This window comes from Nicotiana tomentosiformis, chromosome 10, assembly GCF_000390325.3.
Source record: "Nicotiana tomentosiformis chromosome 10, ASM39032v3, whole genome shotgun sequence".
Lineage (NCBI taxonomy): Eukaryota > Viridiplantae > Streptophyta > Magnoliopsida > Solanales > Solanaceae > Nicotiana > Nicotiana tomentosiformis.
Genome location: NC_090821.1, coordinates 20,067,565 through 20,139,653, shown reverse-complemented (window position 1 = coordinate 20,139,653; position 72,089 = coordinate 20,067,565). Strand labels below are relative to the sequence as shown.

Genomic DNA, 72,089 nt, shown 5'->3' with positions numbered 1-72,089 from the left:
ACCTAGTGCTGCTAGGGTCAAGGTTATACTTGATCTTCTTAACAAACATCCTAAAAAGGTTAGGCTACATATTGTGGACAAAGTTTCTGGTAAATCTGTCGTGCATTACCAAGAGGTGGTGCACGACAATCTTCCAAAGTATTTCACTTATCGCAAACATCAAGGGCATGAAGAAAGAGTTTGTAAAGTGATGAATGGAAAATCTGGAGAGGACATGAAGGCAAAGGGGCAACAAGTGATAGTAATCTGCTTAATATTGATGTGAGTAATATTGTGCAATTAGAAGGGGATGCTAGAGACTTTTTGAATGCTAAAAGAGCTGGCCAAATTGTTGTGGAAATTCTAGAAAAAGATACCAGCAGTGATAAACAACAGGTGGTGCAGATGCAACCTAATGAAGTTCCAAAACAGTCTACTGTGAGTAGCAGAGGTGTGGTCATTATTGAACAAAATCGTGAAGTTCGACTGGAGCAGGGGATGGCTCATAATGCAACAGGTGATCGAGTTGTGCATACAGGGCTCAAGGAAGCTGTTTTTAGTGTTCCTAATGATACTATAGTTCAAATTGAGGCTAGACAACCTGATGGAGGACACAATAATGTTACAGTCATTGAAAAGGATAATGTAGTTGTTTTCGATCAAGTTTCGTATAGTGTACTGCCTGAAGCTATTGATGCTATCAGTCATAACTTTATTGTTGCTTCAGGTCATGTGGCAGATATAGGTGATACTTCAGCTTTTAGGAAGGATCAAACTAAACTTCCAATTGAAAAAAATCCTAGGTTGGAGGACGTCCCAATTGATCGAGCTTTGACTAGGGTCGTGCAAGGATTAAAGGTAAAACAAACTAGCCAAGAAGTTCAAGCTAATGTCCAGGATCACATGTTGAAGTTGCAGGCTGTTGGAGATAAAAGAAAGGCTACTGCTGGGGCTTTGACTGCTACTGCTGGGGCTTTGACTGCTAGTGGTGATGTGAGCTCAGCTGATTTGCATGGGAAACTAGCTGGTGTTGTTCAAAGACAGGAGGATCTGGCTATAGCTGATCGATATGCTGGACAAAATCTCAATGTGGTTGGTGCTGAGAATAGTTTTTTTGTTAGAGGTGTTAGTGATTTGATTCCTGTTGCTGAACAAAATGTTGCAGCTAACATTGACGCAGCTGATTTTTTGAAATCTGCAACTAAAACTAGTTCAAAAAAGAGTGGTTGTTCAGTGGTGAATAAGACACAATCATCACCTAACAAAAAAATGTTCAAATGCGTAAAAATCTGGCTACTGGCACAGAGAAAATTAATGTTGCTAACTCTTTTGGAGTATTGGAAAATGCACTTGTGTTGGTTGATGCTGGAATGGGAGAGTAGCAGTTTGGTCAAGAAGCAACATCAAATACAGGGCAACCAAAGATACCATGCAGTGTAAAAGAACAGCAAAAACACAAGCAAAGGGAACCTAATAGTACATCAAGTTTTGGAGTTGATCGAGCTACTACCCTTCCTACAGTAGCATTTGCAGAGTAGTTTGCACCTGCTGAAAAATCAGATGTCTTTTGTTCGACATTGAATGCTTCTTCTGCATTGAATAATGATCAACATGCCAAGTTGAAGACGGGGCGAGATGTACATATGGAGGGACAAGAACTGGAAGGTGTTAGATTTTTGCAAAATAATAATACTCCATGGGCTAAGGGACTGTTTGAACACACTCAATAACCTCCAAAAAATGTAGTTGCTGCTCAGCAAACTAAAGATCAAGCTGAGCAATATTCTAAGGCAAAAGACTGGGCATTGCAATTTGATCCAGTTGTGGAGGAGCTAACGGGAAATCAAGCACACAACTCCAACACTCCAACATTGCATTTCTCAAGTCCTCACATGGAACAAATTATCAAGCATGCCCAGAATGCAATGATATTGAATACTACTATGGTTAAACAACCTTTGGTCACGTTGAACACTTCCATGTTTGAAGTGCCATCACAGTCTTTGGAGTCTTTTAGTGAATATGGAGGTGAGACAGTGCAGTTGATGATGTCCACTGGAAACAATAACGAAATAATACAAGCAAATGTGAGGGAGATGGTTATTAAATCCAAACTTTGGACTGACCAATGTGAGGATGATAATGAAAAGGACTGGGGTGATGATATTGATGGGGTTTCGACTGAGGATGTTGATCAAGATAGTGAAGATGAAGGGATGCTATCAGCTGGCTTCATTGCCAAAAATTGGCAGCTCTTCAATTTTAAGCTTAGGCAGCAAGCTTAACAAGAAGGCACCCGTTTTTTTGTCCCTAAAACTAGGCAGCAACATATTGGAACGAGTACAACAGGTGCTAGTTCGATGGAAAATGCAGTAGCAAAGACGACTGGGCAACAGCAGATTACTGCAAGCACTCCAGCTGCTATTTGTGTGGATGATCAATATACAGCAACAACATCAAGTCTTGAACAGCAGCAGCAAATTGCAAGCACTCCAGATGCAGTAATGTCAGCTCCAAATGCTGGACAACAGCAGCAGAATTTAAAGGTACCAGTTATTAGTTTGGAGGACAGAAAACTATTGGACGCGAAGGTAAGTTCCAAACCTGTAAATTCATTAAATCCTACTGGTTTTAGCACTGGACGTGTGAGTAAGAGCAGGAACAAGATGCAAGGCATACAACAACAATAAAACAAGGCAATTTTGGCAAACACACACGATAAAAATGCCTTGATGACACAAGATTTTGTTCAAGACATTCCAAATCCAGTGAATGTGGGCAGAGATATATATGAAGAGGAAGAGAAAGATGAAATGTTGCAACGATGCCGGATAGAGGCAGCAAAAAGAGGTGATTCATCACCTATGCATAGTGGTAAAGGTAAGAAATCACATACAAGGAAGAAGAGTTGGGACGGCAAGGTAAATGAGGAAGTAAACATTAGGCGACCCCCAAGGAGTGGACAGCAGCAACTAAGCCATAGTGCAGAAGATCGAATCATCAATAATGTTCAATTCCAGGTGATCTCAAAGATGGCTGAAAATGGGCCAAACAAATCGGGAAAGAACAAAAATGCTCAATTGAAAGATTGCATAATAAAAACTAATGCCATGGTTATGAAGAGGCATGAACCATTAGATATGGTTGCACAAAAATGTGTTATTCAACAACTAGAGAACAACTTACGTGTTGAAAGCTGGGAAGAAGGCAAGGAAGAAGATTTGAATGAAGGAGTAACACTTAGGATATTCCCAATGAGAGATGCAAAGAGAAAAGGGGCAGCCTCGACCACATCTACAAAGTCCAATCGATCGAAGAAGAAATGAGGAATTTTGAAGATTTATTGAAGATAGCTGAAGAGGATTTTAAGGAGCTTCAATTTGAAGAACTCGCAAGTATCATAAATGAGGGACAATAATTCAATTTCTACCTCGTTTTATTTTATCATTTTTTAAGCATTATCATATGTAATATCATCATAGAATGTGTTATAAACTCTATGATGATCATAGAGTATTTACTACTTTCGAGTTCTTATTTTTTACATGCTTGCTAAAAGATGAGGTTGTTCATGCCTCAATAGGAATTGTAAGGTAAGGTCTAGCTCAGTATGTGTTTGCTATTAGAGGCAAGACTATTGTAGCTTTTGTCCCCCTTACTTGTACTCTTCCTTTGTGATTTTTCTTTTACTATTAATAAATTAGCTACTGGGCAAACCGCCTAGTAGTATAATTTGCTTTAAAAAAACATGTATACATAAAATCTCAAGTCATGGGAGATATATCAAGTGTAATAGGACTCCTAGTGACAACATGCACGAGTTATGCCGAGGTCGTACGGCCCGATCTATGGATACATCCCATAATAAATATAAATATTGCTGAGGCATTCGGCACGATCCACATGAATAGGAAAACTCTTCGGATTACAATTTATGTATTTACAACTCTAAGGTAAGCCCATAAAAGACTATAAATTTTCATAAATAATTAAATATTCCGCCAAATCTCTAAGTAATGAAGCTCGATTTAACATAATCATTAACCAAATTTTACTTTTTAATACAAGCAATTAAATAAGCTAGTGGTTATGTAGTAGTTATGTTTTAGTTTGAGTCATTGTTGAATCTTTAAAATCGCTGTCTTTTAGTCTTTTCAGAGTTTGGTAAGTCATTTTCAATGTAATGTCCTTTATATTATTGTATTATTTCGTTTTGTTAATAAAAAAATTAAAAAAAAAATACTATTATTATTTTCCCCTGAACTACGTAATGGTCTTATTCATGCGGCGTCATGATACGTAGGCAATCCTCATCGGATGCGATCATAACCATAATTAATCTATAAAAAAAAAATTAAAAAAAAAACCGCTAAATTCAAGATGAAAATAAACCAATAAATCAATAAGCCGGGATGAAACATAAAGCCTTCCAAGATCATTTTAGAAATGAAAATGGCATTAGGTGCATAACATATAATGTGTGATTAATATCTGCAAAATGCCTAACTCTAACATGTTTGTTGTTTGTCATTTAAAAGATAAAGTAAAACAGAGGTGGTTGGTTTGTAGTTTAAACTGGCGACTCACCCCTACAACACGAGATCAAAAGGAAAAAGTAGAATGGCAAACAACAGTGAGAATGAGTCAGATAATGATGATGTCCATGGACAATTGGTTGAACAAGGTTCAGGACTGGTTGAAGAAGTAAGAGTGTTGAAGCAACAATTGGCAGAGATGTACCAAGCCTGGGTGAATGGACAAGCACCGCCCTCACTATCCATAGGGCCTTCGGATAATCTCCATAATGTGTCAGTTGCCACTCAAGTGCCTATCTCCATAACAAGTAACCCATTGTACCAACCTGGATTCAGTCAGAGCATTAACCTGCCCACTATCCCCAGTACCTCCATTCCACGTCCTCCAATCGCACCTCTCAGAAATGACCCACCTACTATACCCATTGTCCATACTTTCACTGTCCCTCAACCGGCTCTTGCTCAAAAGTCCAATAATGATCCACAATTGGATGCTCATGATGCCCAACATTACTCTCCAGAACTGACTTTAAAGGTTCCAGATTCATACAAGCACACTTCTCATAACGTGTTCCCAATTGAGATCGAAAAGCCCGAAAAGAATATGGAACAAGAGGAAATGACCAGAAAAATAAAGAGCTTGGAACAAACCATGAGAAACATACAGGGTTTGGGGGGCCACAAGAGTGTTTCGTTTAACGATCTATGCATGTTTCCCCATGTTCATTTGCCACCCGGCTTCAAGACCCCCAAGTTTGACAAGTATGATGGGCATGGTGATCCTGTTGCCCATTTGAAGAGGTATTGTAACCAACTAAGGGGAGCGGGAGGCAAAGAAGAATTGCTCATGGCTTATTTTGGGGAAAGTTTGACAGGAATTGCTTCAGAGTGGTTCATAGATCAAGACATCTCTCACTGGCACGTTTGGAATGACATGGCTCAAGATTTTGTCCAACAGTTTCAGTACAATATTGATATAGTGCCAGACCGCTCCTCTCTCGTCAACATAAAGAAGAAACCAGCAGAAAGCTTCAGAGAATATGCAATCAAGTGGAGAGAGCAGGCTGCTAGGGTCAAACCACCAATGAAAGAGGCAGAAATGATTGACTATTTTCTCCAAGCTCAGGATCCTGATTACCTCCATTACATGTTGGCCGCCATCGGTAAACCTTTTGCTGAGGCGATTAAGATTGGTGAAATAGTTGAGAATGGCATGAAGTCAGGCAAAATTGTGAGTCAGGCAGCCCTTAAGGCAACCACACAAGCAATTCAAAGCGGGTCAGGCAATTTCAGAAATCGGAAAAAGAAGGAGGAAAGATCCATGATGGCATCTGGGTTCGGAGGAGTTCAAAGAGGAATAACTCCTTCTTACATGCAATTCCAACAAGGACTATCCAATTCTCTTCAACATTATTATCCACCTCAAGGTCCCCGATACTCAGTTCTCCTGCAACAATACACAGTGTTTAATGCTCAGGCTTATGCTAGGCCTCCCAATCACCAACAATGGCGGGCACCGATTCCACAAGGCTCCCGTCAACTCCAGCCGAATTTTGAGGCACCATATAATCCTCGTCCCCGACAAGAATATGTGAGAGAACAGGAGCCAAAGAAAGAGTTCACCCCAATTGGAGAATCGTATACAAGTCTATTTCGAAAGTTGATGCAGTTGAAGTTGATTGAACCTATTATGCCGCGCTATGTGAATCCAAATTCAAAAGGTTTTGACTCAAATACAAGATGTAAGTATCACTCTAACACCCAAGTGCATAGTACTGAAAACTGTTGGACATTAAAGAAAGCCATTGAAAATTTGATTGAAGCAAAGGCAATTGTGGTAACAAACAATGAGGATACTCCTAATATCACAAACAATCCGCTCCCAACTCATGATAATACACATTTTATTGGGATGATTTGTGATGATCGGGATTATAAGCAGTCTGGCAAGACAGAGATGGTTGTTAGAACTATAGGGTCAGAACCAAAAGTGATAGTGAGCCCGCCGCAATTGGCACCATTGATGGTGAAAGGTGCGAATTCTAGTTTAAACTTGGCATGTTCTGAAAAAACGATTCTCTATGTTCCTGGAAGCACAAAAAGGTTGAGGTTCAATTGGGTGGGCCAAAACTTTACATCCCCGGGGGCATTCAAAAGATCATTCTGAATAATGGTTTGAGGAATATAATAGAGCCAGTCGTGATCCGACCTGTTGCCCAACTCATAGTGACAAACACAAAAGCTATTCCCTGGAATTATAACAAGACTGTCATGACATACAAAGGAAAAGAGATAGTTGAAGAAACAGGTGAAATAGGGGGCTTGACCCGCTCTGGAAGGTGTTATTCACCAGAGGAATTGAGAAAAGCTAAGCAAGCCAGAGAAGGTCATTTTCTAGTGAAAGAACCCATTACAGAAAAAGAAGCGGAGGAATTCCTTAAGAAGATGAAATTGCAAGACTACTCAATTATTGACCAATTAAGGAAAACTCCTGCTCAGATATCTTTGATATCTCTGCTTTTGCATTTAGAAGAGCATCGTCGTGTGTTGATCAAAACTTTGAACGAGGCATATGTCTCAGAAAAGACAACGGTGAATCAGCTAGAAAAAATGGCTGAAAGATTCTTTGAAGTAAATAGAATTACTTTCAGCGATGATGATTTGCCTGAGGAAGGGGCTGGCCACAATAGAGCTTTGCATCTTATGGTCAAATGTGAAGGGCACTACGTAAAAGGAGTCATGATTGATGGAGGCTCAAGTGTAGATGTATGTCCTCTTTCTACTCTACAACAGCTGAACATCGACACTAACAGAATTCGAACCAGTAATGTCAGCATCAGAGCTTTTGATGGTTCAAAAACAAACACTATTGGGGAAATCGAACTCACCATGACAATCGGCCCAGTTGATTTTAACATTGTCTTTCAAGTGTTAGATATGGAAACTTCCTATAATTTTCTTTTGGGAAGGCCGTGGATCCATATGGCCAGAGCTGTACCATCCACCCTACATCAAATGGTCAAATTTGAGTGTGACGGGCAAGAAATTATTATTTATGGGGAGGACGACTCATCTGTCTATAAAGACCCGTCCATTCCATATATTGACGCCAAGGAAGGATGTGAATCTATCATATATCAAGCATTTGAGGTGATTGAGGTGGACCAAGTGGAAGAAGGAAAACCAATTCTGCATCCCCGTCTTTCAGCCACATCTATGATGGTAGCTTCGCTGATGTTGAGGAACGGCTATGAACCAGGAAAAGGATTGGGATCCTCTCTACAAGGAATTGTGAACCCCATTGCTCCATTTTCGAAGAAAAATACCTTTGTCTTGGGCTTTAAACCAACATCAGCTGACATAGACAGAGCCAAGGCCCACAAAAAGAATGGTTGGAATTTGTCCAAACCAATCCCTCACATTGCCTACTCTTTTGTCAAGCCACAATTTGAAGAAGTCCAAAATCCTTCTACTCAGGATGACATTGACGGAGTTTGCCAGGGTCTCAAGGAGATGTTTTATGAGATCACTATGGTTCAAGTTAGGGAGGGCCCTAGCCGGGCAAGTGTTCAACTGATTGGTCCAGATACTTCGCTCAGCAACTGGGAAGCAATTCCTCTTCCCATCAGGAAGGAGTCTTGGTAGCCTGTTTTGTTGTTTTTTCTGTATTTGGATTATTTTAAGGGTTGTAATCCAGATATTTTAGTTTAATTGCTTTGTTGTGATGTTAACCCTTCTATCCTTTCAAATTCAATGAAATGAAGTTCCATTTTCGTAGTAAAATTCTATCTTTTTATTTTCCTAATTTTTGTTAATTTCTTATCATTTTCAGTTTCGATAGTGCTGGCTTTAAAAACATGACATGCACGCGGAATTCATGCCCAGATCTTAAAAAGCTATCTAATCTCGAAATAATGAATCAAGAAGTTGAGTATGACGAAGATGAGGCTTTTAGAGAAATAAAAAGGGAATTGGATCAATTTGAGAATAAGCCTAAGCCTAACTTAAATGAAACTGAGGCAATTAACCTGGGAAGTCCTAAAGAAATCAGAGAAACAAAAATAAGCATTCATACTGAACAAAAGACGAGAGATGCCATAATTCAAGTTTTGTTTGAGTATAGAGATGTATTTGCTTGGTCGTATGATGACATGCCGGGTTTGAGTGCCGATCTAGTGGTCCATAAGCTTCCCACACATCCTAATTTTCCACCAATCCAACAAAAACAAAGGAAGTTTAAGACAGACATGAGTGATAAGATTAAAGAAGAAATCACGAAGCAACTAAGTGCAAATGTGATCAGGGTCGTCCGATACACTACATGGTTAGCAAATGTTGTGCCAGTGCCAAAGAAGGATGGGAAAATTAGAGTTTGTGTTGACTATAGGGATTTAAACAAAGCAAGTCCAAAGGACAACTTTCCCTTACCCAACATTCATATCCTTATTGACAATTGCGCTAAACATGAGATCCAATCTTTTGTGGATTGTTATGCCGGATATCACCAAATTCTGATAGATGAAGAAGATGCAAAAAAGACTGCCTTCACAACTCCATGGGGAACTTATTGTTATAGGGTTATGCCATTCGGTTTGAAGAATGCAGGGGCAACTTACATGAGAGCCATGACTACCATGTTCCATGACATGATGCACAAAGAGATTGAAGTGTATGTTGATGATGTGATCATTAAGTCGAGAACACAAGCTGACCATGTGCAAGACTTGAAAAAGTTCTTTGAAAGGCTACGAAGGTACAATCTCAAACTCAATCCAGCCAAATGTGCATTTGGAGTTCCTTCTGGGAAGCTTTTGGGTTTTATAGTTAGTCGAAGAGGCATTGAGTTAGATCCCTCCAAGATAAAAACCATTCGAGAGCTGCCTCCCCCGAAGAACAAAACAGAAGTCATGAGTTTACTCGGGAGGTTGAATTACATCAGCAGGTTCATCGCGCAGCTTACAACAACATGTGAGCCTATTTTTAAGTTGTTGAAAAAGAACGCCGCTATCAAGTGGACAGATGAGTGCCAAGAAGCTTTTGATAAGATCAAGGAATATTTGTCAAATCCCCCTGTTTTGGTCCCGCCGGAACCTGGTAGGCCTCTATTTTTATATCTGTCAGTAATGAATAGTTCCTTTGGTTGTGTTCTGGGTCAACATGATGTCACAGGCAAAAGAGAACAAGCAATATATTATTTGAGCAAAAAGTTCACCACTTATGAGGCCAAATACACTCTTTTGGAAAGAACATGTTGCGCTTTAACCTGGGTCGCCCAGAAGCTTAGGCATTATCTTTTGGCCTATACAACTTACCTCATATCCCGAATGGATCCCCTGAAGTACATCTTTCAGAAGCCGATGCCAACTGGCAAATTAGCAAAATGGCAAATCTTGCTCACAGAGTTTGATATTGTTTATGTCACTCGCACTGCCATGAAGGCACAAGCTTTGGCTGATCATCTGGCAGAAAACCCGGTTGATGATGAGTATGAGTCTTTGAACACATATTTCCCAGATGAAGAGGTTAATTTAGTTGAAGAAGTAGTTCAAGATGACAGTCAAATTTGGAAACTATACTTTGATGGAGCTGTCAACATCAAAGGCGTAGGGATTGGGACAATTCTGGTATCACCTACTGGGCAACATTACCCTGCCACGGCGCAACTTCATTTTTTTCTGTACAAACAACACAGCAGAATATGAAGCTTGCATCATGGGTCTGAACATGGCAATAAATCTAAATGTGCATGAATTGTTGGTGATGGGAGATTCAGATTTGCTTATTCGGCAGGCTCAAGGTGATTGGGAGACTCGAGACATCAAGCTCATCCCATATAGACAATGTGTGGAGGATCTTAGCAAAAGGTTCAAGTCCATCGAATTCAGGTACATTCCTAGGTTTCACAATGAATTAGTTGATGCCTTGGCCACCCTGGCCTCAATGCTTCCATATTCGGGTAATACTCACATTGACCCATTAGAAATTCAAATTCGGGATCAACATGGTTATTGCAATACAATTGAAGCAGAACCAGATGGTGAACCATGGTATCGTGATATTAAACAGTTTCTGAAAACAAGAGAATATCCGGAACATGCTAATAGGGATCAAAAGAGAACTGTTAGGCGACTCTCTAATGGTTTCTTTTTGAGTGGGGAAATCCTATACAAAAGAACTCTGGATTTGAATTTGTTGAGATGTGTGGATGCCAAAGAAGCTGAAATGATTATGAATGAGGTGCATTCGGGAGTTTGTGGTCCGCACATGAATGGATATGTTCTAGCAAAGAAAATCCTTCGGGCAGGATATTATTGGCTTACTATGGAACGAGATTGCTTTCGTTTTGTTCGCAAGTGCCACCAGTGTCAGATTCACAGTGATTTGATTCACTCGCCTCCTTCAGAGTTGTATCCTATGTCGGCTCCTTGGCCTTTTGTTGCTTGGGGAATGGACGTCATTGGCCCAATCGAGCCAAAATCTTCAAATGGGCACAGATTCATCTTGGTTGCAATTGATTACTTCACCAAATGGGTGGAAGCTATTACATTGAAAGCAGTAGTAGACTTTGTTCACTCCAACGTTATCTGTCGTTTCGGTATTCCAAAAACCATTATTACAGATAATGCTGCTAATTTGAATAGTCATCTGATGAAGGAGGTATGTGAACAATTTAAAATTGAGCATCGCAATTCTACTCCTTACCGTCCCAAAGCTAATGGAGCTGTTGAAGCTGCAAATAAGAACATCAAGAAGATTCTTAGGAAGATGATCCAAGGGTCTAGACAATGGCACGAGAAACTGCCTTTTGCTCTTTTGGGATACCGGACAACTGTCTGTACATCAGTTGGCGCAACGCCCTACTTATTGGTTTATGGAACTGAAGCGGTCATACCTGCTAAAATTGAGATTCCCTCTCTCCGAATCATTGTTGAAGCAGGGATTGAGGACACTGAATGGGTGAAGTCCCGATTGGAACAGTTGAATTTGATTGATGAAAAGCGTTTGGCGGCAGTTTGTTTTGGTCAGTTATACCAACAAAGAATGGCACGCGCTTACAATAAGAAAGTGCGCCCAAGAAAATTCGAGGTAGGACAACTTGTTTTGAAACGTATCTTTCCGAACCAGGAAGAAGCAAAAGGAAAGTTCGCACCGAATTGGCAAGGTCCTTACCTCGTCAAGAAAGTATTGTCAAAAGGAGCTCTACATTTAGTAGATATAGAAGGAAAGGTGACTGATATATCCGTCAATGCAGATGCGGTCAAGAGATACTATGTATGACATGGCTATGTTGGAGCATTCTTATATTTAGCATTCTCAGGTTGGGATGACGAAAGGCTATCATTCTTGCTACCCAAACACTGGTCAACCCTAGTTATCCCTTTGAAGCCTTGTTTATATTTCTTTGTTTTTCCCTCTTTTGGAACCAATGTACTTAAAAATAAAAAAAAACCATCAAAACAAGTTCATGTTCATTGAACTATGTTCGACCTGATTCCGAAAGGATACGTAGGCAGCCTCACTCTGGGGTTCGGTCACACCAAAACAAAAATCCACATTTTTCCAGTATTCAAAGAAACTGGGGCATGATTTTATTTTATTTTCGATGGTTGTTCCATCAAAATGGTTCCAAAAGTTGTAATTCAGTTGAATAGTTCTTTTTACCTTTCCCTGCTAAGACCTTCTGATCAACTTTCGAGAATGCTAAGTTAGTATACTACGGGTAATGCTTCAGCCATTGAAGAGAGAAAAAATAAATGAGAGAGTCTTATTAGTGAAAACCATCACGGGCACTATAAGGCAATTGTGAGTTGAGAGAAAGGCAAATGAGAGAGGTCAATTGGTGAAAACCCACAAAGGGCATCATTGATCGATTTAAGGCTTCGTACATCCCGACACAAGCATGGTCAAGGCAAAGAACTTAGTTTCAAAGTTAAGTTTACAATAGATTTTGAGAATTAGACGGTTCAAACGGATCAAGCATCCAATCCAAAGTGCATGTCATGTTCATTGAAGTCAGCATATTTCCTCCAGATAAGTCCTTTCTTATTCTTTCCTCTGAAATGGACACTTCTTGATTAAGTTGTAATACCTATTAGTTCACCTTCTTATTTTCTTTCGCATTACTTTTTTGAGTCTCTTTCAGTCTAATTTTGTCAAAGCAAAGCAAAGAAAAGGCCGCAAAACTGGTTACAGTTTTCCCGTTATATAAATCAAAGATTGCTGGGCATAAACCGTATGGGCAAAGGCATAAAGCCATCTGTGATTTTTCCTGACGAACAAAAGGCTTGAAGGACTGAACAATGCTTCAAGGTTCAACAAAAGTTACTCAATTAAAAGTTGTTTTGGGAGCAAGGTTGTTTGCATCATAAACACAAGTGGTGATAGGCGCAAAATAGTCTGGTTTTGATGTTGAGAAAGAAGATCTCCAGAAAGTAAAGACAGAATCTCCCGGCGATTTGTACGACCATCAACAGAGTCAACTTTTCTAACAAGTGTAATGGACTCGAGGTCGTCACCCAAGAAATCAAGGCCACAAACTGACCACTATTTTAAAAGTAACGAATCTTTCTTTGTTTAGAATAGGAACATAACAATTTTAGGAAACAGTTTATGAAAAGACAAACACCACCAAGTAAAGTTCTCAAATACTTGATTTCCTTCCAATATACATGTAATCATGTTATTTTTAGTTTCATTATAGGGAATCAATACCCTATCTTCACCTTAGGGTACTACATCCCCTAGTTGCATTTCTTACTGCTAACATAGGGTACGACATTCCCTAGTAGCATCTCAAAGAGCCACATGCCTCATCATTTTGCCAACATAGGGTACGACATTCCCTAGTAGCATCCCAGAGTGCCACGAGCCTCATTTTTATTGCCAACATAGGGTACGACATTCCCTAGTAGCATCTCAAAATGCCATGAGCCTCATCTTATCACCAACACAGGGTACTACATCCCCTGGCTGCATTACTTTCTGCCAACATAGGGTACAACATTCCCTAGTAGCATCCAGAGTGCCGCGAGCCTCATTTTTACTGCCAACATAGGGTACGACATTCCCTAGTAGCATCTCAGAACGCCATGAGCCTCATCTTATTTCCAACACAGGGTACTACATCCCCTGTCTGCATTACTTTCTGCCAACATAGGGTACGACATTCCCTAGTAGCATCCCAGAGTGCCAAGAGCCTCACCTTATTGTCAAACAGGGTACTACATCCCCTGGCTGCCTTACTTTCTGCCAACATAGGGTACGACATTCCCTAGTAGCATCTCAGAGTGCCATGAGCCTCATCTTATTGTCAACATAGGGTACTACATCCCTTGGTTGCCTTCCTTCTTATTAACATAGGGTACGACATCCCCTATTATTCAAAAAAAAATGTGTCTTTTTTTTCAATTCTTTATTCTGCAATAGCAAATATAGTTTAATGAATTTTTAATAACTCACAAAAATTTCTTAGAGCAAACTGGGGCAGAAATTTTTTGTTTGTTTTGTTTGTTTCTGATGGTTTGCATGTTGTTTTTGCAAAGTACGGATTGGATGTGCAAAAATAAGATTCCATCTCTCGCCAGAGAAAGTGGAATGTTTGATCTCAATACCAGCCAAACCAGCTTTGACATAATAAATGCTGAGACATAGGATTTCAACATCCATCTTTTTATCACCTGATCAAAAAGCAGGCCTGTGAGAATATTTCATAGTCTTTTATATTGAGAGCATCAAGTTTCAGTCTAAAGCCAATGGGGGAAGCGGCTCAAGAATCAAGACAAGATTCCAGATGGCATTTAGATAGAAATTTTGTAACTCCTAGATTTCAAGAGTATGTAATTTTCTTTTCATTTGATGTAATAGTAGGAACCGCGGATCGGAACCTCGACGGAACTTCGCTCGACTCTCCATCTAAGCATAATCTATCAGTTATTTTTCACTTGAACTACACGTGACCTGATTCCCTTATAACCCGGGATATGTAGGCTGTCTATAACCAAGGCTCGGTCGCACTTTTTTCTTTTATCTTCTTTTCCTTTTTAAATAATAGTGAGGTCAAAAATCAGTCACCTTGTTCATTTTCTTTGCTTGAAAACTCTTCATGTTTCCAAGCAAAGAGGGGCATGTTGTGAACACCTAATTTTTGACCGCACCCAAATTCGATACTATTTTAGTGCAAATATTTTTTTTAGGTCTAATGTTAATATTTTAAACTTTTATCTTACTCTTAATAGGTGTTATTTGAAAAACAAAAATATTAAAAACTACAAAAATAGTCACATTCTTAGAGTATAAATTTTATTTCTTTAAAAAAAAATTAGTTAAAAAAATACAAAAATAAAATTATATATATATATATATATATAGATGATTTTTTTTAATTAAAATTTTAATAAGTAAGCTAAAGAATCTTTCTTAGTATCTTTTAAAGTACGTGTAAATATATAGTTTCCTATATTATAAGAAATAGTTGTTAATCTTCAAAATTTAATATATCTTTTTAAAAAAAAAGGGAAGAAAACAAAATGAAGTAACTTAAGTAAAAATGGATAAAGTTTGGCAAAACAAAAAAAAAAGGTCTGTTTCTCATCTTTTCCCCAACTCTTCATATCCCACTCCTCACGTCTTATGCCCCATATCCCCTCAATCACATGATCACACACACTCATCTGCACACATCTATCTATATATAATACCCACAGTTCACAAACAAAAAAAAGAGGAAGGGCAGAAGAAAGAAAAAGAAGGGGAGCAAAGTAAAAAGAGTGCAATCAGACAGCAAAAATAGAACTAAAAAAAGGCATTGTTCTTTTATAAAAAGATTCATTTGGAAAACAGTGTACTTGAAGTTATTTAGTTTGAAGACGGAGTTCGGGATTTCGTTTGCGGTTCCGAGTTCGAGGTTGTTAGAGTTCTGTTCCTTAGCTTCAGTTCCGATTCTCTGTTTTGCATTGGGTTTAATCTCCTCTACTGTACGAGACGATTTATTTGGAATTTTCTTATCTATATATATATATTTGAAAGGTTTCATCGCTTGAGGTCCGTTTCTTTCTCTCTTTCATTACCCTTTTCCATTTCTCTACGATTCGAGTATTTTACTTTTTATGTGTGCCTGTTTTGAGTTTATAATATCATTAATTTGTAGTTGGTTTTATGAGATATTGGAATTATTTCTTTATTAAAGAAAGCATAAGGTTTTGTTGTATATATGTAAAATCTTTGGAGGGAACAGAACTTTGGTGGAGTTATTGAAAAGGCAAGTATATTTGTTTTAAGCTTTCTGCCATTTTTTTGGTATTGAGAAATTCTATCGGAAGTGTTAACTTTATCAAATAGATCACATTAAAGACCCATTTTTGTTTTGACGCATATCTATTTTAAATATTTTGGATATGATGCACGTTAATCTTTTGATCTTTTGAGTTTAATCATGTAGTTACTACAATTATAGAATTGGCATAAATAAGTTTGTCACCTTTATTTGTTAAAAGTTTTTTTTTAAGCAAGAACATGTTTTTATTTTTACCCAAAGGAATAATAGTGCTTCTACTTTGGTAAGTTTCTTCATTAATTTGGTGGTTTAGTTTTATAGAGAAGCTAGTTCGATAAATAATTTAGTCATGAATCTTTCACTGTTCGTTGTTGATCTAAGATAATTTAGAGGAGGAAAAATCCATGTTAAAGTGACTTAAGACACAAATACTTTTGTTCAAAGGAAGATAGGATCATGGAATTTTTCTGATTTTTTAAAATTTGAAAATTCAGGCTTTAGGAGTTCTTTGTCAAGATGCGTTTGTTCTAAATTTTCACATTTCCCTATTCTACTAGTATTTTACTTTACTTTTTATCTTCTTTAAATGGTTTGGGTGTTATGTGCTGGATGCCTTATTCTGTTTTTTTTTTTAAAGAAATGAATATTCATAGAAAATGCTTCAGGCGCGACTTAATCTATTATCGTATTGTGTACACGTTCGCGTGACATAATTACGATTTTCAAAATAAATCAAGGTATGCGTTCGCGCGACTTTGGCCAAGCTTTCTTAAATAATTAAATGTTGTGAATTGTGTACATGTACGCGTGACATGATTCTTGACGTGCCAAACAAAAAGAGTACACGTGCGCGTGACTCGTTTCGAGACAATTTCATAATTACAAATAATCAAGCAATTAAAAGCGGTAAAAAGGTAAATGTACATAGGTTCTAAAAATGAGTAATTAAATAATTTAATTAAGCCAGGTATGATTAAAGCGACCGTGCTAAAACTACGGAATCCGAGAGTGCCTCACACCTTCTCTCGGGTTAACAGAATTCCTTACCCTGTCTTCTGTGTTCGCGGACCGTAATTCGGAGTCAAAACTTCCTCGATTTGGGATTTCAAATAAACCAGTGACTTGGGACACCAGAAATTATCCCAAGTGGTGACTCTGATTAAATAAATAATTCAATTTCGAATAATGTCACTTAAATTGGAAAAACTCCTTTCTTTCCTATTCCCCCGGGAAAAAGGAGGTGTGACAACGGGCATACCGAACGACGGCCAATTCAAGCACGGGAGAGACACCTTTCTCTCTCATGTACGGAGCAGAAGCCCTGATCCCGGTGGAAGTGGAAGAACCTACCATGAGACACTTCTGGGCGGATGAAGAAGCAAACAACGAAGCATTGTTGGTCAGATTAGACCTGCTTGACGAACGCAGAGACTTGGCACATATAAGGATGGTGGCCCAGAAACAAAAAATGGAAAGATACTACAATCGAAGGGTCAATCTCCGTTATTTCAAAGTAGGAGACTTGGTTTTAAGGAAGGTAACTCAAAACACCCGGGAGCTCAACGCAAGAAAGCTGGGTCCAACTTGGGAAGGCCTCTACCGAGTTTCAGTTGTTGCCGGGAAAGGATCATATGAACTAGAAAATCAAAAGGGGGTAAAATTGCCAAGCAACTGGAACGTGGCACACGTCAAAAGGTACTATTGCTTATAGGGATATATGATGCACTTTTTTCCCTTCGTCCAGTTTTTGTCCCAATCAGGTTTTTCTGGCAAGGTTTTTAATGAGGCAGCAATGAAAAGCATACTACGAAGGAAGCATCGTTAGCATAAATAAGACCTTTTTACAAGGCATGGAAATAATGAACCGCTACGGGATGGTTAGATAATCTTTTGCTCGGTAGCAAAGTTTTTACCGGGAAATAAAGCTTGCTATCGGGCCAAAGATTACCTGACCGTTCACGAGTGCAAGCCACTAGGGGGTGGTTAGATAATATTTGGCTCTATAGTAAAGTTCCTAATGGGAAGTGAAGCTTGCTATCGAACCAAAGATTATCCAACCATTCACTAGTGGAGTCATAGAAGGAACTAGACTTCCAGTGTTCAAATTCATATTTCTCATTCGAACACTGGGGGGAATGATACGAGAATACGGCAACATGGCTGTCACATAAACCGGGACTACGAAATTCGGGAACAAAGATGTATCATCGGGACCATGGACTACGCGGCCAGCCCATAGAAATAAGTGGTACAAATTAGCCACAAGTAATGGCAATTTCTTTTCAGCACAACGAATGCGTATGTACTTTTGAAAATGGAAGGAATAATAAAGTCCTTTTATTTTTATCTTGTTTCTTGTCCAAACGATGAATTAATTTTATCATTTGAAAGTTAATCAAGTACTTCAAATGCTAGTTCCAAAATGAATAGGAGACGTCCTCTTCAAGAGCACCGCAAACATAAGAGGGCCCTCTATTATGAAACCCTAACAGCAAAGGGTTGGTTCCGGAAGAACTTATGTCCGGAATCCAAATGCCATCGGGGAAAAATGCACCTGAAGCTCAACGCAAAAAAGTAAAATTTGTGCAATGCTTAAACGAAAAAGCACTTTTATATATAACAAACGTGCCAAGCAGCACAACTACAAAAGTATGAAAAAGAAAGACAAAGGGAAAAGAAAGCAAAAATCTAAACTACTGCGTCCTCAAAACATGGGGGAAGAGAAGCATTTGCGCCCCCAGGAGAAGTAGGCGGATCTGCTACCGGCTCAGGACCTTGGCCTCCATCATCATCCCATTCAATTTCCTCCTCCGTTCCCGAGAATGTGGAACCGGAACCAAAAGAGTCAGTTGCATCAAGCTAAACTGGGAGGGCCCTCTGGGCAGTTGACTCTAGCTTGCTGGCCTTGGCGATCTCGGCATCAAAGTCAATTACGCCCGCTTTGGCCTCTTCCAAGGTTTGTCTCCCCATGCTATACATAGAATATATTTCTACAATAATAAGGGAAGTTGCTCGGCGCTGAAGCTCTTCCTTAAGCTGGTCAACCTCGGTCGAAAGGTTATTCTGCTCAGATCTAGCGGCCTGAAGGCTGACGTCAAGGTCACAGATAGTGGAGTTATAAACTTTATTGTGCTCCATGACCTACTTATACTTATCTTCCATCTGGGCATGCTTCTCCTCAGTAGCATCAGCCTCTTCAACTTTGGAGTTCAAGGCTGCCTACAATAAAGTAGGAAGAACAGCATTCTGGACCTCGGACCACTTTGCCTTGGCCTTTTCAAATTGTACCCTTAATAGCGGCCTCTTGGCTGAGGGTCACCACCTCTTGTTCACTCTGTTTCAACTGAGCCTCTAACTCAACGGCTTTGGCAGCTTGTTGTCACGCCCCAAAAATCGAAGAGCGTGACCGGCGCTCAACCGAGTGAACCCGACCGAGCAAGCCTGTTTGATTTCTTTCAACCCAACTCATCCATGAATGGAGATAATACATATTTTCATTAATTAGACAAAAACGTGATCATGTCTACAATACGAATTCATTACCAAGAGTTTTCATCATTTTTAAAGTCTCAATTCCAAACATTTTTCATAATCTAAAGTAGAAATAGTAACTCAAATACAACATAACGAGTTTGACTTCCCAGCACCAATATACAACCCACACTATGTCTACGGAGCCTCTATAGATAAAGAAGAGTACTATGATAATATCGGAAACAAGGACCCAGCTATACCTCAACCATAATACATAAAGAACAAAAGATACATGACTGCGGGATGAAGTGAGGCTCACCAAGTCAGCTGGGAAGAAGGTGTACTGCCATCACTGATCAATATCTCCTATTGTGGAACCACCTGTATCCATTTAAAGATGCAGTGCCCCCGGCAAAAGGGACGTTAGTACCGTCGAATAGCACTAGTATGTATAACTAAACACCCTCTCAATAGAACAAATAATACAAACAAGAATACCATAATATCAATGAAAGCCTTAATCAACATCAAACCTTAATTTAGGATCAAGACAGTGTTCAAATTAATTTCCATATCTCACGTTTAGAGATTTCTAGTGTCGATATTCAATTATTCACAATACCATTATTCACAATACCAATATTTACAAAACCAGTACCACCGTACTCTCAGCACGGAGTCCGATCACGACCCGATCGGCTAGGCCATCTCATTAGAGACATCAACCATAATTACTCTCAAATCAATACCACCATCTTTAACATGGAGTCCGATCACGACCCGATCGGCTAGGCTATCCATTAGGGACATCGACCACAATTATAATTTTAAGTACAATTTCCAGCACAATCACCACCATGTGTTCGGCATAGTGTCCGATCACGACCCGATCGACTAGGCTGTCTTATTCGAGACATCAACCTTTTTATATCAATCATCGCATTTCATATTACTTTCATATCTTTTCATTTCATTGGCACTAATGGCCATAATTATAAGATCATTCTTGGCACGTTGGCCATATTTAGTACTTTATGCTCACCCCTTTCAATTTCAAATATCATCATCATCAACAACAACAAATACAATTCAAATTAAGGTGTGTGGTACACATGTGAGCAATTTAGAGTCTAAGGCACATAGAGATATTTCACAAAATTTGGCATAATAGCCTTCGTTTGAACTTGATTTGAAGTCAAAACATTATTAATGCACAGCCCATACTTTTAACACATCCTCAATTGATAACATAATATGAATAAAGCATTTGGGGTACTTGTTGAACATATATCTTTCAACCCAATCTTACTCGCAATAGCCAATTTTATAATGAACCACTCGGGACTTACATAATTCACATGAATATCGTGGGATCCAATTCTAAGAGAAGAGTTTAGCCAACATACCTCAATTGAGATTCCTTAAACTCTAAAATATTCCAGAATTCTTAGCAACTTCAATCTATTGTAGAAATATAACAAATTGAATCAAAATTAGGAAGATGATTATGGTTCTAGCTCATTTGAGCATTTTATCAAACACTAGGTGTGCATTAAGGTTTCAAGGTTCTTTTATGGAGGATTACATCATCCCACAACCCAATCTTTACCATTCTTAGCTCAACAATCTTTCTACACCCTTTGATAACACATGCATGTAAAATAAATAACTCTCATGCCCAAAATTTATCTTGTTAATTACCCATTTTCAGAAAATTTTGAAATTAGGGGTTAGGGTGTAGAATCTTACCTCTATGATGAAGACCTAGTGAGTTTCCCTTCTTAATCTTCCAAAACTTGGGCAAGAATTGAAGAACAATTATTGAAGAACACCTTCTCACTCTAGGGCACTCTCTCTCACTCTAAAATATCAAATTATAGCTCAAAAATAGCCCAAAGAGTGTATTTAACGAAATAGGGTCGGGTTTTAAAAACCCAAAAATGAAAACCCGGAACAGGTTTTGCGATCGCATAATCAATATGCGAACCGTATATCGGTCGCATAATTGCAGACCGAACGACCAAAAATCTGCCTATGTCTGCTGTCATTATGCGATCCGCATAACTGTTCTGCGGCCGCATAATACACCGTAGAACAATTATGCGGACGCATAGTCGACCGCATAATTGCTTCCAGACTGACCCTCTCCTGCCTCACTTCTGCGGCCATTATGCGGCCCGCGGAGTGATTCTGCGGTCGTATAATGGACCGTAAAAACGCACTTTTCTGCCAAAAAGTTTCCTTTACTTTTCGGTGCATTGTTCAACCCAAAAGGTCCGAGCCGCGAAGAATTTCTATAATACTCAACACGTAAAGTCAGTTTGGCACCACGAAATATTATTTTCTTTTTTTTTTGCAAACTTTTACTGGCCTTACATTCTCCCCCACTTAGGATCATTCGTCCTCGAATGAGGGTCAAAAATCTATTATTAGCACCTTATGCATCTCAGTTTTCATACCACACGCCGGAAGTCCCAAATTTGACTAACTCCCTAAATTTTTAAAAATTTTGCTAGAGTTTCCCTTGTAACTAGGCCTATCCACCTGTCAGAGAGCCCCAGAATCACATCCTAACAACATATACATAATCCAACGACATAACATAATACAAAACAACACCAACTGTGGCCTCACAAGCAATATATTTCCAGAAAGAAACACCTTTAACGTCAATTGTTCAGATGATACAAAATTCATAGAAAGTAATTCTTATAATTTTCCTAGATCACAATTTTATAAATACATGGTCATTCAAACAAATAAAGATACTTTTTCTTCATTTCTTCCTCGGCCTCCCAAGTAGCCTTTTCAACCTGTTGGTTTCGCCATAACACTTTCACAGATGCAATTTCCTTGTTTCTCAACTTTCGGACTTGCCGATCAATAATAGAAACTGGAATCTCTACATAAGTCAATTCCTCATTAACCTTAATAGTCTCAACCGGAACAATGAGTGTCGGATCTCCAACTACTTTCTTCAACATAGACACATGAAATACCGGGTGTACTAATGACATCTCAGGTGGTAGCTCAAGCCTGTACGCCACCTCACCGATCCTCTGAATGATTTTGTACGGTCCGACATACCTAGGACTCAATTTCCCTTTCTTACCAAATCGCATTACCCCTTTCATGGGGGAAACTTTCAAGAATACCCAATTATCTTCTTTGAACTCCAAATCCCTACGACAAGCATCCGAATAGGATTTATGATGACTCTGAGCAGTCTTTAACCGCTCCTTAATGATTTTAACTTTTTCCATAGCCTAATGCACGGGTTCTGGCCCTATCAACTCTGCTTCCCCAATTTTGAACCACCCAATAGGAGATCTACATCTCCTACTATATAAAGCCTCAAACGATGCCATCTGAATGCTAACATGATAGCTATTATTGTATGCTAATTATATGAGTGGTAAATGATCATCCCAGCTACCTTTGATGTCTAGAACACAAGCGTGCAACATATCCTCAAGCGTTTGAATAGTCCACTCTGCCTGCCCATCAGTCTACGGGTGAAAGGTTGTACTAAGATTCACCTGAGTACCCAAACCTTGCTGAAATTTCTTCCAAAAAGTAGCAGTGAATTGTGCTCCCCGATCAGAAATGATGGAAACTGGGGTGCCATGCAACCTGACTATTTCTTTGATATACAACTGAGCATACTGCTCTGCTGTGTCGGTAGACTTAACCGACAAAAAGTGTGATGATTTTGTGAGTCGATCCACAATCACCCAAATTGAGTCAAACTTGCGCGGAGTGCGCAGTAATCCTACCACAAAGTCCATATTGATCATTTCCCATTTTCACATTGGAATTTCTATATTCTATGCCAACCCACCGGGCCTTTGGTGTTCGGCCTTCATTTACTGACAATTCGGACATCTTGCCACAAAGTCCGCTACATTCCTCTTCATACCATTCCACCAATATACTTCCTTAAGGTCATGATACATTTTTGTAGAACCTGGGTGCACGGAATACCTAGAAGTGTGAGCTTCAGTCAAAATTCTTTCACGGAGGCCATTCGTATTTGGAACACATAGTCGCCCTTGGTACCTTAGTGTACCATCATCCATGCCAAGAGAAAAAGGCCATTGTCTTATGTTTATGAATCCCCTCTTTCAATTGCACCGACAATGGATCGTTTTATTGCTTCTCTTTGACTTACACAACAAGCAATAATTCAGCCCTATTTCGCACAATTACCCCTCCTTCACTAGAGTCCGCAAGACGAACTCCCAAACTAGCCAATCGGTGAACTTCCTTGGCCAATGGCCTTTGATATACCTCCAAGTGTGCTAAGCTACCCATAGACTTTTGGCTAAGAGCATCTGCCACAACATTAGCCTTCCCCGGATGGTATAAAATATCAATGTCATAATCCTTGAGTAATTCAAGCCACCTTCTCTGCCTCAAATTCAATTCCTTCTATTTGAAAATATATTGAATGCTCTTATGGTCCGTGAATATATCCACATGGACCCCATATAAATAATGACGGCAAATTTTCAATGCAAATAGCACCGCCGCAAGTTCTAAATCATGTGTTGGATAGTTCTTTTCATGATTCTTTAGTTGCCTAGAAGCATAAGCTATCACCTTCCCATGTTGCATTAATACACACCCAAGCCCGATTCTTGAAGTATCATAATATACCACAAATCCATCTATACCCTCTGGTAGAGTCAACACCGGTGCCGTAGTCAATCTTGCTTTCAATTCTTGGAAACTCTTTTCACAAGCATTTGACCATTGGAACTTAATTGCCTTTTGTGTCAATTTAGTCAATGGGGAGGCAAGAGTAGAAAACCCCTCCACAAACTTTCTGTAATATCCGGCTAAGCCTAAGAAACTGTGAATCTCTGTCGGAGTTGTAGGCCTCGGCCAATTCTTCACAGCTGAAATTGTTTTAGGATCAACCTTAATTCTCTCACTAGAGACTACATGACCCAAGAATATAACTGATTCAAGCCAAAATTCACACTTTGAAAACTTTGCATATAATTGGTGCTGATGTAGGGTTTGCAGAACTACCCTGAGATGATCGGCATGGTCTTCTCGACTTCGTGAATATACAAGAATATCGTCAATAAACACTATCACAAAAGAGTCAAGGAATGGCTTACAAACTCGATTCATAAGATCCATGAAAGCTGCTGGGGCATTTGTTAGCCCAAAAGACATCACCAAAAATTCAAAGTGCCTATATCAGTTTTTGAAAGCTGTTTTTGGAATATCCCGCTCCCTGATCTTCAATTGGTGATACCCGGATTGTAAATCAATTTTGGAGAAGTACCTAGCACCTTGCAGTTGGTCAAACAAGTCATCTATCCTTGGAAGTGGATACTTATTCTTGATTGTTACCTAATTAAGCTGCCGATAGTCAATACACATTCTCAGTGACCCATCTTTCTTTCTTACAAAAAGGACAGGTGCGCCTCAAGGTGACACACTTGGCCGGATAAAACCCTTTTCTAACAAATCTCTCAATTGTTCCTTTAGCTCCTTCAATTCTATCAGTGCCATTTTGTAGGGTGGAATAGATAAAGGATGCGTGTCTGGCATCACATCAATACCAAAATCAATCTCCTTGTCTGGTGGGATCCCAGCGAGTTCATCCGAAAAGACTCTCGGAAATTCATTCACAACACAGTCACGGACTCATGTGCAGGTGCCTCAGCATCGGTGTCCGTAACCCGGACCAAATGGTAAATACATCCCTTGTTGATCATTTTCGTGGCCTTAAGGTAAGAAATAAACCTACCCTTCAGCACTACATCATCACCCTTCCACTCAATAATTGGCTCGTTTGGAAATTCAAACCTAATAGTCATGGTTCGGCAATCAAGCTTGGCAAAACAAGAATAAAGCCAATCCATCCCCATTATCACATCAAAATCGACCATTCTCAATTTAATAAGATCGACCACGGTGTCCCAGCCACGCAACGTGACAACACAAAACCTATAAACCCGCGCGGCCAAAATAGACTCCCCAACCGGAGTAGATACAAAGAACGGCTCATAAAGTTGTTCTAGTTCTATCCCAAATTCCATAGCAACATAAGGTGTGACATATGCCAAAGTGGAACCGGGATCAATAAGAGTATATACATCATGAGATTGGACAATCAATATACCTGTGACAACATCTGGAGAAGCCTACGAGTTCTGGCGACCCCTCGTGGCATAAAAACGACCAGATCCTCTTGAACTCTGTGCTCCACCCCTAGCTGCACCACGCCCTACGGGTGTTGGAGTGCCTCGAGCTGGAGGAGTTATTGCGGATGTAGTAGCTGCAGAACTGGCTGGCTGTGCCATGCCCCTGCCTGCACCCTGGCAGGACGAACGGCAATCCCTCTGAATGTGACCCCTCAATCTGCATCCGTATCATATTGGTAAGTCCATGTAGCATATTCCTAGGTGAATTTTTCCACACCTAGGACATGGGGGTCTCCTCTGCTGCTGGAATCTACCACCATGACGACCCTGCTGTTATGAGCCCATGTTGCCCTGACTGGGCCTGAAACGGCTCCACTGTTGCTGCTGATTGGGCCCTGATGGCGATGCACTAGCTGAAGACTGAGCAAAGGACTGTGATGGCCCTGACGACCCTCCTCTGAAGGCTGACCTACCGCCACCAGAAGAACCACCAAAGTTGCCTGTAGACCGGGCCTTATTACTACCCTCTAGCTCCATTATGTTCCTTAATGTGTGGGTCTCTGTGGCTTGAGCGAATGCCACCATCTTTCCATAGTTCATATCAGAATTCAAGGCAGTTATAGTGGCCTCATTAATTACCAAGGGACTAAGACCCTGCACAAAGCGGCGCACTCTAGCCTTCATAGTGGGCAACATGTAAATAGCATACTTAGACAGGTACGCGAATCTCATATGGTAATCCCACACACTCAGGCTACCTTGCATCAAGTTCTCAAACTCAGCAGCACGGGCTGCCTTAGTCTCGGTAGGCAAGAAATGATCAATGAAGGCATCGGCAAACTCACCCTACCTTGCCGGAGGGCTCCCTTCTTCACAGGACTCCTCCCATAGTTCAAACCAAGAATATGCCACCTCTTTCAGGCGGTAGGAGGCCAATTCCACTGCCTTTGTCTCAGTAGCACGCATAACTCGGAGAGACTTATGCATCTCATCAATGAAGTCCTGGGGATCCTCCTCTGGGTTAGTACCCGTGAACACTGGAGGATCCAACTGGAGAAACATGTTCACCCTGGAACTAGTAGAATCCCCTGGCTGACTGGAAGCAGTGGGTGCAACATTTGATCTTTGGGCCTGGGATGCCACTATCTTAGCCAACATCTGTATGGCTCCCCTAAGATCAACATCAGAAACACTAGAATCGGAAGCTGGAACTGGAGATGGAACTGGAATATCAGTTGGAGGAACTGTTGCACCCTCAGTAGGTGTAGGGACAGGTGCGGTCTGATCAGTTATAGTAGAGTCGGGCAGTGTAGTAACTAAAGGAATATTCTCGCTCCTCGGGTGCTCACCCGCATCATCCATTATAGGATCAACTGCCACTCCTGGGGTGACATTGGCTTTTTGGCCAGTTCTTGCCTTCTTCTTAGGTGCCATGTACTGAAAATTAGAGCAGCTCAGGAGTTAAAGAAGGAACAATTTTACAACCAGCTTTATCGCACGATCGAGAATATGAAAGAAGGGTATTATTCCTAAATGTCCATGTAGCCTCCAACTTATAGATGTGGTCGACAACACACCGATAAGAAGGACTCTACTAGACACGGCTCCGAGATATCCTAGGATACTTTAAAACCTTAGGCTCTAATACCATGTTTGTCACACCCCAAAAACCGAGGAGCGCGTCCGACGCTCAACCGAGTGAACCCGACCGAGCAAGCTTGTTTGATTTCCTTCTACCCAACTCATCCATGAATGGAGATAATACATATTTTCATTAATTAGACTACAACGTGATCATGTCTACAATATGAATTCATTACCAATAGTTTTTATCATTTTTAAAGTCTCAATTCCACACATTTTTCATAATCTAAAGTAGAAATAGTAATTCAAATACAACACAACAAGTTTGACTTCCCAGCACCAATATACAACCCACACTATGTCTACGGAGCCTCTATAGATAAAGAAGAGTATTATGATAATGCCGGCAACAAGGCCCCGGCTATACCTCAACCATAATACATAAAGAACAAAAGATACATGACTGCGGGATGAAGTGGGGCTCACCAAGTCAGCTGGGAAGAAGGTGTACTGCTATCACTGATAAATATCTCCTGCTGTGGAACCACCTGCATCCATTTAAAGATGCAGCGCCCCCGGCAAAAGGGATGTTAGTACCGTCGAATAGCACTAGTATGTATAACTAAACACCCTCTCAATAGAACAAATAATACAAACAAGAATATCATAATATCAATGAAATCCTTAATCAACATCAAACCTCAATTTAGGATCAAAACAGTGTTCAAATAAATTTACATATCTCACGTTGGGAGATTTCTAGTGCCGATGTTCCATTATTCACAGTACCATTATTCACAATACCAATATTTATAAAATCAATACCACCGTACTCTCAGCACGGAGTCCGATCATGACCCAGTCGACTAGGCCATCTCATTAGAGACATCAACCACAATTACTCTCAAATCAATACCACTGTCTTTAATACGGAGTCCGATCACGACCCGATCGGCTAGGCTATCCATTAGGGACATCGACCATAATTATAATTTCAAGTACAATTTCCAGCACAATCACCACCATGTGTTCGGCATAGTGTCCGATCACGACCCGATCGGCTAGGCTGTCTTATTCGAGACATCAACCTTTTTGTATCAATCATCGCATTTCGTATTACTTTTATATATTTTCATTTCATTGGCACTAATGGCCATAATTATAAGATCATTCTTGGCACGTTGGCCATATTTAGTACTTCATGCTCACCCCTTTCAATTTCAAATATCACCATCATCATCAACAACAAATACAATTCAAATCAAGGTGTGTGGTACACATGTGAGCAATTTAGAGTCTAAGGCACATAGAGATATTTCACAAAATTTGGCATAATAGCCTTCGTTTGAACTTGACTTGAAGTCAAAACATTATTAATGCACAGCCCATACTTTTAACACATCCTCCATTGATAACATAATATGAATAAAGCATTTGGGGTACTTGTTGAACATAACACCCGTTCGGGCGAAGGCCTCCTGCAGCAACATTGCCGCATCTACGGGATCAGCCAAAACGTCCTCCTCGGGGACAGTAACAGAGCCCTACGGAAGACCAAAATTCAACAAAAAGAGAAGTTATCCAGTTTTCTTACACGCGAGGTAAAAATAAGATTAGTTTGAGAATCAACTTACCATGATATTTGGCATTCCACCCGTATTTGAGGGCCAGTTCATTCCACCGGCAGGTCTTAGGCATAGTAACATCCAAAATCTTTTGGACCCACTGGTCCAAGCTTTCAACCCTTAGTGGTGTCCATCGAGTTGCTGAAATAATGAAAAGAGAAGGATCGGTAACAGCATGAAGAAATACTTAATCACAGAAAAGACAGACGTTGAACTTACGTGTGCGAGTCCATGACTCAGGAAAGGATGGAGTTGTGGTCGGGATGATATCCCTGGTGGCAACTATAATGAACCGCTCCATCCATCCACGATCGTTGTCATCATCCATGCTGGTGAGCAAAGCGTGGTGACCTTGTTTGCTAAAGTCTATCATTCCCCCACGGAAAATCTTGGGGGATTAAAGGTTTATCATTCGAGCCAAGAAAAGCTCTTCCCTCGTCTCCTGGCATAACCGCCGAGATAGGCTACCGTCCGCCACACACTCACCTGTGCCAAGAATACTTGATAGCGGAAGCAAAACTCCAAAATTACGGGGTCAAGTCCCCCGCTCAATGAGAACGCGCCTAAAGTGAAGGGGTACGTGTAAACGTACGTAAAACCCTTCTTAGGGAAGGTTACCCTCTCCGCCAGATCGGGAGCGATGATGTTTAAATCTTGGCAACTACAGTCTTCCTTCACAATAGGAATGCTAGAAGGACAGATGGAAGAAGGGTATACACCAATAGAAGGAAACTTCTCTTCAAAGTCCTTGGTTGTATGAAGCCTTCTGGGGATAATGGTGCTCCCCGTAGGAGGAGGAGCATCCTCGGTGCTTTCCTTGTTCTTTGAAGAGCTGGAGTTCTTGGAAGTGGAGGCCATGGTTAGCAGAAAGAAGTGAGGATTTCTCTAAAGAAGAAGGTTAAAGAAAGATGAAAGCAAGAGAGAGTTGAGTAAGAAAAGTTGAGAGAGTTCGAAACATTATGAAGTGTAAAAGAAAGAGAATGAGACATAGAAGTAAAGGAATAGGCAGTAAAATCGTGGCCATGATTACCTTGAGAACCGGTGAAAGTATTACCGAATCGTGGAGTGACGCGTGTTCGGGGCATTAAATGTGGAGAGACATGCATCTAATCAAGCGTCAGAAACTTTTCAGAGGAGATTAGAAAGTTTCCCGCCAAAAAAGGTATCTTCACCAACTTCCCGATGACACAAGAATGTGCCACCGGAAAGCAGGGGGGCTATATGTATAGGAAAAATTAGTTCATATTAAATACTCGTATAATAGAGCAACACATGGAACCGGAGACAGATGAAAAGCGAGATGGGTGGAAATCAATACTGGGGGCAACAGGTTCGGTTGGCACCGGGAAACCCGAAGGGATATTGCTCATAAAGACAAATGAATGCATACCACTCGATAGCATTCAATGAAGAATATTCTGCAGTATTAAATACATAGTCCGTAATAGAAAATATGTCATTCATAGCCTACCGTTACACATTCTTCAATGGCCCCCATAATTGTCATTTAAGAGGAGCTTGATCCTAGGACCTTGTTCCCTAAGTGCAACTATAAATAATAACTTTAACAACCATTGTAGGGGCGAATTTTCTAATAAACTTATATTATATACTATTCAAAAACTCAATAATACTTTATTCCTTGCTTACTAATACTTGTATTACTGCCTTCGGAAGCTCTGCTCCCGGAACCAAAGTTATCTGCTGCTTTATCTCGATTTTTTTTTTTAAATCAACTAGGCAAGGTGCCTAGGGTAGAGAGAGAGAGAGAGAGAGAGAGAGAGAGAGAGAGAGAGAGAGAGAGAGAGAATTACAAGTGTCATAAGTTTTACGTGGTGTAGGAACATAAACATTGAGACTACATAGCTCTTATTATCATAGTTGAGTAGTGATCTTAACCATGATATTACATATTGAACTATGAACAAGCTATTAATAAAAACTAGCCATAATAACATAGTATCGAGATTAATGCCAGCTATGCATGTGTCATGGCCACTGATATAACAATGCATGTATTTCATTGCCCACAATTTCCTCTTCAATCCAGATATGATTAGATTATCATAGTTCTGCGCTTTCATGTAACTTGCCAATATGCTACAATGGAAACATTTTATTTCCACTTCTCTAGTGCCATCTTTATGGTGTTGCTTACACTGTTGAATTCCTTGATTACAGGTTTGAATCTAGCCATCAGCCGAGGAGCTAAAGACATCCATAATGTGTGCTTTGTCTTGGTGAATACCTGCATATTCAAGAAATACTGCAAAACTAAACGCAACATACATCAATTCCACTGAACAAAAATGGATGATGACAGCCTTTTTGAACAAAATTGCACGAGATCTTCATTGATTCCTTATAGAGAAAATCTGGGCAGTGCTTCTCTTTGTAGTGTCAGTTTTATCTTCACATCAATTGAGCTGAACTGCAGCTTGTTGGATTGAATACTAGGGTAGTTAAATGTAAAATCTAACCTTCGAAAGTTGAAGGTAACAGTAACTAATTCAGCTCCTAGCCTCTTGGTAATCATCCTTGCTTGTATGTTTTTGCCTATCCTTGGTTCCCTCCAATGGAATGAGTATCTAGTACTAATACCACCAGTTGAAGATTATTCAAAAGATAAGGCACGGAAACTGTAATTTTTCCTGCAAAAAAATAAAAAGAGTTAGTGTAAAACAGAATCATTATCCTCTCCTCTGTACAGATTCGAGGATGATAATGATCATGACTGCTTCCTCTTCTCCTTGTATGCATATCATCCATTCCTCCTACTTCTTCGTAACATTCACTCTCAAATAAGGACATTGTAATTTATCATCATTCACCAATCTTCGTCCTTGTACCTCCAATTGTGAGAAACAGTCAGCCTCAAAATTACCTCTATCTAGTGCGTAATTAGCTAAATAGTCAGCCAGTTTATTTCCCTCTCTCATAATATGCAATATCCTTATGTTGTATCTCCCCATAATATCTTTGATCTCCTCTACATGTATTGTAATTATCCATGGCACATTCTAAATTTCCTCCACCACATTCTTCAACAGTATGGAATCAGTTTGCAGTATAATGTGTGTGTAACCATGGTGCACACAGAACTTCAGTGCTTCTAAAATAGCCACAGCTTCAGATTCAGTGTTAGTACCCTCACGGATCTCATTTCCTTTGCATGCAGGACATCACCATATTCATCTCTCAACACAAAACCAAAAGAACTCTTTCCCGGATTTTTCCTTTATCTCGAATTCAACGCAAGTCTTGTATTTTATTTAATTTATTTATCATTTTGAGATCAAATCGATTCGCTTGTTTATAAACCACGTTACAAATTCAAATGTACCGTTTTACGGGTAAACATGTGTCATCAAGACCTTGATGGAATTTTGAGTCATGACAACTGTTCAACAACTCGATCACTTCTACAAGACCTTCGTATAATTGTGAGTTTAAAAGGCTCAGCAAGATCACGCACTCGCCCTCTCATCTTACCCATAGGACATGTCTTTCGAAATCATTGGTAATGCATAAAAGTAATATAAAGAAGGTACAAGCAATATACAAGTATGAAATTGAATAGATATCATAAACCCAGATACACACCTAAAGTCTAACTGCTGCTGAAATCTGTAAAGCTATTGATAACTGCTATGGTGCATTGGGTCCGCTCACCCATATACTTTACTCATCTTCGGAGTGTTGGTTGCATGTTAGACCCGCCTCTTGTGGTGCATCAACCACCCATCTTACCCGGTACTAGCTCAGTAGTATAGAAACATAGAGTTGTTAGCTAACAAGTGAGAAGTCGTGCCCAAACTATGTGTGCTAATAACTAAGTAATAAAGAATGTTAAACAGCTAAATAATACCACGAATATCTCACGAAACTGCAAAAAGTATGTCTGAAGCTCCAACCTCAATCTCGACCAATAAACACCATTAAACCACCAACATTATTATAAACAGTGTATAAGCAATGTATATATATCGTATACTGGGGGGGGGGGGGGGAGGGAGGGATTGTCGCCTAAAATGGAGAGAGTGAAACAAGTTTGGTCTTATGGTTTAGCTAAAATTTGATATTAAATTGCTCAAAAAATTTAAACTAGATAATTTGAAGAAAATGATGCTATTTTTCGTGTTCGAACTAAAAGGAGGAGACCAAATGAAGGAAGCTTGAAAACAGGGGCCTTTTATACGAAAACTTGGCCAAATTTTATGCTTTTTTATTTTTAGAAATTTAAAAAGTTCTAAATTGAGTGATAAAAATTAATGGACTCACTTCAATTATCTTTGATTTATCTTAGCTAAACAATAAGCAAATAGAAACCTAAAAGCGCTTCTAAGATGCAATTACTATTGTTTGGAGCCAGAATGTGTAAATTCTATCTTTCAAGTCTACATAATACTCGAAAATAAAATAGGAATCTCCAATTCAAAATGCATGGCATTTACAAGATAGCTTAAACTAATATTTAACTATTATATGCAACTTTCTACCTACTGGATATGTTAATTATACTTACCTTTTCCAGTATATTTGTCCTCGGGTCTTGAAACGAAATAGCAATAGATTTACCTCGTTTCCGCATTTTCTGGAGACAAAAGCACATATTCAAGAGAAAAATTCACCATGCACCCAACATTTTCCTCTCCTTTAACACAGTTTCGGACAAATTAGTTTGAGCAAATCTCAGACTAAACAGAAATAAGAGATCTGTGGGGCACACGAATCAAATTGATATAGAAGGTTGTGATATTCCTTGATTTTTATAAAATTTTCAGGCCTTTATCGATTAATAGAAGTCTTAACATTCAAACTCGTTTGAGCACCACAATGCATGTACAAACTTGGAATGTAGCAACACATATATATTTAGCTTTCCACCAAGCACTGCTTTGCTGGATAATAGACAAAATTGAGAGGCCATCAGTTAACAGGACATACACAGTGTGATGTGGTCGGGGAAACCAGTAACGCCAACTAACTGGAACTGGAAATCTCCATGCTTACAAGTTCAGTATTTAACGTAACGATTATAGGGAAAAGGGTAGCAAACATTTGCCAAGAGCTGAAATGGCTAAGCTTTTCCCAGGTATGATTGCTCTGACTGGTATGCAGTCCTTTCAACAGCCATCCACCACTCATCTTCTTCACATGTTCTATCCTGCTTTCAGTGACGAAAATTAAAAGAAGGTAGTAAGACTCATCTAGTTCGTGCAACAGAGGAAAAGACAGAAAAATAAATTAACAATGCACATCAGTTTTATTCCATTAGAGGCCCATTTTAACCAGCCAATTCAATCCTCTAGAGTTGCATCACATATTGATAAATGCCCATCACTAGCAAGTTAACTCGCAAAGTCTTAGTTCTGTTCTGACCCAAGCACGACTAACATTTGCGAACTGAACGGCACTATTGACTATTTATATAAAAATAAAAAATAAATAAAAAGAGAAAGGGAACTAAAAGAACGGGAGAAAATCCCAACCCTTTGCCTTGTTCAACTACTGAGCTTCAGTATCACCTAAAGTTGGGGGGTTTTGCTCAATTAGATCCTATCGTATCAATTTTCCCTGAGATCTGAGATTCATTAGACATCCTAACCATGATGAGAAGTCACACCTGTGGAAGCTACTGTTCCTAGAAATAAAAAATGTATATCTAAAAATAAAATCCACAACATGAAGTTGGAAGGTGAAGATAAACAACCTCAGTAAGATCCAATGTTTTTTGTACGTTCTCAACGCTGTCTGCAACTCTTATGGCTTCAAGCCACCATTCTTTCTTGCAGCTGCTGAAAATGCTTTCGTCACTGTTTACAGTTGGCTGCTCCCAATCCAAATTATGTCCAGGCAGATTGACGGAAATGGATGAATGAGGTATAACATTATCCGGGACAGGTCGCAAGGGAGATCGGTAGCCTTTTAACATCAATAAAGGCGACTAGTCAGTCTTTTTTTAGCCAAAAGGTTTAACTGATGAAGGAAACAAGAATATCATTTACCTCTGCAATCAGGATCGTGGCACTTCTGGTAATAAACAGCCCTTCTCAGATCAACTACGTATATAACTGACACCACGTGCAAAAAGCATAACAGAACCATAAGGGGGAACAACATTAAAAAAAATGTCAATGCATAGAATCTATCTAAACTAATCTGTAAGAGATAATCAGAGGACAACTATATCCGATGTTACCAATAATGAAAATGGAAACATGTCCTGCAAGGTGCCCTTGGATGAGAAATAGAAATAGCAGAGAATGACAGCTCAAAAAGATGTGACTACTACCAAAAGTTTTTCCTTGCAAAAGTAAAGTTTGTGATGCATTACCATGATTGCTTTTATGTTGTCTGCCAATTCTTTCACAGTATCTATTTCTAGACATGCTGTAGACCATCAATGCATACTCAGAGAACCAGTACCAACTTCGGATTTTTCCTGGAAAGAATGTAATAGAGAAAGTAAGCAGTAATCCTTAGTTTTGCACTTTAACACATGTGAACTACTAAAGCTTTTAAGCATTGACAAATACAAAACTAGAACTACAACACTAGCTTTGACACCCAGACATCAAAACAATGAAGACAGTCATGGCCCAGTAAGGCCGCCAGGTAGTTCGCAGCAATTACTATGCCTCAATCTAAAGCTAGTTGGTGTCGGCTATATGAACCCTCACTTTCCGTATTGCTCCTTTGAACACGTTTCATTCTAATGTTCAATACTTTAGTTACTCTACTTGAGGTTCTCTTTATTTTCGAATGACATAAAAATATGTAACAAGATATAAAATCTCTAAGCAGAAGTTGGACTTAGTAAGTTTACAAACATGACTAAGCTTCATCCCATTACCAACTAGTTGGTCTTGCCTGTATGAATATTCTTCTTCCATTGTGTTCTTCTTTTCGCTAAATCTATACAGATTCCAAGAGATTGTAGGTTCTTTGAGTCAACTTTTTTTTAGGTCTTTCGAAAAAACTTTATTCTATATGATTCCAAGAGATTGTAGGTTCTTCAAGTCAATTTTCTTTGTTTGTAGGTCTTTTGAGACAATTTTCTTCTATGTGATATTAGAGCTACCTTGTCCACCAGATTAACGCCTTCAATCATCCTGATTTCTCCCCTATGGATCAGTATCCAGATATCCACATAGAACATGACCAAACCATGTCAAACGGCCCTCTGTCATTTTATCCTCTATCAGAGACTTTACTTGTATGTGATCATTTATAATCACCTTAATGCCTTCAATCATCCTGATTTCTCCCCTATGGATCAGTATCCAGAGATCTACATAGAACATGACCAAACCATCTCAAACGGCCCTCTGTCATTTTATCCTCTATCAGAGGCTTTACTTGTATGCGATCATTTATAATCACCTTAAAATTTGTATTTCTGCAACACTCATCTTATGGATATGTTAGAGTCTTAGACCGTGAAAGCCCAACATTCACTCCCATATAACGTTATTGGTCTTACAACAGTTTTATATAACTTGTCTTTGGTAAGTATCCTCCTAATGCATAACACTTCGGAAATGCTTCACCATCTCAACCATCCTATTTTAATGTAAACCAAAGACATGTTTTAGATGATACAAATCATACATAAATGTTAATACGAGGAACTACGCATTTCCTATATAATAAGGTTCCATGGACTTCTCGCAACGTCGCGGGCAGTGTACCGCCTACGTAACCGCGATCCGAACATTTCACCGGATCATTCAATCATTCGGAGCAACGAGTGGTGCGTACAAAGAGCAGGGACGTAGTCAACTCGAGCTGATAACTTATGCTTAGTAGGAATTCCTCGCTGAACACCAACAATTGTGATGATCTATCTCCATCACAATTAGGGGTGTTCATGGTTCGGTTTGGTTCGGTTTTTCCCTAAAAAGAAACCAAACCAACTAAGTCGGTTCTTCAAATATTGAAACCAAACCAAACCAATTAAGTCGATTTTTTGGTTTTTTCGGTTATTTATCGGGTTTTTTCTTAAATATGAGACATACACTACCAAACACATATTCCGAAGACTACATTTTCAACGTAACGCTATCAAACCAATTGCTCTATGAGAAATCTATCATTTACCAAGATATATTGATGATAATTGAATCAACTAGTGATGAATAATTTAAGTACTCAATTAAAAATCGATTATTTTTAACATGAAATAAATTCTTGTACTTAGCAAAAGAAAACTACCAATCAAACTAGAATATAAAGGCAAAGAATTAGATTATTATAATAGCAAAAAACTAGACTAAAAATATAAACGACTAATATGCACCATAAAATTTTAGAGACTTTATATAAAAATATGCATATATATAGGTGTAATAATAAATTTAAATAACTACTTCTATAGTCGGTTTGGTTCGGGTTTTTTCGGTTATTTTTTGATTAAAACCAAAACCAAACTAAATTTGATCGGTTTTTAAAATTCAAAACCAAAACCAAACCAAACCTAAAAAGTATCGGTTTTTTTGGTCGGTTTGGTTCGGTTTCGGTTTGGTTCGGTTTTTCGGATTTTTATGAACACCCCTAATCACAATGAAATGTCAAAGATTACCCGAGCTTGTCGGCCTAGGCTATAAATTCGTTGAATACATCAGTATAGCGCGCGTGCGGCCTAGGACATCTAAGGGCATCACAAACCTGTTATTGCCTCAAACTTCCGCGCTTAAAATGACAGTCTCTCTAAGAAGCTAGCCGCAAAGGGCTACCTCCACATAACTAGTTAGCAGGCTAAGGCTTTGTTTGATAACGAAATTAACCAGACAAATCATTTCACCAACTAAGAACGCCCACGCACCACTACCCATAGAATCAAGAAAGAGCTCTCAATCTGTCAATCCTTACTATATCTGGACCTGGTAAGTTTTTCTGTGTTGAGTCAAATTAAGCCACAAGCTCTATTCCCGCCCTTCCGCTAATTCTTTAAGTTTTAGCCTTGCGACCGTACTCTCACCGGAACCCAAAAACATTGATTTCTCGTAAGATGTTGGCGGAGTCCTAAAAGCAACATCAAACGATCCTTGATCGACATTGTTTATGGTTAAGACTCGGACAGTATCTGATTGTCTTCGAGCCCCCAATTTTCATTCTTGATTAACGTAAACATCTTTATCAAATGATTTTGCAGTTGTTCGTCTTTCATAAATCTAAGAATTTCACCTTTGACTATGAAATATGAATGCCTCGACTATCACGGTTAATCATTGCTCTGATCCCGCAAGTCAGTGTAATAGGACCGAAATCCTATAATGTTATCCATGCTAATGTATATAAAGGGTAAGCTCGCTTTGGGCATCTCTAATTTCTTCAAATTAACAACGCTTCAGGCACGACCCGACCAATAAAAGCCAGAAGCGCATCACCAGCAAAAGGGACGAGACGACCAGTGTACACCTAGGGAGGACCGACCAGCCCATCCCGAAGTCCAACTACGAACTTTTTAATTGCAACTTAAATATACGCAGCTGCTGGCATCAGACTTGCCCTCCAATGGATCCTTGTTGAGAGATTTGGGTTGTACTCGTTCCAGTTACCAGACTCAAAAAAAGCCAGATATTGTTATTTATCGTCACTACCTTCTCGTGTCAGGATTGGGTAATTTGCGCACCTGCTGCGGATGTGATAGTCGTTTCTCAGGCACCCTCTCTGGAATTAAATCCTAATTCTCCGTTACCCATCACCACCATGGTAGGTATTAGGGGTTTGGCTCATTGACTCGACAAATAATTAAATCCCTAAAAAGTTTTAAGTGTTAACGAAGGCCGAGTCAAGTCTACACTTGATTGTCGCACAGTGGGCGAACCTCGGGCAGAAACTCGGGCGTAGAAAATCGACCTTGTGACAACTGGTATCAAAGCGCACATTACGGGGGCAGACTTAGTCGGATGACGGGCGACACGAACGTAGAACTTTTGCAAAGGGTGGTACAGTTGTAAAACTTTTTGGGCAGGCCCTTGAAACAGGCGAAGATGCTTCAGTTCTTGCGAGAATGGCACGTTTAGAGGCAGATCATGCGGCGAGGCATGAGGCTGCCATGGCAGAAATGGAAATGATTTACAAGGAAAAGGAAGAACTGCGTAGGGAAGTACTCCTACTTCGAATGGCATTGCAAAACAATGTCCCTAGAGGTGAGGAGCTTGAAAGAGTAAAGATGCCAGAACCAAAGGCGTACAACGGCATGCGGAGCGCGCCAAAGAGTTGGTAAACTTCCTTTGGGATATGAAAAATTATTTCCAGGCAGCAAAGGTGTCGGACAATGAGAAGGTGTCAGTCACAACTATGTATTTCGGCGACGATGCCATAGTTTGATGGCAGATAATGGCTGCGGAAGTGGAAAGTGCAGGACTGCCACGAATTGAAACGTGGGAAATGTTGAAGAAGGAATTAAAATCCAATTCCTTCCAAGCAACTCGTCATGGATTGCAAGGGAGGGCTGCGACGGTTGAAGCAAAGCGGCAATGCAAGGACGTATGTCAAGGAGTTTACTTCCTTGATGCTCAATATAGGCAATATGGCAGAAGAAGACAAGTTGCACTATTTCATGAACGAGCTGAAGTCGTGGGCGCAAAGAGAGTTGAGAAGGAAGAATGTCCAAATTCTCTTCTCTTCTTTGCTATGGCGATGGCAGATGGGTTGGCGATGACCCTAAGGAAAATTTGCGACGGTTGAAGCAAAGCGGCACTGCGAGGACGTATGTCAAGGAGTTTACTTCCTTGATGCTCAATATAGGCAATGTGGCAGAAGAAGACAAGTTGCAATATTTCATAAGCGAGCTGAAGTCGTGGGCGCAAAGAGAGTTGAGAAGGCAGAATGTCCAAATTCTCTTCTCTTCTCTGCTATAGCGATGGCAAATGGGTTGGCGACGACCCTAAGGAAAATTCACATTCCAAGTTCAAGGACAAAGTGAAAGAATGGAAGAAAAACGGGAAGGGCCATACTGCCGTAGTGAAGGGAATACCAGGAAAGGAAGGCAAGTGAAGACTTCCTATGGTATGGCGAAGGGTGGCAAGTCCAAATGCTGCTTTACATGCAGTGGGCCACACTTGAAGAGAGACTACCCATTACAAACACGGGCGAATGCTCTACTTGCTGCGGAGTTGAACAAAGAGAAGAACGCAGGATCGGGAGTAAATGCCACAGCAGCGGTAGGAGAAGGAGAACCAGAAATTGGGGCATTTTGTGTACCTCATCAAAATACTAGTCCCAAGGTGAATGTGTCCTCGACGAGGACGGCGAGTTTGAAAGGGTGTGGGTGGTTTGTCAGGGGCTTGGTTCTTTAACTCGGCACATGGCATGGTGGCGGCAAGGGGTTGGCATGATTGACCTTGTCATAGGCCTATGTGCAGGATGAATCAATCATGTACGCAATGTAGGTGGTATTGCCTAAGTTGCAAAAAACAACATGGGCAGACTGGTGCGCCATGGCATGGCATGGGCGCCGGGCGGCTAGGGCAGTGGCACACTAGCTTGTGGCATGTGCCAAGGTAGGATTAAGTGTGGGCAAATCAAGGCAGGCTAATGGCAAAGGCTAGAAAGTACAAGCAACGGCAAGGCAAGATGAAAGCTAAGGAATGGCACAGGGGAAACAAGAGTTGGCACGACAAAGTGAAATGCGGGCAAAACATGTGTGGGTGGCAGTAGCATCGGACGTGTGCGGCTAAATCATGGCAGCAATTTGCGGGCATGGCATTAGGGCTGAGCAATGTCAAAGGACCAAGACTGGTGCAATACCAGCCTTGGGCGCGCGCAGCAGCTCAGCACAAAACGTACATGCACTACACATGGAGCAGTTGGGCGGTTGTAATTGCTTGTGACCAGATTCCTAAAGTCTTGCAGTACCTTTGTAATTTCAAATTTGAATGCCTAGGCAGTTGGGGATGTCAACTACACATTAGTTCTTATTGGCCTTGAGCCCGACAAGTGTCGTAAGCCTATTTATTGTAAACCAAAGGCTTGCACATGTGCTATAAATGTATTGCCTCGGCCTTAGATGAAATCAGATGGTGAAAGATTGTAATTTCACTAAGGAACACTAAGAAGAAACGTGAGGGTTTCGAGAGAGTGTTTTGTGATTATGCCTAGTCGAAGTTGAAGATGAGTTGTGGCCGACTTGTGGTTATAACAAGTGAGGCGTCCTTTGTATATTTTGATATTATTGCAAAGGTCGGGAATTTTCCCATATCTGATTGTGTCTTTACTTTGTTGTGCTAAAAATAATCCGTCCTTAAAAGGTTTAAATGTTGACAAAGGCTGAGTCAAGTCTACACTTGACTGCCGCACAGTGGGCGAACCACGGGTAGAAACTCGGGCATAAAAAATCGACCCTGTGACAGTAGGCCATTATTTTACCACCGAAAGTTGATTGGGAAAAATTTGAATGATGCATCGCTGGCACGATATTCGTGCGATACGTCGAGTTATCATGAATCATTGCAGCAAAGGAATCCTCGCAGCAACAGGCAGAGCCCGCGTCAACCTTCTATCTAATGAATGCATCCCTTCCAAACTTCGGGTTTTATTGCATGTATTAACTCTAGAAACTACAGTTATTCGAGTAGTAGATACCATCAAACAAACAATAGCTGATTTAATGAGTCATTCATTGTTTCAGTGTCTGAATTAATTCATACTTACTGTCATGGGCGGCTTTCCAGCCATGCCCCATGACCCCTTGGACGCGCCCCGTGGCGTCCTGGCCAGCCTCCCAACGCCCGTCGCCACGGTCGGCCCCGTGGTCTCGGCAGCTCCAAGTGACAAGCGCGCATGTGCCTCTGTCGCCCCACCGATAACCATCGCCAGCGCCCAGCCACAGGCAAAAGCCAACAGCGCCGCGCGCGCAGACAATGCCGCGCGCGCAGACCCTGATGCTAAAGACAAAGTTGCTGCCAACGGACTTGCTGCTGCTTTGTAGAAGACTAAGTCCTTTTCATTGTAAATATAGAGTAGTTTTGCTGCATTTTCTTTAAGTGTGATTTTCCAGCTTTCATAGGTCTAGTCATGTAACTTTGGTTTATTTTTTTTAAGCATTATTAAGGGGGACCAAGCAATCAAAACTTTCAAGCAAGCAAACAATTCTCTGTACTGGTGTCTCTCCCCCCGACACCGTCTTGTTTTCCGTAATAGCTTTCATTCAATGCAATCAAGCTTTCTTTCATTCTCAATTCTCTTTTCTGCTCTCTTTCAATTGCTCATGACATTGGTTTTCCCGTACGGCACTGACAATCTAGTCTAGCGTACGGAGGGGACCTCAGTTGGCGGACAACAACCGTACTGACATCGGTTGCCTAGCCTTATGTCGCCCTTCCAAGGAACTTCAGGAAGGCGCCGCGTAACATTACACATGCATGACCTAATTTTTGAGACAAGCATATGATGACTGGCAGGATCAACCAGGTAGCATTCCCCATCTCCTAACAAACATTATCAACTATCAAGTGGCTATACTCTTTGTATAACTTATCCATGAACCAATTGACCCATCGAAATACATAACTGAAAAATGTAACCAGTATTGTGATAACAGTCTAAATCAGTAGCCACCCAAAATATTGGTAGGTGCCTAGGAAACACCCCATGAATGCTCTCTCCCTATCTACTAAGAAAAAAGACAAGAAAGGGAGGGGGGTCCAGTCACAATTTGCTGGGTATTTTTGCAAAACCTTTACATGAAGGGATGGGCAGCTAAATACGTAATATACTAATACATTTATAGAACTTCCTGGTAGGAAGAAATATGGAGATAATTGCAATGGGTACTTACAATATGTACACATAGGACAACGTAAAACACAAGATATAAAAAGAAACAAACTATTCATGTGCAACACAATCATTTATTCAACAAAAGCACGCATGCTAGCGGTAAAAAAGAAAAGGGCTAGAGGGAGAAAAGAAATTCAAGTCATCCATGGTTGTCTGCTCTAAAGAAGCTGAATATTTGGGTGCCACCTGGTATATTTCCGATTGAAGCAACAGACTCTACAAACATATCCAAAGATGGGAATGGTGATTTTCCCATCAAATAAGTTCTTGAAGGATCACTTGTGAAGTCCAGTGAAACGCCAGAATGCAGTTGGAAACTCTCGGTACTCTGCATATGAGACAATATTGAGCCCTTTAGAGTGGAAGGAATCAGAGCTTTCCCCTAAATTATGGCAGCAGTTGCAACCCAAGATCTGACTACTGCCTCGGGTGTCAGGATAGAGTTCATATTAGTAGTCAATGAACTTATTTCTTTATTTCAAAAAAATAAAAATCCAGGAGGGGCTAAAATAAAGTCCAAAACACGAAAAACGTATTCTGAAGTGAGGAAAACTAAGTGCTACTAGTAGTACGTAAGTGGAGCTACCTCCGTATCAAATTGAAGGGCCTTCACGCAATCTAGATCCATTTTGCAGATCAGTAGCTTCTCACAATCAGCATCTATCTTGCAAATCAAGGATGCCATAAATACTTCTTCCTTAGTCTGTCATATATTGAAAAGTCTCTGGGTTAAACTACAAGCACATATCACATGTAAAGCATACTAAACGGTTTTCATAGATGGTTTTTAACAACCGTGGACATACTTCCCATTTCCTTGTCTAGAATATTTTGCACCAACATATATTGAAATGTAACTCGTTGTAGAACTATAGGGAGCAGCAGATGCAGAGTGCATCACATATTAATCATTTTTGTCTCTTGGAGATGGACACACTGACGCGTCACATTCAGGGGGAGGTGCCATAGCGTATGTTATTCGCGGATGACATTGTACTGATTGACGAGAAGCGAGGCAGTGTTAACGCGAGACATGAGGTTTGGAGACAAACTCTAGAGTCTAAAGATTTCAAGTTGAGTAGGACTAAGACAGAATACTTAGAGTGCAAGTTCAGTGACGGGACCAATGAAGCGGACGTGGACGTGAGACTTGATACACAAGTCATCCCTAAGAGAGATAGTTTCAAGTACCTTGGGTCTATTATCCAAGGGAATGGGGAGATTGACGAGGATGTTACACGCCGTATTGGAGCAGGGTGGGTGAAATGGAGGCTCGCATCCAGTATTTTATGTGAAAATGTGCCACCTAAACTTAAAGGTAAGTTCTACATAGTGGTTTTTAGATCAATTATGTTGTACGGGGCAGAGTGTTGGCCAGTCAAGAACTCTCATGTCCAGTAGATGAAAGTAGCACAGATGAAGATGTTGTGATGGATGTGCGGGCATACCAGGATGGATAAGATTAGGAATGAAGAAATTCGGGCCAGGGTAAGAGTAGCCCAGGCGGAAGACAAGATGCGGGAAGCGAGGCTTAAATGGTTTGGGTATGTGAAGAGTAGAAGCACAGATGCCCCAGTAAGGAGGTGTGAGAGGCAAGCCTTGGTGGGCCGAGAAGAGGTAAAGGTAGGCCAAAAAAGTATTAGGGTACAAGGCAGGATATGGCGTTGCTTCAACTTATAGAGGATATGACCCTTGACAGGAAAGTGTGGAGGACGAGAATTAAGGTAGAAAGCTAGTAAGTAGTTGAGAATGTTTCTTTCCCATACCAGTAGTATTAGTGTCAGTTTGTATTCTATTATTGTTAGATTCAATTACTACATTGTGTTTCTTTCGCTTCGTTTTCTTATTATCTTGGTGTTGTTACTGCTTGTTACTACTAATTTCTTTTCATCTTTTCTTGAGTCAAGGGTCTACCGGAAACAGCCTCTCTACCTTCAAGGTAGGGGTAAGACATGCGTACACACTACCCTCCCCAGACCCCACTTGTGGGACTATACCATATCTTTTATTGTTGTTGTTGTGCTTCTCGAATCATGAAAAACCACTTTTAGAAGCCAGCTTTAGCCGGCTTTTAGAGCAAGTATTATATTATGTGTACAACTGGTTTAAGCAAGACTGCACTCTATGAATTCACTTTAAAACTCCTACATTTCCAATTTAGATGACACTCTTTCAATTTTGGATGTTCCAACATTTTCGACACCATTCTTATAATAATCTTGATCTACATAACTTTCACAAATTAAGAATTCAAATTCAATTAACTACTCAAATTTTAAAATTTCATCTCGTTCCACTACCATTAATATAAATATACAAGTTAAAGTAACATCTTAAACTCATACCCTATCAAATATCACCATACAAATTGGAACAGAGTAAAATTTAGCACTTTTAGAGGTAAAGAGGGCAACAACCTCCAATATGTCATAACAAATAATAACCCTCTGCCTAACTTTATACTGGTCTCCTCCCACCCTGATGCAATATAGCAGGAGAAGATATTCCCCAAATAGAGAGAGGAATATAAAGATTTAATCATTTATGTGGTGCTGTCTGAGTACACTACACTGTAATGTTAAAAAGTTTTGTGTTCTTTCATTGATTTGTGTTTTCCTTTCATTTTTTATTTTTTATTTTGAGTACCAGACACTATAGTACATAAGAGACCAGGACTCACTGTAATGACTTTCAGGTTCCTTTTTTTCTTTTTCTTTTTTGATAAGTAAAATTGGAATGATTTTTAGGTCATCTTTTCCGATGACTTAACAGCTTATAATACATAATCTTTGTTATGTAAGGAACTTTCTGCAGGTTTCTGGTTCATCTATAAAGTAAAGGTTTGGCTTCTCCAATCATATAAATTGCTTGGTAGAAAAATAAAAGATTCATTTAGTCCTGGAACAAAGGCAGCTAAACTGAAAAGTTCAAAGGAAAATTGACTTTATTGTCAATATAAGTAGCAGCCATCCCTAAGAAAACCCAAGAAATCAGCCAACCTAGACGTAGTGGATGTCAGTAAAAAGTTTTATTCAATAAGAGATGACTCATTGGAGATCTCCACTGAAGTAGCTCGAGTCATATCCCTCTGAACTCTTCTCCATTATTCCAACAGATATTAGGTATAGGTTATTACATATGCGAACACTTCAGGATCAATCAGTTAAACTGCTGACGGACACATCTATGGCAATCTTTTTGCAATAGAAGCCAAAAACATCAGTTCTCTTGTATGATGTCCCATGCAATGAACCTACCTGATCAACCATCTTATTCTGCAACCTATCTACCTTTACTTGTTAAAAGTTAAAACGGCAAAGACCTTATAACTTGTGTGCTCTCATGTACTTCATAGAAAAGCAGAGCTTGTTTTATTTGACAAATTTATTGGAAAATGGTCAGCAACTAAAGCTCCAGAAATAGACAGTGAGATGCGAGATTATTGAATTATGCTATTTCCATTGAAGGTTAAAATCAGCTTGTTTAGAGGATTTCGATGATACGGCTTCTAATTAGATTCATAACTTTTGTTAAATTACCTGTAGAAAAATGTTAGTGGAATGCTTCTAAGCAGTAAGCAAGTGGAGCAATGACATGTACATGAAGCACAATATCAAAATAAGATGCTAATATGATCCTAGTAGTTATGTGGTTTAACTTTACCTGCATTTAAGTTTAAATGCTATAGATCTTTTCTCAACATCATTTAATACCAAAAATCTTTTTTGTAGCTAAAATCTGAGATTAATCGTACAGTACAAGTTACCACTCACCTGGTTAATTGACTAAATCATTCACGCAGAAGACAAATTGTCCACCTAATAACATAATCAACCTAGTAATGAACACCATCAGAGTAAAGAGTTACATACCATGTCCTTACATTTAAAACGTCCACTTGGCAGAAGCACCGAACTCTTCCCTGCTTTAGATGACAGGGCTAGGCGAAAGCAGCGATTTCTAGAGTAGACAGCTTTATCCACAAACAGTTGACATGGATTATCAATTGAACTTGAATCCTTTGAGACAAAAAGCTTTTTAAATCTTCCATCACTTTCACTTAAGCTACTGATCCTTGAGCATATCTGACAATAGGCCACAAGAACTGATAATTGATTCAGCATTCAAGAAGAGAATAACAAAAAATTTAATGACCAATAATTTGTAGTATTCTTTTGAAAAAGATATGAATAATGCAAATGCTGTTAGACATAAGAATTAATTAAAGAAAAAGTGGGATCCAAGTTGAGCACCTAAAGTTTGACCTGCACACAATGACAAATTGAAATTAAACAGGGCCAAAGCAGGATGAAGCCGATGAGTATAATACCTCTGTAACAAATGCACCTGCATGCAAGTTGTCCTTGAAAGCAGCCTTTGGAAATCGAATAATTAAATGACGAGAAAATTTTTCTGCCAGCAAAGCGCTACGTCAATATCAATTATGATAACATAGAAAATTCGTAGTACCATATTACTAATATGTTAACAAAGAAGTTTTCTGCATCAGATCCTGTGATAATTCTCCCATATGCTACTATTTACTGCAGTTCCTAACCACATCGTGTGCCTCATTTGATCCACCAAAGTAACTTCATCCACAAAATAATCAGATTTGTCTAAAACTGCTTCCTCTTTTAAATGCAGATTTGTTTTAGTAATATGTTTGTGCATCAACTAGAAGATCCTGGGATATAGAAAATCAGTATGAGATCTAATGAAAATGTGATCCACAAAAAGAGAACATTTTCCTGTGGATATCATATCAAGTTGGGAAATAAGCAAGGAAAGAGTTCCAAAGTTTCACAAAGTAAGGTGTGCTGAAGACAGTTATTCTTCAATATGAACATCTTAAACCCACTTCAGAGGTATTAATCTGTCACCAAATAGTGATGCCGGTATTAAAGCAAGTCAGAGTAAGGCGAAAGCAAGACGAGAAATATTACAGTGACATATAGGTGCATCACAACCCATCCTGATGTTCCACCTTAGTCAAAAAAGTTCTCGTTGCCATATTGCCAAGTGGGATCCTAATTTCACATGCATAAAAATGAGTTGAATTAATTATTTATAACTTCACCAGGCTTTCATGCCAGATATTCTAGCTTATTACCACTGAAATGAGTGGAAAAACATGTTTCCCACCAAGCACTAGGCTATTGTCAGAAAAGTACTTTGCAATAGTGCGAGTCCATCGGCTGATCGTTCACCACCTACATATCATATCGACAACATACTGCACGCAGCTGAAATACTAGATAGAACAGTCCACTAACATTCTACCTTCATTGGAGGAATCGAGCTCCACAACCCAGTCATCATTTCCTTCAAGACAGTAATTTTCCTTGACTGCATCAAAGATGACCTGTATCAGAAGGTCCACCATTTCATCTCCATTTTTATCTGCATTTTCTCTCTTGTTGAACTCCAGATCAAAGTAGAGGTGGCATGGCAATCCCTGAAAATAGGACATAACAGTTGACAACAGTCAACAGCAGCATTCTTTTTTTATTGATCAGATAAAAAAAATAGAAGTGGCAGTAGAGGTGGCATGGCAATCCCTGAAAGTAGGACATAACAGTTGACAACAGAAGCAGTTCTTTCTTTATTGATCAGATAATACACACACACACGCGCGCGCGCGCGGATACACACACACATACAATCTAAGATACTGTTGTCCCAAGTTATATTTGAATATACAAGTGCTTGTAATTCCTCATGTGACAAAATCAAGGGAAGCTCAAAAGTTTCGGGGATGACTTTTCACTAAGCCATTCCACAGTGGTGATAAATTACAAAAGATTACCTCCTGAATTACTTCATAGTGGTGCCGAAATTTAGGATTCATAGTTTCGTACCTAATCAAAATTATAAACACAAATGAGTTTTAGGACATGGAGGAGGTATAATCTTTTGCCATATTTTAAAGCAGATACAGCTGAAAACTTACCTTCTCCAGAACTCTTTATATGTGGAAACAAGGAATCTCCTTTGACCATTCACATGATCCTGATAACTGAAAACACGAGCATTTGATTGCTCTTTGGCATACTTCATCGCTTCATCTTGCCTTGGAAATGTGGCCCATATATCTTGTCTAGTTAAACACAGGGAATAATATAATTTATAAAATAAAATAAAAAACTTTTTAGCAAAACACTTACCATCACTAATGGGTAAAAGAGGTAAAAGAATCATTTGCAATTACCTTAATTTATTTTGCTCGTTAAGATCTACACAGATTTCATTCAAGAGGCGCAATAGACGAGCTGGTCTTTTTGGAGGAACTCCATGAGGAGAACCATAAAACACAAGGGGAGAGAACTGCCATCCCTTCTTAACACTTCGTATCTTTGCTGTTGATGAACCCAACTACAAGAAGAATCTTAAAATTTCAGTTAATAGTTCCACCCCACCGTGTTATATGGCATAGAATGTGCTTGAAAACTAAAATACAATTCAAGGAAACTATGTGAAATAAGAAACTGAAGCTTATTATCAATGGGAAAGAAAAAGGAGCCTTGAAAGTTCAGAAAAGAAAAAAGAAGAAAAAAAGAAGCAGTATGTACATTCTGTAGGCAGAGCTCAACATCTGTAGCATTTTGGAGGCTCTTTCCCTTTGATCTTGACGAAAATATATCCGAAGGGGTTGATGACTTTTCCCGTGTATCATCTTGCTTCACAGTCAGCTTTCCCTTTTTCCTTTCACTAATCGCTGATTCTAAAATTTGCATAAGAAAAATTGACAACCACAAAATAGAGAAATATCAAAATTAGCATTCACTTAAAATGTGGTCAAAATAGCAAGGAAAGGCATAGTAGCATCCCACTTTCAGATATCCTAAATACCACAAGGAAACCAGACTAAGCAGCACATATTTAAAAAATTAAGCTTTGAGGATTTCATTATTTTTGCTGCTGAACTAAAGCAGTTCAAATTGCTATTCTACGTGCTTTTAAGCCTCATTTGCAAATAGAGCATAATCAAAGTCAAAGTCTTGTAAACCATTTTAACAAGCAACAACAGACATACAATCCAGAATTAGTCCCAAAAATAATTGTAAAGACAGATCGTATGCGGTTCCAACACAACCCTTTGGCTAAGTCGTGCAATTGTAAATCAAAAAAGAAGAAATTTCACTACAATTTATTGCAAAAGAAAATATAAAAACTTTTGACGAACTATGACAACGAAAATTTCAAAGCAGTCAAACTTTTTTTTTTGCATAAAAATAGCGGTTTAGACCTCTGGAGAAGGAAACAATATACTCTCCTAAGAGAAAAGAAAAGTTTGGAATAGTTGAAGTGTAATTGGTACTAGAATAAAAGGGAATAGAAGAGGGATTACGAGGGGGAGAGATGCCGCATTTGAAGCATTCAAATAAACGATCGACGTCGTCCATCCGATTATTTCACCGTAGGGCTGCGGCGGCCGAGAGACCATTCGTCTCTCAGGAGTGTCGGTATTTCCTTTGAGCGGGAATTGGGTTCTTCACAAGTTATTTAGAAAGTACCAAAATACCTTAAACCACCCCTAAACTTCCTCACATTATTAGTGTCCTTCCCCAACAATGCCCCGTCCTAATTACCCACTACACTTAACTATATGAATTTAGAAACCCCCAATCTGCTGCACGGATATTCATTGTTCGGTTTGGATCGATTTTTCCAGAAATTAAACTAATTAAGTTGGTTCTTAAAATGTTGGAACCAAACCAATTAAGTCGGTTTTTTAGCGATTCGATTTTTGTCAGTTTTTATCGATTTTTCAGTTTTTTCGGTTATTTGTCGGATTTTTTCTTAAATATGAGACATACACTACCAAACACATATTTCGGCGACTACATTTTCAACGTAACACTATCAAACCAATTGCTCTTTGAGAAATCTATCATTTACCATGATATATTGATGATAATTGAATCAAATAGTGATGAATAGTTTAAGTACTCAATTAAAAATTAATTATTTTTAACATGAAATAATTCTTGTACTTAGCAAAATCAAACTACCAATCAAACTAGAATGTAAAGGAAAAGAATTAGATTATTGTAATAGCAAAAAACTAGACTTAAAATACAAAACGACTAATATGTACCATAACATTTTAGAAACTTTATATAAAAATATACATATATATAGGTGTAATAATAATTATAAATTGCTACTTCTATAGTCGGTTTGGTTTGGTTTTTTTGGTTATTTTTTTTTTATTAAAACCAAAACTAAACCAAATTTGATCGGTTTTTAAAATTCAAAACCAAAACCAAACCAAACCTAAAAAGTATCGGTTTTTTGGTCGGTTTGGTCGGTTTTCAGTTTGGTTCGATTTTTCGGGTTATTATGAACACCCCTAGCTACATGGCATAGCAAGTGGTATTAAGTGCATTATGGTGCGTGAGAGAGCTCTCAAACAGCAAAAACAGGCCCCCGAATAACATCCCAACGGCTACCATCCCTCTTTTTCCTATTTATAACATCCTCTATTGAAGCCAAACTCAAGTTCATATAATTCCCTATAATTCTTGATTTTCTTCTTTATTGGTTAAATTACTTAGTCCCATTTTCAGATTTCTGTCCTATTTTTCTCCACCATACCCCACATTAAAGATGAATACACTTTGTAGATGTAGGTCTCCAGCATGTATAAAATTTTCTTGGTCAAATGTTAATCGCGGCAGGAGATTTCTTGGATGCAGAAACTATAAAGTATGAATATAGTGAGATTAATGCTATTTAGAAGGTTCAATTTTAGTATATTTTTATTGGGTTTATTATATATTTTTTTCTTGTCTCTAATTTTCGTCCATTGTCACAGGTTAAAGGTCGAGTAGCTTGTAAATTTTTCGAATGGTATGACCCAGAATTTCCAGAACAAGCAAATGTTGTTATTTTGGGTTTGTTGAATAAGAGAAATAAACAAGAGCAAGAGTTGAAGTGGAGAAAAACTTTGAAGATTTGTCTATGTATCAGTGTGCTATGTAACTTGATGTTGTATTTTGGTTGGGGTCCAATTTAATACTTTCGTTTTTTATCTTTAAATTGCAAGAAACACATTGTTTCAATATTAGACTATAGACCTACGTTTTCAAAAAATTGTGTAGCAATCTTATTCGGTGAAATTGGTAGAATAAAAAACTGAAAATCAAGAGAACATAGTACGTAGCACTTGGGTGGGATTAAAACAAAAGATAAGGACAAACTATACACAAAAGACCACACTGTCTCAACTTCAACAACTACTTTAACATGACCACTTTCTTCTTGTTTGCTTTGGTCTTCAACTGAAAACATAAATCCATACAGTTACACTTGAGAAAGACAAAGGGATGAGCAACTAACATCCAAGCAATAATTATACCCTTACTGGAAGTTTAGACATTGCAGGAGTCATTTAACAAAAAATAATTGGACAGCATCACAAGTGCTTATAAGATACTACAAACACCAATACAAAATGATTGTAAATCACTACCAGCACTAACACAAAGTGCTTACAAAATACTACTAGCAACACCACCAAAGCTTCTATAGAATACTACCAACACTAACACAAAAATTAGCTTAGCTAAGTTAATCTTAGAAATTTATGTTGTTATCTTCGAAGGAGAAGTTTCCGTTTGTGATCTTGTTTGAATTTCAACAGCCTTTGATCTTGTTTAGACTCCGTATATAGCACTTTGTATTTGGAGTTCTCTTTGAGTAATAGCTTGCTTTCCTTTCCACTCCAAAGACTTGCTGGACTTATATCCAATATCACTTGTAACTTCTGCAGAATTTATCACTGCAGTTGTGAAAATTACCCTGTTGCTAGACATATCTTGCTACAATTAAAAGAGATATTTTATGACTGCTAAAGCATAACTAAAGATAGTAGCAATAATAAAGTTAGAGTAAGAAGTAGAAACACTTACATTAACACAACTATAACCAGTCTTAGACACAAATACACCTTGTCCTTTAACCTTCGGCCTCTTATACTTAGTTCTACTTCCCTTAATACCTTCCCTGTTTGTAGATCCCTCTTGAGTATCAATAACACTTCTCTTCCGTGTACTTTCGGTTGATGATTGTTGGGAAACATTACACTAAAAGGTAATAAGTTAAGTAAAAAATCTATCCAACAATTCAATGTAAAGTAATATAGATAAGTTTTACCTCTGATGTTATTGTTGGGGATGTTGGCCTGGAGGGACAACTTCTTTTATTATGTGCACTAGACTTGAAAATAGAGCATGTCATTTTTATTCCCATTTTGGATAACTTACCAGCCTTTTAAATTATCCTTCCTCTTTTCTTCTATTTCTCTTTGGCCTACCAGGCATTTTTTGAACTGCAGGTGGCCCAATCTTTGGATTTGAGGTAACTAGCCACATTATTATACTGGGACAGGTTGTATAAAGTTTGAATAAGCCTGCAGATAGGTCTCCTTTTTGTACCATGTTGCAATTGACTCAGATGCATCAATCCTCCTGTTGTGCATTGTTGTTATGGTATGTGCACATGGAATGCCTTTCAGTTGCCATGACCTGCAGCTACAATATCCTCTCTACATGTAAATAATAAAATTAATTTTACCTTCCTTAATTTCAAATCCATTATCTCCATTCCAATACAGGTGAATCTTACACTTCATTGACTTCTCCACATTAGTGTTGAATACCTTCATTGCCATTGGAGATATCATGTCTACCCAAGTTTCAGCAAATGCCCTCATCTTAGGTACTCTAATCATGACCTTGACTTTAATTTCTTCTAGCATTGACACAATTGTCTTGTGTCTAGCTCCCAATATCCAAGCATTGAAACTTCCCGACATATTATTGTCCACACTGTCACATTTGGAGAATTCTTGGAAGTAGAATTTGCACCATCTTTCTTTATTATATGAAATAAGATCTTCAACAATATTGTGACCTAATGTATTTAACTCATCTAGCTTGGTTTTAAGCTCTGCCTCAAATGTTGCTCTAACACAACTCTAAAACTTCTTTCTTCTCTCAATACCCCTCCACTTCTTTGACCAATTTGATAGAATATGTCTTGCACATATTCTGTGCTCACAAGCTGGGAATACTTCTTCAGCGACACTAACCAAGCCTTGCAAAAAAAAAACAGATATAATCAATAGCTGCAGAAAAAAGATTCTCAAAAAAATCAACAGAATCATACTGAAATAGAAAGTGCCATACCTTTTGCATGTCACTGATTATAGTGACCTGAGTTCCATCTCCAAGTTGTAGGTCATCTTGTAAGATCCTCATAAACCATCTCTGTGTATCCTTTTTCTCAGTCCCAACAATAACCCATGCAATTGGAAATATTTGATTGTTTCCATCTTTAGCAATTGCTACCATTAACTAGCCTTTCGATATTCCTTTTAGAAAATAACCATCCAGCCCTATACACTTCCTACAACCCTCCGTGAACCCCTTCTTCATAGCAGCAAAGCATATATAGAAGCTTACAAACTCTTTTTTCCATATTCTTGTTCAGTAACCTTAACAACACATGTGCTGCCGGGATTTGTCTGTAGCAGCACATCCCTGTAGTCAAATAACCTGCCAAACTCAGCAACATGATCTCCCATAACCTCTTTCAACATAATTTTTTTGTCTTTAAACAAATAGCCTTGCCCACATACACATTAAAATCTTCCATCATAAGATCTTGTATTTCCCACCCGTTAATGGTAGGTTGTGAAATGATCCCCTCCTTATAATGCTTGGCCATATATTTGGAATTGCAAAGAAAATTAATATTGGTCTTATGGCATTTATGCCCTGGATTATATGTCTTGCTGTAAAATTTGAGCTTCTACCTTCCTTGCTAGCAAATATCATCCAAGGACAACCAGGCTTGCACTTCACCCTAACTCTACTTGGTTCATTCTTGTATTTGTCCAACTGAACCCCTTTCTTTACAGCATACTCGGTTAAAGCCTCTCTAAACTTACTCACATTTTCAAATACTTGACCAATTTGCCAAATAACCGTCTCACAATCTGGATTATATATTACTCTATTGCTTTTTCTCCTTTCCCTCAAGTTCCCTCCTCCTACTTCAACATCATTGACAGCTTCACCATCAGATTCACTAGCAAAACTATCTGCATCTAATGAGTCATAATATGGCTCATCATCATCACCTCTCAATTTATCTTTTAATTTTTTTAACTTTATCAATATCTTCATAACCTTCGTCAAGAATAGCCTCACCTATAAACCCATCTGATTTTTCTTTCTTTTAATTTTTCCCTTTTTTATTGTAAGCCTTCAGATCTTATTTCACAACCCTAAGTTCTTCATGTATATCACTTCCATAGTCATCGGAAAGTTCAAATTCAGATTTAGATGAAGTATTGGAATTTTCTACATCACCATTGACAGCATCTTCTCCTTGTATATCATCATTGACAACATTGAAAACATCTTCTCCTAGATCTAGATCTATAGTTGGTGTTGCAGTAATTATTGGTGGTTGGGGATTAAAAATAGGGTCACATTCCCTGCTGCCCTTATTTTATTTATTCAATACCACCTCCTCCCCCACTTGTCACATGTTGATTAATAGGCCCCACATCCCCAAAGTTATCTGCTGCTTTATCTCGATTTTTTAAAAATCAACTAGGCAAGGTGTGTAGGGATAGTTTTATATATATATATATATATATATATATATATATATATAAGAGAGAGAGAGAGAGAGAGAGAGAGAGAGAGAGAGAGAGAGAGAGAGAAAATTACAAGTGTCATGAGTTTTACGTGGTATAGGAACATAAATATTGAGACTACATAGCTCCTATTACCATAGTTGAGTAGTGATCTTAACCATGATATTACATATTGAACTATGCACAAGCTATTAATAAAAACTAGCCATAATAAGATAGTATCGAGATTAATCCCAGCTATGCATGTGTCATGGTCACTGATATAACAATGCATGTATTCCATTGCCCGCAATTTCCTCTTCAATCCAGATATGATTAGATTATCATAGTTCTGCGCTTTCATGTAACTTGCCAATATGCTACAGTGGAAATATTTTATTTCCACTTCTCTAGTGCCATCTTTATGGTGTTGCTTACACTGTTGAATTCCTTGATTACTGGTTTGAATCCAGCCATCAGCCGAGGAGCTAAAGACATCCATAATGTGTGCTTTGTCTTGGTGAATACCCGCATATTCAAGAAATACTGCAAAACTACACGCAACATACATCGATTCCACTGAACAAAAATGGATGATGACAGCCTTTTTGAACAAAATTGCGCGTGATCTTCATTGATTCCTTATAGAGAAAATCTGGGCAGTGCTTCTCTTTGTAGTGTCAGTTTTATCTTCACATCAATGGAGCTGAACTACAGCTTGTTGGATTGAATACTAGGGTAGTTAAATGTAAAATCTAACCTTCGAAAGTTGAAGGTAACAGTAAGTAATTCAGCTCCTAGCCTCTTGGTAATCATCCTTGCTTGTATGTTTTTGCCTATCCTTGGTTCCCTCCAATGGAATGAGTATCTAGTACTAATACCACCAGTTGAAGGTTATTCAAAAGATAAGGCATGGAAACTGTAATTTTTCCTGCAAAAAAATAAAAAGAGTTAGTGTAAAACAGAATCATTATCCTCTCCTCTGTATAGATTCGAGGATGATGATCATGACTGCTTCTTCTTCTCCTTGTACGCCTATCATCCATTCCTCCTATTTCTTTGTAACATTCACTCTCAAATAAGGACATTGTAATTTATCATCATTCACCAATCTTCGTCCTTGTACCTCCAATTGTGAGAAACAGTCAGCCTCAAAATTACCTATATCTAGTGCGTAATTAGCTAAATAGTCAGCCAGTTTATTTCCCTCTCTCATAATATGCAATATCCTTATGTTGTATCTCCCAATAATATCTTTGATCTCCTCTACATGTGTTGTAATTATCCATGGCACAGTCCAAATTCCCTCCACCACATTCTTCAACAGTATGGAATCAGTTTGCAGTATAATGTGTGTGTAACCATGGTGCACACAGTACTTCAGTGCTTCTAAAATAGCCACAGCTTCAGATTCAGTGTTAGTACCCTCACGGATCTCCTTTCCTTTGCATGCAGGACATCACCATATTCATCTCTCAACACAAAACCAAAAGAACTCTTTCCTGGATTTCCCCTTTATCTCAAATTCAACGCAAGTCTTGTATTTTATTTAATTTATTTATCATTTTGAGATCAAATCGATTCGCTTGTCTATAAACCACGTTACAAATTCAAATGTACCATTTTACGGGTAAACATGTGTCATCACGACCTTGATAGAATTTTAAGTCATGACAATTGTTCAACAACTCGATCACTTCTAGAAGACCTTCGTATAATTGTGAGTTTAAAAGGCTCAGCAAGATCACACACTCGCCCTCTCATCTTACCCATAGGACATGTCTTTAGAAATCATTGGTAATGCATAAAAGTAATATAAAGAATAACAGGTACAAGCAATATACAAGTATGAAATTGAATAGATATCATAAACCCAGGTACACACCTAAAGTCTAATTACTGCTGAAATCTGTAAAGCTATTGATAACTGCTATGGTGCATTGGGTCCGCTCACCCATATACTTTACTCATCTTCGGAGTGTTGGTTGCATGTTAGACCCGCCTCTTGTGGTGCATCAACCACCCATCTTACCTAGTACTAGCTCAGTAGTATAGAAATATAGAGCTGTTAGCTAACAAGTGAGAAGTCCTGCCCAGACTATGTGTGCTAATAACTAAGTAATAAAAAATGTTAAACAGCTAAATAATACCACGAATATCTCACGAAACTGCAAAAAGTATGTCTGAAGCTCCAACCTCAATCTCGACCAATAAACACCATTAAACCACCAACATTATTATAAACGGTGTATAAGCAATGTATATATATCGTATACTAGAGGGGGGGGGGGGGGGGATTGTTGCCTAAATTGGAGAGAGTGAAACAAGTTTGGTCTTATGGTTTAGCTAAAATTTGATATTAAATTGCTCAAAAAATTTAAACTAGATAATTTGAAGAAAATGATGCTATTTTTCGTGTTCGAACTAAAAGGAGGAGACCAAATGAAGGAAGCTTGAAAACAGGGGCCTTTTATACGAAAATTTGGCCAAATTTTATGCTTTTTTATTTTTAGAAATTTAAAAAGTTCTAAATTGAGTGATGAAAATTAATGGACTCACTTCAATTATCTTTGATTTATCTTAGCTAAACAATAAGCAAATAGAAACCTAAAAGCGCTTCTAAGATGCAATTACTATTGTTTGGAGCCAGAATGTGTAAATTCTATCTTTCAAGTCTACATAATACTCGAAAATAAAATAAAAATCTCCAATTCAAAATGCATGGCATTTACAAGATAGCTTAAACTAATATTTAACTATTATATGCAACTTTCTACTTACTGGATATGTTAATTATACTTACCTTTTCCAGTATATTTGTCCTCGGGTCTTGAAACGAAATAGCAATAGATTTACCTCGTTTCCGCATTTTCTGGAGACAAAAGCACATATTCAAGAGAAAAATTCACCATGCACCCAACATTTTCCTCTCCTTTAACACAGTTTCGGACAAATTAGTTTGAGCAAATCTCAGACTAAACAGAAATAAGAGATCTGTCGGGCACACGAATCAAATTGATATAGAAGGTTGTGATATTCCTTGATTTTTATAAAATTTTCAGGCCTTTATCGATTAATAGAAGTCTTAACATTCAAACTCGTTTGAGCACCACAATGCATGTACAAACTTGGAATGTAGCAACACATATATATTTAGCTTTCCACCAAGCACTGCTTTGCTGGATAATAGACAAAATTGAGAGGCCATCAGTTAACAGGACATACACAGTGTGATGTGGTCGGGGAAACCAGTAACGCCAACTAACTGGAACTGGAAATCTCCATGATGAGAAGTCACACCTGTGGAAGCTACTGTTCCTAGAAATAAAAAATGTATATCTAAAAATAAAATCCACAACATGAAGTTGGAAGGTGAAGATAAACAACCTCAGTAAGATTCAATGTTTTTTGTACGTTCTCAACGCTGTCTGCAACTCTTATGGCTTCAAGCTACCATTCTTTCTTGCAGCTGCTGAAAATGCTTTCGTCACTGTTTACAGTTGGCTGCTCCCAATCCAAATTATGTCCAGGAAGATTGACGGAAATGGATGAATGAGGTATAACATTATCCGGGACAGGTCGCAAGGGAGATCGGTAGCCTTTTAACATCAATAAAGGCGACTGGTCAGTCTTTTTTTAGCCAAAAGGTTTAACTGATGAAGGAAACAAGAATATCATTAACCTCTGCAATCAGGATCGTGGAACTTCTGGTAATAAACAGCCCTTCTCAGATCAACTACGTATATAACTGACACCACATGCAAAAAGCATAACAGAACCATAAGGGGGAACAACATTAAGAAAAAAGTCAATGCATAGAATCTATCTAAACTAATCTGTAATAGATAATCAGAGGACAACTATATCCGATGTTACCAATAATGAAAATGGAAACATGTCCTGCAAGGTGCCCTTGGATGAGAAATAGAAATAGCAGAGAATGACAGCTCAAAAAGATGTGACTACTACCAAAAGTTTTTCCTTGCAAAAGTAAAGTTTGTGATGCATTACCATGATTGCTTTTATGTTGTCTGCCAATTCTTTCACAGTATCTATTTCTAGACATGCTGTAGACCATTAATGCATACTCAGAGAACCAGTACCAACTTCGGATTTTTCCTGGAAATAATGTAATAGAGAAAGTAAGCAGTAATCCTTAGTTTTGCACTTTAACACATGTGAACTACTAAAGCTTTTAAGCATTGACAAATACAAAACTAGAACTACAACACTAGCTTTGACACCCAGACATCAAAACAATGAAGACAGTCATGGCCCAGTAAGGCCGCCAGGTAGTTCGCAGCAATTACTATGCCTCGATCTAAAGCTAGTTGGTGTCGGCTATATGAACCCTCACTTTCCGTATTGCTCCTTTTGAACACGTTTCATTCTAATGTTCAATACTTTAGTTACTCTACTTGAGGTTCTCTTTATTTTCGAATGACATAAAAATATGTAACAAGATATAAAATCTCTAAGCAAAAGTTGGACTTAGTAAGTTTACAAACATGACTAAGCTTCATCCCATTACCAACTAGTTGGTCTTGCCTGTATGAATATTCTTCTTCCATTGTGTTCTTCTTTTCGCTAAATCTATACAGATTCCAAGAGATTGTAGGTTCTTTGAGTCAACTTTTTTTTAGGTCTTTCGAAAAAACTTTATTCTATATGATTCCAAGAGATTGTAGGTTCTTCAAGTCAATTTTCTTTGTTTGTAGGTCTTTTGATTTAATTTTCTTCTATGTGATATTAGAGCTACCTTGTCCACCAGATTCCCGACATCAACTAAGGGTCGGGATCGATAAAGGAACAAGGATAAATTAAAAGATAATTTGATGCGGATCGGCGATCTTCCAAGGGCTGATTCTTGCCCTACGAGAGGGCCGAAGGGTGCGACAACAAAGGGTTCCGGTGAGCGGATAGGTTCGCTCCTGATAAAAGAACTGACCGCAGCCAGAACAAGAGATAGTTGCAGGACAACGAGGTATCGAGTTCCCGAGATTGCACTTATCCCAGGCTGTCACAGTATAATTTCAATGTTAGCATACTGGAGCTGGTATCGGCAATGAGAAACATCAAGGAAGCACGGTTCCCGGGGCCAATGAGATCCGATCCCAACCAGGGGGATCCTAATTTGTGGTGCGAATATCATCAGACTAATGGCCAACGAACTGGGAAGTGCCAACATCTGCGCGGGGAGGTGCCAACGCTGTTGAAGAACGACCATCTCAGGGAATTCCTAAGCGACAAGGCCAAGAACAATTACAGCCGCAGTCAAGATAATGCAGAACCCTCAAGGATAAGAGAAGACCCTCCTCGACTAACTATCAACATGATTTTCGGGGGGAATGAGATCAACGGTGTAACATTCTCGGCCGCCAAGAAGACAAAGGTATCAGTGACTCATAGCAAGAGACTCTGGGAAGTCACCGAAGACGACATCACCTTTACGGAAGAGGATGCCGATGGACTTCTTCTGCTGCACAACGACGCCCTGGTAATTTCTTTTAATGTTCTAGATTTCAAAATTAAACGTGTTTTGGTTGACCCGGGAAGTTCAGCTAACATCATTCAATGGAGAGTGTTGGAACAAGCCAAGCTAACCGGAAGCATCGATCCGGCAACAAAGCTCCTCGCCGGGTTCAACTTAGCAAGTGTGACAACCCGAGGGGAGATCTTGTTGCCCACAAACACCGAAGGGATCATGAAGACTACCTTATTTGAAGTAGTGGACTACGACATGGGCTACACCATAATTCTTGGCAGACCATGGCTACATGAGATTAAGGCCGTACCATCGACATATCACCAACTGCTGAAATTCCCAACTCCAGAGGGAACCAAACAAATAAGTGGAGATCAACCGGTAGCAAGAGAAATGAACGCAATATCGATTTTTAGCAGTAAAGGGAAGGAACTCGACACATAGTAATTACAGGAACCGACGCCTGCTCCCGAACCGAATGAAGATAACATAGGGGAGGAGTCGTCGGAATCCCACCATGTACCAAGATATTTTCAGGTATCAGAAGAAATAAAAGCGACCAAGTCCACGATAGAAGAACTCGAACAAGTGGCTTTGTCCGAGAAATTACTTGAGAGAAAATTCTACTTAGGGACAGGACTCAACCCCGAGCTCAGGTCAGGATTTATTGATTTTCTTAAAACTAACATTGATTATTTCGCATGGTCGCACGCGGATATGACAGGTATCCCGCTAGAGGTGGTCATGCACAAGCTAAGCCTGGACCCAAGCATCCCACTGGTACGGCAGAAGAAGCGCCCAATAGCCGAGGTCAGAAACAAATTTGTTAAAGAAGAAGTAACCCGATTACTTGACATCGGTTTAATTCGGGAGGTAAAGTATCCTGACTGGATAAGTAATGTAGTCATAGTTCCGAAAAAGAATAATAAATTTCGAATGTGCATAGATTATAAAGATTTGAATAAGGCGTGCCCGAAAGACTCATTTTCATTGCCATACATTGATCAAATGGTTGATGCAACGGACGGACATGAGTTAATGAGTTTCCTCTTTGCCTATTCCGGGTACAATCAAATTAAGATGAACCCGGAGGATCAGGAAAAATCTTCGTTCATAACGAACTTTGGCAAATATTGCTACAATGTGATTCCCTTCGGGCTTAAAAACGCCGGAGCCACTTACTGGAGGCTCGTGAATAAGATGTTCGAAAAATAAATAGGTAAAGCAATGGAAGTATACATAGATGATATGATAGTCAAGTCTTTGTATGCAGGTGACCATTTAAAACACATCCAGGACTGTGACATGTAATGAGATAACGCAACATAAGGAAAGTGATGCGGAAGATTTGGAAGATAATATAATACCTGAGGAAATTGTCAAAGAAGTAGAGAATTTTGAGAACAAACCAAAGTCCAATTTGGAAGAAATTGAGGCAGTTAGCTCAACCCCGAAAAATGCGCGTTCGAAGTTAGCTCCGGTAAAGTTTTGTGTTTCCTGGTGTCATAGAGAGGGATCGAGGTAAATCCCGATAAGATCAAAGCCATCGAGGACATCCCAGACCAGCTGACAAGCGTGAAGGAAGTCCAAAGGCTAACTGAAAGATTAGCCGCTCTAAGCAGGTTCATTTATCGGTCTTCGGAAAAATGTCATCACTTCTTCTCACTTCTGAAGAAGAAGAACAACTTCGAATGGACTCCAGAATGCCAACTAGCCTTAAAAGATATGAAACGTTACCTATCAAGACCTCCGCTACTATCAAAACCAGAGGAAGGCGAATAGTTCCTGATATACTTAACGGTTTTGGAGGTAACGGTAAGTTCCATTCTAGTTTGGGAGGACGCAGGTACGCAATCTTCTATCTATTATGTCAGCAAAATTTTGTCGGGAGCGGAAACTTGTTATTCGCACCTCAAAAAACTGGCCTTAGCTCTCATAATCGTCTCTCGAAAGCTTAGGCCTTATATTCAGTGCCACCCGATAACCGTGGTGACAACTTTTCCCCTGCGAAATGTCCTTCGCAAACTTGAGTTGTCAGGTTAACTAGCCAAATGGGCAATTGAAATTAGTGAATTTAATATTGAATATAAGACTAGGGCTGCGATCAAGTCACAAGTTTTGGCCAACTTTGTGGCCAATTTCAGTCCCGGGTTGCTACCTCTGGCTGCAAAAGAGGCAGTGATGGTGTCAGAAATGACATCAGGAGTTTGGACCTAGTTCACAGATAGAGTTTCCAACGTGAAAAGGTCTGGGCTCGGGGCAGTCTTAATCACTCCCTTGGGAGAGACCCTGAGGCAGGCCTAAAAACTGTTCCCTTGACTAACAATGAAGCCGAGTATGAGGCTTTGATTGCAGGACTTGAACTGGCCCGGGGGCTAGACTCCGAGATCATTGAAATCAAATGGGGGACAGATATAGTCGGGCTGCTGCCACCGGACCCCGGGAAGGTAATATTTCTTTTAATTTTAACTGATTACTTCACTAAATGGGTTGAAGTAGGTCCTTAACAAAAGATCAGTGAACGCGAAGTGGTCGATTTCCTGTGGGAAAACATAATTTGTCGGTTTGGAATACCGAAGGAGATTGTGTGCAAGAATAGACCACAATTCATAGGCTCCAAAGTCACAAAATTTCTTGAAGACCTAAAAATTAAAAGAATCACATCTTCACCATACCATCTGAGTGCAAATGGGCAGGTGGAATCAACCAATAAGGTAATTATTCAAAATCTCAAAAAGAGGTTGGAAACAACCAAGGGAAAATGGCTTGAAGAGTTACCGAGAGTGTTGTGGGCATACCGAATGACGGCCAAGTAAAGCACGGGGGAGTCACCTTTCTTTCTCGTATACGGCGTAGAGGCTCTGATCCCAATGGAAGTAGGAGAACCAACCTTGCGATGCTTCCGAGTGGATTAAAAAGCAAATAATAAGACATTGTTGGTTAAACTGGAGCTACTTGACGAACACAGGGACTTGGCGTATATAAGAATGGTGGATCAGAAACAAAGGATGGAAAAAATACTATAACCAGAGGGCCAATCTCCGCTATTTTAAAGTGAGAGACTTGATTTTGAGGAAAATGACTCAGAACACCCGGGAGCTCAATGCAGGAAAGTTGGGTCCAACATGGGAAGGTCCCTACCGAGTTTCAAATGTCACCGTAAAAGGGTCATACGAACTAGAGAACCAAGACGGAGTTAAATTACCGAGCAACTGGAACGTGACTCACCTCAAAAGGTATTACTGCTGATGGTACATAGAGTATGTTTTTCAAAAATGAGGGAATCCCCTTGGTGCTAAAGTTTTACTTTGAGCCTATCAACCTCGGTCAAAAAACCAACCCACTCGGATCTCATGGCGCTGAGGCTAAGATCGAGATCACGGATCGTAGTTATGTGAACCTTATTTTGATCCATGATCTTCTTGTACCTATCTTCTATCTGGGCATGCTTCTCCTCGGCAGCAACAACATCTTTAGCTTTGGAGTTCAAAGTTGCCTCAAGTTATTCACTCACTCAATGGAGGCAGACCCACGCTCGACAACAGCAAACACGTCATCTTGAACTTTAGACCACTTAGCCTTAGCCTATTGGAATTGAACATTTAATTGAGAAGCTTCTTGACTAAGGGCCACTACCTCCTGCTCGCTAAGATGTAGCCAGACCTCAAGATCACTTGCCTCAGTAGCTTTCGCTTCTACTATCGGGAGGCGCGCGACGAGTTGGTTCCTCTCGACCAAAAGTTGATCCCGCTCTGACATAAGTCCTTCTTTGTCAAGGAACAATCTCTGAAGGCCCTCGAAAGCGAGGAAGTTGGCATGTAAAACAAATATCGAAGTTAGTAACCCTGTTTTTATAGACAAATAAAAAAGTAGTAAAAAGAACAAGTAAAATATCGCTGCTGCATTGTGCATGGCGTTATGTAACATACACTCCCCTGAAAGAGAGTGTATCTTCTTCTTATCTTTCCTTGAAGCCAGTAGCTTCAGATAATTGGCGAGTTCCATCGGCCTGGACAGAAGATGGCACTCCTTTGACAGCGAGAGAGAGACACCCCTCTTCCTTTGGGGACGCAGAAGGGGGTGAATAATTTGCCTCAAATTCTGGTGGTCAGGGGGCTGGGGAGGTGGGACATCCTCCTCTCGGGCATCTGTGGCCGGTGGGGGAGATGTAGCAGTTGCTAGTGAGGAAGGAACAGTTGGTGTAAATGGAGATGAGGCTGATGGTGTTGTAGGTCGAGAAGCAATTGTGGTAGAGGTAGTGATGTTTGTTGGTTGCTCACCAACCGAAGGCAGAAGAGGCTCGGTACTCGACCTCATAGTACCGGAAGCAGTAACTAGGACCAGAAAGGGAGAATCAACATTCTCCACTAAGTCAAATTCTCCCTAGAGCGCTTGGACATCGCCCTCGGTTGGGGTTCTAAGCTCTCCGAATTGAGCATTCTATTGAGCTGATGAAGATCGTTGTTTCCTTTGAAGGGAAGACTCTTCATCACTGGCCTTCCCTTCATAAACAATGACCACAATGGATGCGGTTGGCTCGGGCGTGGTCTTCTTTATTTTCTTTTTTTTTTACCCCTGGCTGAGGAAGAATGCCGCCTTTATGGTTGCTTGTTCTCTGGTTGGGGACTCCGAGAAGAAGCACCTGTATCGGAAGCGGACTCGAGGGCACCAGTTCAGGTGAGAGCCTCCTGTAACAACCTCGCAGCCTCAGCCGAATCGACCAAAACATCCTCTTCAGGGATGGAAACAGAACCCTGCGGGAGACCTGAATCAAACAATAGGCAGGATTAACAGATTTTCTTATGTACAAAGGTGGAACGAAGGAAGAGTCAGTTTACCGTGGTTCTTGGCCCTCCACCCGTACTTGGGGGCCAACTATTTCCGCCGGCGGGTCTCTGGCGTAGTGATATCCAGAATCTTCTGAACCCATCGGTCCAGGCCTTCAACCCTTGTTGGTGTCGACCGAGTAGCTAAAATAACGAGAGAAAAAGGGTTAATAATAACACAGGACAATCTTTTTCTGAGAAAGAGGTAGATTTTGAACTTACATGAATGATTCCAGGATTCGGGGAAAGATGGAGTTGTGGCGAGGATGATATCCCTAGTAGCAATAACGATAAATGGCTTCATCCATCCACAATCATTTTCGTCATCCATGCTGGTAAGCAAAGCATGGTGGCCACGCTTGCTGAAGTTTATTACTCCTCCATGAAAGATTTTGGGGGAGTAGAGGTTCATCATATGAGCCAAGGTAAGGGGTTCCTTCGTTTCTAGGCACAACCGCCGCATACATGCCAACGTTCGCCACACCGAAGGGCTCACCTGAGCCAAACAGACATGGTACCGGTGGCACAATTCCAAAATCACGGGGTCAAGTCCCCTGCTCAAAGAAAACAGACCCAAAGTTAAGAAATATATGTAAACATACGTAAAACCCTTCTTAGTGAAGGTCACTCGCTCCACCAGGTCAGGAGCAATGATATTTAAGGCATGGCAATCACAATCTTTTTTCATAGCAGGAATACTGGAAGGGCAAATAGAGGAGGGGTATTTACCAACAGCCCAAGTTCGAGGGTTTGAAGTGGGGAACTTCTCTTCGAATCTTTGGCAGTGTTTAGATGTTTAGGGATGATGGTGCTCACCGCGGGAGGATCAACATCAACATCAACCTCCTTATCTTTATTCCTCTTCGGGCCTCTACCGAAGAGAAGACCAGAGTTATTGAAAGAATTAGCATAAGAAGCCATAGCGATAAGAAGATGATAAGAGTTTTTTGAAGAAGATCAAAGAGAGGTGAAAGCAGAAGGAAGTTAAGTGCAAAGAACTTAAGGAAGCTTACGAAGTTGTTATAAGTAAAAGAAGAGGAATGATGCGTATAAGTAAAGGTATAGGCGGCTAAAATCATGGTCATGATTACCTCGAGAACGGGAAATAATATTTCTGAGTCGTGGAGTAACACGTGTTCGGGGTATTAAATGCGAGGAGACGTGTGTCTTATCAAGTATCAGAAACTTTTTAGAAGGGTTCAGAAAATTCCCGCCAAGAAAGAAATCTTTACCAACTTCCTAATGATACAAAGATGTGTCACCGGAAAGAAGGGGACTATCTGTATAGGGTAAAATTAGTTTATATTAAATGCTTGAATGATTACATGACACGTGAAATCGGAGGTATACGGAAGATGAAGCGAGTGGGAATCAAGACCGAAGACAACAACTTTGGTTGGTATCGGGTAGATCCCAAAGAAAACGCAGTCAACAGAGGCAAACTGATGTTTGTCATCGGATGAAATTTAATGAAAAATATTCCTCAGTATTAAATATGTAGCCGTTGCAGAGAATGTTGGCATTCATGGCCTGCCATTACATATTCATCAATGAACCCATTATTGTCATTTAAGAGAGGCTTGATTCTAGAATCTTGTTTTCAGGGTATAGCTATAAATAGGAGTTTCAATAACCATTGTAGACACAAAATCTCTGGCAAAACTTATGCTACACATTATTCTCAAGCTAAATAATACTTTATTTTCTCTCTAATATTATTCTTATCACTGTCTTCGGAAGCCTTTGTAACGACCCGAACGATCGTTTTGAGTATTTTAGCCCTGATCTCATATTTATTGCCTCCTCTATGTTGTATTATGGTTATGTGACTAGCCAGGGTGTCTGGTTTTGGTTCGGGGTGAGTTTTGGAGTGAAATGGGATACATAGTTCCTAAGTTGGAGCTTTAAGTTGAAATAATTGACCGTAGTTTGACTTTTGTGTAGACAACTCCGGAATGGAGTTTTGATGGTTCTAATAGCTCTGTATGGCGATTTGGACTTAGGAGCGTGTCCGGATGTTGATTTGGAGGTCCGTTGGTCGTTTCGGCTTGAATTGGCGAAAGTTAAAAAGTTGAAGGTTTGGAAGGTTGGAAAGTTTGATTGGCAGTTGACTTTATTGATATCAAGGTCAGATTCCGATTCCGATTTTGGAAGTTGGAATAGGTCTGTCATATCATTTATGACTTGTGTGCAAAATTTGAAGTCAATCGGAGTTGTTTTGGTATGAATCGGCATTAGTTTTGGAATTCGGAAGTTCATAGTCTCAATAGGCTTGAATTGGGTTGCGATTTGTAGAATCGATGTTGTTTTATGTGATTTTTGGCCTCGAGTAGGTCCGTTATGTGTTTTGAAACTTGTTGGTATATTCGGACGGGGTCTCGGGGGCTTCGGGTGTGATTCAGATTGAATCCGTATCAAATTTAGACTTAGTCTCTTTGCTGAAGTTCCAGCCTTCTGATGTCATCGCACCTGTGGAGGGATTTGCCGCAGGTGTGGACTCGCAGGTGTGAGTGGTGAAGTGAAGAAGCGGAGAGGGGAAGCCCAGGTCTGGGCTCGCAGGTATGAACACTTGGGCACTGGTGCGCCTCCGCAGGCGCGGACTTGCTTTTGCAGAAGCGGAATTTAGAGGGAGGCCTTGGGCAGGACCGCAAGTTCAGTCATTTTCTCCGCAGAAATAGGCTCGCTGGTGCGAGCAATTGTCCGCAGAAGCGGAACCTTAGGGTTTAAGTTGGAACCGCACCTGCAATGGATTTTCCGCAGGTGTGGCGTCACCTATGCGACTGAGTGACCGCAAATGCGGATTCACTGGGCAAAAAAGGCCTAAGTTCGAGGGTTTGATTTCATTATCGATTTTGGACCTAGAGAGCTCGGTTTGTGGCGATGTTTTGGGAGATTTTCAAGAAAATATTTGGGGTAAGAGATTCTAACTTGGTTTTTGTTATATTACACAAATCCATTGTTATTTTCATCATTTAATTAGTGATTTGAGTTGAAAATTTTGGGAAAATTGTGAAAACTTCTTAGGCTAAATTTTGGGGATTTGAAAGGCGATTTAAGGTCGGATTTGAGTAATTCTTATATGTTTGGACTCGTTATCGAATGGGTGTTCGGATTTTGTAATTTTGGTTGGATTCCAAGACGCAGGCCCGGGTTGACCTTTTGAGTTGACTTTTTATTTCTTTATAAAGATCGTAACTTTATTGTTCAAAATAGTTTCCTATAGTTTATATTTATGGTATGAAGTTATTTTGGCTAGATTTGAGCCGTTTGGAGTTGGATAATCGAGGGAAGGGCTTACTAGTGGTTTGAGTTAGCGTGTTTGGAGGTAAGTGTGTTGTCTAACTTTGTGTGGGGGAATTACCCCTTAGGATTGATGATGGTTTGCGTTAATTGTGATATGTGTGTCACGCCCCGACCTCGGGAAGCGCAACCGACGCTCAACCGAGATACCCTGATTGAGCAAGCTTGCACAATGCCGTCTACCCGACTCACCCAAAAATAAAGAGAAGATACATTTCATTAATTAGACAATAAGGTCACGCGAACAACACCATTTCATTACCATTGGTTACTCCATTTTTAAGCCTCAAAATACATTAAACATTCATAGTTTGAAGTGTAACATGTGATACAAATACAACATTTTTAGTTTGACTTTTCCAACACCAATATACAACCTACACCGTGTCTACGAAGCGTCTAACAGAAACCAAAGAGTGTTATGACAGTGCCGACGACAAGGCCCCATCTATTATGTACAAAGGACAAAAGATACAGGACACCCGAAATGAAGTGGGGCTCACCAAACCAGCTGAGGAGAGGGTGTACTGCTATCACTGCACAATGCCGCCCGTTGTGGAACCACCTGCATCCATAAAGATGTAGCGCCCCCGGCAAAAGGGATGTTAGTACATATGGAATTGTACTAGTATGAAAACTAAACACCCCCTCAATAGAATGAGTAACAGTACAATGATAAAGAAATATGAAATCAATGAGGGCCTCATCAATATTAAAGTAGCAAGTGAGAAGAAAGAATAAATTTCAAGCAAGTTTCAATATTTTAAATTGGGAGATCTTTAGTACCGATACACCACTGTGCTTTTAGCACGGAGTCCGATTTCAGCCCGATCGGCTAAGCTGTCTCACCCTGAGACGTCCACTCACAATACCACCATGTGCGCAGCATGGCATCCGATCTCAGCCCGATCGGCTAAGCCGTCTCACCACAATGCCGTGTGGGTCAACGTCACCTCACATTCCGCTATCAATCATCTCATCCCACTTAAGGAGATTTATCTCAACACATCAATCTCATCCCATATTCGGGGAAAACTCGCACCACCTCACACGGGGATTTTACCTCTCACTCACTCCTACACCGGCACAATTAGTTTCGGGATTAGGTCATTTCAACCTACCCTTCCTCGGTGACTAAATGATACTCCTATGGCATTTATTATTTAAATAATTTACAGCTCATTTCAATGTCTTTTACACTTCTCTTCATTTCATTGGCACTAGTGGCCTCTATTGTAATTTCATTCTCGGCACGCTGGCCGTCTTTTTTTAATATCTCATGCTCACTTCTTTTGATTTCAAACACCATCAAGGATTATCAACAACAAGGCATTTCTATTCAAGACTTTAAGTACACATGTGAGCAAATAAGGGTCTTAGGCACAATGAGATTTCTTACACAATTCGACACGATAGCTTTCATTAGAATCACGTCTTGAAGTTATAGCATGTTAACACACAACCCATACTTAGATCACATTCCCGAAGGATAACACAATAAGATAAAAGCATTCAGAATAGTCAAATTCATAATGATCAACTCAGGGCTTACAAGAACATCGTGGGATTCAATTCTAAGAGAGAAGTTTAGCCAATATAACTCACCTTGAGCGTCCTTAAATTACTACAATGTTCCGAAAATCTTAGCAACTTCGATTTATTTGGAAATATAACAAAATTGAACACAAATTAGGAAGGATTTCATGGTTCCAGCTCATTTGAGCATTTTATTAAGCACTAGGTGTACATTAAGGTTTCAAGGTCCTCTTATGGCGGATTCCTTCATCCCACCACCCAATTGAGATCAACAATCTTCCCACAAACCTTGATAGTACATGCATGCATAATGAACAACTCCCATACCCAAGAATTGCTTTTCTCATTACCTATTTTCAGTTAAATCCCGAAATTGAGGGCTAGGGAGTAGAATCTTACCTATAGGATGAAGACCTAGTGAGTTTTCCTTGTTAATACTCCAAGCCTTGAGCAAGAATTGATGAACAATTAGTTTAGGAACCCCCTCTCACTCTAGAGCACTTCCTCACTCTCAAAATATCAGATTTTTACTTAACAAATGGCCCTTAATGTCTATATATCGAAATAGGGTCGGATTATAAAAACTAGAAAATGGACCGTTAGAACACAGCTCTACTATAACAGAGTGGACCGCAGAATGGATATGCGGTCCGCAAAATGGTCTGCAGAAGTGATGTCAAGAACTGGGCTGTTCAGGTCAGGTCTGCGGCAGGTCTGCTGAATCTGTGATGGATTGTACGGCCCGCGAAAGCATTATGCGGTCGCATATTGGACCGCAAAACGATCCTCCAAAATTGGCCATTTTTCTCTTGCACTCTGCGGCCCGAAGAGTGATTTTGCGGTCGCATAGTGGATCACAGAAATGCCCTGCTCTGCCAAAAATTTTCTTCAACTCTCTAATGCATTGTTCAACCCAAAAAGTCCGTATTATCAACACATAAGCTACCTTGGCATCACAAAAACCCGGGTTCTAAGTGAAATTTTTACGAGGCCTTACAATGTGAAAGCCGTGTATGCAAGGTGACGAGTGTGTATACGGTCTAAATGTGGTAATTGTCCGATTTTAGCTATGTAGATTCATTTCATGCCTTTAATTGAGTTACCGTAAAATGTTATATCCATCATCATTAGTCTATCTTCACATGCTCTACTTGTCTTATCTCTTACTAGTTAATTGCTCTACATGTTTAGTTGAAGTTCTTATTTTCTCTATTTCTTATTCATTATTTAACCGTTAAATTCTTTACTTGAAGTTGTTATTCTTGGAATATCTTATTGTTGAAATTGGTATTGAGTTATAAGGGCCGTGATTCACATTGAGGCAAAGTGTTAAGTTGTGAAATACTATTCTTGTTGAGTTATTCATTTTTGGTTGTTATTGTTGAGACTCTTGTGTATATTGTGGTTGAGCCATGGGCTATTTATTGTGAAAACACTGTTATTGTTGATTTCTTTGGTAGGTTGTGATATTGGGAACTTGAGGTGTACTTTGTTATACGTTGTGATATTGATACGTATGCGGTGGTATAAGGTCTTGAGGTTGAAATGCATGTGGTGAGATAAGGTGGGCTTGATACGTATGTTGCTAGTAGGGGAACTACTTGAAGCCACGCGATGTGATAAGTTGGGCTAAAACGCAAGAAGCTATTTCGGGAAAAATGATTTTCAAAACTAAATACAAGGCTCCCGTGGTGATATAAGGAAATATTGTGAAATGCTTTGTGATTTGAGACTATGAGGCGGAACCTCGGTATGGATTCTTGTTGATACTTTTCTATTACTTCACTTGTGTTTTGTTGCTTTGTTCCGTGTCATAACATTCTTTGTTTTCTTCCGTGATGCATTATTTGCCTTAGTTCAGTG

The 72,089-nt window shown here is 39.6% G+C and overlaps 2 protein-coding genes and 1 long non-coding RNA gene across 8 annotated transcripts; all 3 read right to left on the bottom strand.

Moving 5' to 3' along the window:
• Positions 1 to 33,489: 33,489 nt before the first annotated feature.
• LOC104095205 (uncharacterized) lies at positions 33,490 to 49,999 on the bottom strand. 4 transcript variants are annotated; one of them, XM_070186292.1, is made up of 15 exons: positions 49,776 to 49,999; positions 48,997 to 49,148; positions 48,636 to 48,799; positions 48,378 to 48,524; positions 48,234 to 48,285; positions 47,708 to 47,882; positions 46,755 to 46,837; positions 46,297 to 46,509; positions 43,011 to 43,127; positions 42,611 to 42,752; positions 34,971 to 35,078; positions 34,642 to 34,707; positions 34,347 to 34,558; positions 33,683 to 33,803; positions 33,490 to 33,565 (listed from the first exon to the last, which is right to left on the bottom strand). In XM_070186292.1, the coding sequence occupies exons 1-14, from the start codon at positions 49,828 to 49,830 to the stop codon at positions 33,714 to 33,716; spliced, it is 1,776 nt and encodes a 591-aa protein (XP_070042393.1). In that variant the 5' UTR covers positions 49,831 to 49,999; the 3' UTR covers positions 33,490 to 33,565; positions 33,683 to 33,713. The 4 variants fall into 4 exon arrangements, with proteins under 4 accessions (XP_070042393.1, XP_009599575.1, XP_009599576.1 ...); XM_009601280.4 differs by having other exon boundaries at positions 33,490 to 33,803; XM_009601281.4 differs by having other exon boundaries at positions 33,490 to 33,800.
• Positions 50,000 to 51,757: 1,758 nt separating this feature from the next.
• On the bottom strand, positions 51,758 to 55,058 carry LOC104095203 (uncharacterized). 3 transcript variants are annotated; one of them, XR_004506776.2, is made up of 4 exons: positions 53,620 to 55,058; positions 52,586 to 53,527; positions 52,342 to 52,515; positions 51,758 to 52,237 (listed from the first exon to the last, which is right to left on the bottom strand). XR_004506776.2 is itself a non-coding variant. In XM_070187451.1 (4 exons), exons 1-2 carry the CDS (start codon positions 53,782 to 53,784, stop codon positions 53,363 to 53,365), a joined length of 330 nt encoding a protein of 109 aa, XP_070043552.1. In that variant the 5' UTR covers positions 53,785 to 55,058; the 3' UTR covers positions 51,758 to 52,196; positions 52,342 to 52,515; positions 52,586 to 53,362. The 3 variants fall into 3 exon arrangements, 1 of the variants encoding a protein (XP_070043552.1); XR_686081.4 differs by having other exon boundaries at positions 51,758 to 52,211; XM_070187451.1 differs by having other exon boundaries at positions 51,758 to 52,196.
• A 3,036-nt stretch (positions 55,059 to 58,094) lies between these two features.
• Positions 58,095 to 59,799, bottom strand: LOC104095202 (uncharacterized). The gene is made up of 3 exons (XR_011411532.1): positions 59,091 to 59,799; positions 58,762 to 58,827; positions 58,095 to 58,678 (listed from the first exon to the last, which is right to left on the bottom strand). It is a non-coding gene; the product is annotated as an uncharacterized lncRNA (long non-coding RNA).
• Positions 59,800 to 72,089: the final 12,290 nt, after the last annotated feature.

Bases quoted from the DNA above. Each gene is read 5' to 3' on its own strand.
- LOC104095203 (XM_070187451.1), bottom strand. From the start codon at position 53,784: ATGGTAGCAATTGCTAAAGATGGAAACAATCAAATATTTCCAATTGCA. The intron at 53,528-53,619 runs GTATGGCACTTT...TTTTTTTGCAAG, and splicing joins TAATCAGTGACATGCAAAAG to GCTTGGTTAGTGTCGCTGAA.
- LOC104095205 (XM_009601280.4), bottom strand. From the start codon at position 49,830: ATGGACGACGTCGATCGTTTATTTGAATGCTTCAAATGCGGCATCTCT. The intron at 46,838-47,707 runs GTAGAATGTTAG...CTTTGCTGGCAG, and splicing joins GCTCGATTCCTCCAATGAAG to AAAAATTTTCTCGTCATTTA. The intron at 34,559-34,641 runs GTAAATGATATT...TGATGTTAAAAG, and splicing joins CCACGATCCTGATTGCAGAG to GCTACCGATCTCCCTTGCGA.